At 50.6% G+C, this 67991-nt stretch overlaps 7 protein-coding genes across 18 annotated transcripts in view; 2 read left to right on the top strand and 5 right to left on the bottom strand.

The window, feature by feature from the left end:
- The window catches only part of LOC308229206 (uncharacterized protein), a 10237-nt gene extending 1744 nt beyond the window's left edge, over window positions 1–8493 (bottom strand). Inside the window, exons 1-15 of one of the 8 annotated variants that reach the window (XM_080633094.1) lie at window positions 8358–8493; window positions 7940–8119; window positions 7123–7383; window positions 6753–6933; window positions 6069–6260; window positions 5279–5470; window positions 4328–4424; window positions 4069–4154; window positions 3406–3600; window positions 3049–3120; window positions 2465–2491; window positions 1698–1761; window positions 1416–1526; window positions 942–1133; window positions 519–614 (exon numbers count right to left, since the gene is read on the bottom strand). In XM_080633094.1, the coding sequence (XP_080489220.1) occupies window positions 519–614; window positions 942–1133; window positions 1416–1526; window positions 1698–1761; window positions 2465–2491; window positions 3049–3120; window positions 3406–3600; window positions 4069–4154; window positions 4328–4424; window positions 5279–5470; window positions 6069–6260; window positions 6753–6933; window positions 7123–7338 (1721 nt within the window). In that variant the 5' untranslated portion in view covers window positions 7339–7383; window positions 7940–8119; window positions 8358–8493. Of the gene's footprint in view, window positions 1–518; window positions 615–941; window positions 1134–1415; window positions 1527–1697; window positions 1762–2464; window positions 2492–3048; window positions 3121–3405; window positions 3601–4068; window positions 4155–4327; window positions 4425–5278; window positions 5471–6068; window positions 6261–6752; window positions 7055–7122; window positions 7574–7939; window positions 8120–8357 lie in introns of those variants that run through there. The other 7 variants (XM_080633095.1, XM_080633097.1, XM_080633093.1 and 4 more) reach the window with 7 other exon arrangements.
- A 1621-nt stretch (window positions 8494–10114) lies between these two features.
- Window positions 10115–15961, bottom strand: LOC308229097 (complement decay-accelerating factor-like; the record flags this gene model as incomplete). The annotated part of the gene is made up of 10 exons (XM_080632909.1): window positions 15504–15961; window positions 15048–15236; window positions 14369–14560; window positions 13912–14011; window positions 11945–12027; window positions 11269–11463; window positions 11000–11059; window positions 10764–10895; window positions 10473–10661; window positions 10115–10206 (listed from the first exon to the last, which is right to left on the bottom strand). Exons 1-10 carry the CDS (start codon window positions 15637–15639, stop codon window positions 10115–10117), a joined length of 1368 nt encoding a protein of 455 aa, XP_080489035.1. The 5' UTR covers window positions 15640–15961.
- Window positions 15962–18438: 2477 nt separating this feature from the next.
- LOC308229096 (membrane cofactor protein-like) lies at window positions 18439–22826 on the bottom strand (the record flags this gene model as incomplete). The annotated part of the gene is made up of 6 exons (XM_080632908.1): window positions 18439–18449; window positions 18513–18692; window positions 19033–19221; window positions 19717–19899; window positions 21021–21200; window positions 22754–22826. 6 exons carry the CDS (start codon window positions 22824–22826, stop codon window positions 18439–18441), a joined length of 816 nt encoding a protein of 271 aa, XP_080489034.1.
- A 755-nt stretch (window positions 22827–23581) lies between these two features.
- Window positions 23582–30963, bottom strand: LOC308229095 (complement component receptor 1-like protein; the record flags this gene model as incomplete). The annotated part of the gene is made up of 13 exons (XM_080632907.1): window positions 23582–24256; window positions 24525–24694; window positions 24835–25014; window positions 25330–25518; window positions 25800–25982; window positions 26607–26804; window positions 27227–27415; window positions 27916–28098; window positions 28553–28765; window positions 29150–29235; window positions 29589–29688; window positions 30206–30397; window positions 30876–30963. 13 exons carry the CDS (start codon window positions 30961–30963, stop codon window positions 24101–24103), a joined length of 2127 nt encoding a protein of 708 aa, XP_080489033.1. The 3' UTR covers window positions 23582–24100.
- A 2735-nt stretch (window positions 30964–33698) lies between these two features.
- Window positions 33699–50376, bottom strand: PFKFB2 (6-phosphofructo-2-kinase/fructose-2,6-biphosphatase 2). Of its 4 annotated transcripts, XM_080633189.1 has the most exons (15): window positions 50298–50376; window positions 49021–49146; window positions 48810–48906; window positions 48428–48494; window positions 48200–48274; window positions 48007–48063; window positions 47421–47545; window positions 46862–47069; window positions 46528–46674; window positions 45806–45910; window positions 45037–45166; window positions 44276–44338; window positions 43628–43701; window positions 41815–42000; window positions 33699–37061 (listed from the first exon to the last, which is right to left on the bottom strand). In XM_080633189.1, exons 1-15 carry the CDS (start codon window positions 50368–50370, stop codon window positions 37038–37040), a joined length of 1557 nt encoding a protein of 518 aa, XP_080489315.1. In that variant the 5' UTR covers window positions 50371–50376; the 3' UTR covers window positions 33699–37037. The 4 variants fall into 4 exon arrangements, with proteins under 4 accessions (XP_080489315.1, XP_080489318.1, XP_080489316.1 ...); XM_080633192.1 differs by lacking the exon at window positions 41815–42000; XM_080633190.1 differs by lacking the exon at window positions 45806–45910.
- Window positions 50377–50470: 94 nt separating this feature from the next.
- YOD1 (YOD1 deubiquitinase) lies at window positions 50471–54495 on the top strand. 2 transcript variants are annotated; one of them, XR_013958349.1, is made up of 3 exons: window positions 50471–50805; window positions 51431–52208; window positions 53093–54495. XR_013958349.1 is itself a non-coding variant. In XM_080632881.1 (2 exons), the coding sequence occupies exons 1-2, from the start codon at window positions 50598–50600 to the stop codon at window positions 52135–52137; spliced, it is 915 nt and encodes a 304-aa protein (XP_080489007.1). In that variant the 5' UTR covers window positions 50471–50597; the 3' UTR covers window positions 52138–54495. The 2 variants fall into 2 exon arrangements, 1 of the variants encoding a protein (XP_080489007.1); XM_080632881.1 differs by having other exon boundaries at window positions 51431–54495.
- Window positions 54496–62074: 7579 nt separating this feature from the next.
- On the top strand, window positions 62075–65043 carry LOC308229063 (specifically androgen-regulated gene protein; the record flags this gene model as incomplete). The annotated part of the gene is made up of 3 exons (XM_080632870.1): window positions 62075–62161; window positions 63536–63713; window positions 63866–65043. 3 exons carry the CDS (start codon window positions 62075–62077, stop codon window positions 65041–65043), a joined length of 1443 nt encoding a protein of 480 aa, XP_080488996.1.
- Between the last annotated feature and the right edge of the window lie 2948 nt (window positions 65044–67991).

Below are 67991 nucleotides of genomic sequence, written 5' to 3'. Positions count from 1 at the left end.
GGGCATCTCCAGCTCCCCTGGTACTGAGGAACCACCTAGGATTCCAGATCCAGGATGAATACCTGGGATCAGCTCTACCACAAACCTCCTGGCTTTGATAAAACCTGTGTTTCTTTGTCTCTTCTGACATACCCTGCTTCATCAGAGAGCTGGAGCAGCTCTGCTCTGGAGCCAGGCTGAGAGAGCTGGGCTGGGGCAGCCTGGAGAAGAGAAGGCTCCTGAAGGGGAGACCTGAGAGCAGCTCCAGTGCCTAAAGGGGCTGCAGGAAACCTGGAGAGGGGCTTGGGACAAGGGCCTGTAGGGACAGGCCAAGGGGAATGGCTTGAACCTGCCCGAGGGGAGACTGAGCTGAGCTCTTAGGCAGAAGCTCTTCCCCGTGAGGGTGCTGAGGCGCTGGCCCAGGGTGCCCAGAGAAGCTGTGGCTGCCCCATCCCTGGCAGTGTTCAAGGCCAGGTTGGACACAGGGGCTTGGAGCAAGCTGCTCCAGTGGAAGGTGTATTTTTAAGTGGAAGACAAACCTTTCATGGTCCATGAGCTGCTCTGCCTTGCTCTGCTCTGGAACAGCTCCTCCTGTGCCATCACCCCTCCACTCATCCACAGCTTTGGCAGGAGAGCTGGACACAGAGAAAAGAAGAAAACCTGAATCCACCTGAGTGTGTGGCTCTCCAAGAATGAGAACTGCCCTGCAGAACTGGGCTGAAAAGAGCCAAAAGAATTCAAACTGCAAAAGCTGCCCTGTCATAGAATGGTTTTTGTCGGAAGGGACCTTAAAGTTCATCCAGTTCCAACCCCCTGCCACAGGCAGGGACACCTTCCACTACACCACGCATTGACTGTTACAAGCTCTCCCCTGAGCCATGTATCTCTAGCCATGTATCCATGCTTCCTCCCCCCAAGAAGTGCCCTTTCACTCTGGTTTGCTTCACACGGACCCGCGGTACCTCGTGCCTGCTGGGCTCTGGCTCTCCCCATCGCCGATGCTGGTGACCGTGTACGTTCGCGGTGCTGCGGGCTGGGAGCTCAGCCAGCGCTGGCAGGTGGCACAGCCGCGGCGTTCAGGCTCGCTGTGCTGGGACAGGGCAGCGTGGAGCCGCTCCTCGCATGTGGGACACGCGTGGCAACTCGTCGTGTGGCTGCAGGTGGGGAAGACAAGGGGGGAATCCCTCCTGAGGAGCCTTGGGGCAGCACCAAACCCTCCCGTGACACCCTCTTTGGCAGCAGCGCGTTCATTGGATCACAGAATCCCAGCCTGGTTTGGGTTGGAAGGGACCTTAAAGCTCATCCAGTTCCAACCCCCTGCTCTTGAACACTGCCAGGGGCTGTACCACTGCAGACCAGAAATAACACTGGTGGGAGCAGTGGGAATAGTCAGAAGAGCAGCACAAGCTTTTGGACAGATGAACAAGCAAGCCTACCAAAAATAGGAATGCGACGGCACAGGCTGCTTCCCATCAGCCTTTATCTCTGGGTGCATCCCTGGATCTCTTCTGTTCGTCTCCTGCTTTTGTAAATGCATATTGAAAGAGCTGAAGAGACAAAAAGGAGAAATACACACCATAAAAAGCAACTTAGCAACATGGAAAGATCGTTCTAACCATGCACACATCTACTGAAGGCAATGGCCACCACTCAGAGCTTCAAAGGAAATATCCTTAGGGAAAGTTATGATTTATATGGGGCAGCTTAGGCTCACTTACTGGGTTTTATTGTCTTTCTGTCTCTTGATGACCCCAATGAGAATTCCAAGGACTACTGCAGGGCCTAATAAATAAAGAAGGAAACCAGAACAAAACAATACAGAACAAATGCACTGAGAAACTGGTGTGAAATTTCAGTGAGATCCCACAGTTTGGTAAAAGACTGGCAGCAAAATTCCCTGGGATTCCATGCCCAGAGGCCACCCCTCAGCCAGGATAACACCAAACCCCTCCTGTGTCTGAACAGAAACCACAGCTCCATGCGGTGCCATGCTGGGCTTGTGGAGGGTGTGATCCTTTTATAAACCACCTCCTAATTCCTTCCTATTTTAAACATGCTTACCACTTTTAGCGCTTGATCTCTTTTGCAACAAGGATGCTCCAAGCTCCTCTAATCTCTTATCTTTCAACGTCTGCCAAGGCTTTCTAAAGCAGCTTTATCCATTCAAGAGTGGCAGGATGTACAGGTTTTGGTTTGCGTCTCACACTGGCTTCTTTGGCTCCTTTCATGTCATCCTCAATTGATGCAATGTTTTATACTAAGACACAATCGAGCCGATGCTGCTGCATTAGATGATCTGAAGGTCCTTTCCAACCTGAACTATTCTATGATTCTATTACCTAATGGCAAACCCCCCCCCCCAAATCCTGACCAGAGTCTCTCAGTGCTAAGGAAATGAATAAACCAAAACCACTGACTCCAAGGATTGAACAACAAATAACAGCGTTGGGTTAGAGAAGTGTATTTTCAGTTTTAAACTACTTACCAATGCAACTGGGGATGAGGACACTTGCTAGAGAAAAAACCAATGACACTGATGTCAATAAAATGAAGCCAACAACACAGCTAACTAAACAGGGGGGGCCTGAATTCTTGCTCACAGAATGATGTTCTTCAAACCCAGAAAACCACAGCACTGCTGAGATGACAAAGTGCTCTAAACCCATCTGTCATTAACTGCACTTATCATTATGCTCCTCTTGAGTCCCTCACCCCACTGCTGGAGCTGAGGTCCATAGCTCCAGGCTACCTCCACCCTCATCAACAGCCAGGTACAGCCAAGATAACATCAGTGGGCTCTACTGAAATATTTGGCTGCATGGAAGGAGATCCAAGCATCCAAATCCAACCCCGCATCACGTCAGCCAAGGGGTCATGCCATTGAGATCAGAGAGAGAAGGGGATCAGACCAGGGAATAAGCCTGTGCAGCCCCCTTAGAAACTGGAAGATGGACCCACCAAAGCAACAAAGGCAGCAACAACAGTGTGTGGAGTTACAGGAACCTGATGTGGGTGCAGGTAGTGCAATTAAAAGGTCTCTGAGGCAGAAAGCCTCTCCTGGACTCTTACCTAGCCAGTGGGGATTCTCTGCTGTCTTCTCTTCCGAGGCTTTGGTTTGGTTCGCTGCTGCCATCGTGCTAACTGAAGAGAGAAACAAAGAAAGGAAAACCAGTCAAAATTGTATTTTATATAAATCCTCCATTTATATATGATATAGAGAATACTTCAGATGTGTCACATATAGAATTTATTATGGGCAGGTGACTTGTGTATCTGTGGCTATGACAGCAAGGGCTGTAGAAGAGTCACCTGGGACCTCTTGGTGACAATACAGCTGTAGGACAGAGGGGCATCTGCTGCCCTGTTGGGCTTTACAGCCTGGTTAACTGCACAGCAAGAACAGGATGGTTATCTAGCCATGCTTACCCCTGCATTCCGGAGGAGGCATGCTCCAGACACCATTGACCCCATCCTCTGTTGTACAATGAAGAGTCTCATCCCCCACAAGCTGGAGCCCAGGGTCGCACGTGTACGTCACGACTGAGCTGTATGTGAACTCCTCTGTCCCACTGCTGTTGTGCATCCCATTGGAAATAGCTGGAGGCGGAGGACAAGAAATAGCTGGGGGGAAAGAAAACAGTGACCATGGGATGCTTTTCTCCACAATGTGAGGAGAGGAAAACCCAAGGGCTGCTTGCACATGGGCTGCAATGGAGGGGAGCAGGAGCAGGAGCGCTGTTCCCACTCTCAGCACGGTTACTTTGCAGCCCCTCCTGACCTGCTGTCCTGTGTACATCAGGCAGCGCAGCTTGCAGGGACACCAGCCCTGCTGGGTTCCTCCTTTCTGTCAGTCTTTCACACGCAAAAGGGAAGAGTGATGATGGAATCATACAGTCCCAGACTGGTTTGGGTTGGAAGTGACCTTAAAGCTCATCCAGTTCGGAGCCCCTGCCATGGGAAGGGACACTTTCCACTAGAGCAGCATCAAGGCTGGTCCCTGCTGTCACCACACCAGAGACACTGACCTGACCTCACACGGTACAACCAACACATGGTTCAGTATTTCAAGTGCTGGAAAGCTTCACTTACCCTGGCAAGCTGGAATTTGGCTCCAGGCAACATCCCCTTCCCTTATGGAACACCGGACAACAGGTGACTCTCCCTTTAATGTATACCTGCAAAAGGCACATCCCCAAATCAGCTTGTTGGCAGCACCCAAGAATGTGTCGTGTCTCCCCTAGAGGTGCTTAGGACTCAATAGGCAGAGCCCCCTTAGGAGCTCAATAGGCAGAGCCCCATGTCCCGGCACGCACACAGGGTGATGGGAATGGAGGGTCTTCACACTCACCCATGGTTACAAACTACATCTGCTCTTGCACCCAGCAGCTGACCATTGGTAATGACTTTGCCATGTTCTGGATTTGCTGGAATACCACAGGATTTCCCTAAAAAAGAGTGCGATTATCCCAATGTCATCTCGAAACAGAGTCCATCCCCCAGTGGGCAATAGCCAGTTCACACACAGAGCTGAGGGGGTTGGTTATTCCAAGTCTGTGCACAACAAGGGTGCTGGGTGCTATCCCACAGAGCTAGCACCCCACCCCATACACAAGTCACCTATTCATACACTTCAGCCCTCCATGACTGGTCAGTTAATTGACATAGAGTTACACCAGTGATTCCTTACTACACATGCTCAGGGAAGGGCCTTTTAACCTGGACAGGGACCTTTTGACCTATAGGCATGATTTTCAGTATTATACTGAGGCTATAATGGGGATAGTTCCCCTAAAGGACACTCTAATCCCATTATACTGACACATCAGAGTCATATCTTGACAATGTCCATGTGTCTTCAAGATGTACCAGGCTTCAAGGATAGTTTTTCCTGACTGGAGATTCCTTAGGCTTGTTTCTTAATCTGCCTACACAAAGCCTCCTCCCTGGTTATCAGTTCTCTTTGTTAGGCAGTGTTGTTTCCAGGTTACCCTGACCTTTTGGGAAGCTCTTGTATCTCTTCAGGCTTTTCCACAGTAAAGTGTCAACTTTATGTGTCCACATAAGTCCCAGTTTTTTAACTATATACCTATAATGCTTAAGAAACTGCAAGGAAGGGGGAAAACCCACAGACATCACAGTATGGCAACGTCAAACCAGGCATCCGGTGGTGTTTCATGCCAATCATCATCAAAAGGAAGCAATCCTAAAACACAAATCAGACGTCGCACTTGGAACGCAGCACTGCGGACGCAGCCGGGGAAGGATGCTGAAGCAAAGGGAATGACACAGGGACACTCACTCTGACACAGCTGAGGAACCTCTGACCATGTTAAGTCGTCAAGACACGTGCTGGTGGGGAGCTGGTCTGTGGTGTTCCTGTAGCCTGGGCGGCAGCCGTACTTCACTGTGGTACCAACACCATAGAAATTCCGGGTTTCATCTTGTTGTGATACTTTAGCAAAAAGCACCCGGGGTGGGCTGGGGCAGCTGCCTGGGAATGACAATGACACCCTGAGCGTGCAGTTAGCAAGCAAAGGTAGCAGTGTTCTGCGCTCGTAGAATCGTGTGGTGGTTTGGGTTGGAAGGGACCCTAAAGCTCATCCAATTCCAACCCCTGCCACGGGCAGGGACCCCTTCCACTGGAGCAGCTTGCTCCAAGCCCCTGTGTCCAACCTGGCCTTGAGCACTGCCAGGGATGGGGCAACCGGTTACTGGCAACCTCCTTTGCCAGCTTCACCACTGAAGCATTTAAGGTGGGAAGAGCAGCCAGTTCTTCCCACCAGTGCCAAGCCTTCCCCTGAGCTAACCCTTGTGACAGCGGTGCCAGCCTCTCCCCTCATCCCTCTGCTTCCACAAGCCAACAACCTGCTTTTATTGCCTCATGAGCACCAGCACATGGCTCCAACAACCTAAGCAGGGTTGGGAAAAAGGGTCAGCTCTGCTGAGCAACTTCATCGTGCATCACTTTGGGTGAGGAAACCCTTGAGGCTGCAGTTGCTAAAGCAGTAAATGCTTTCACAAGCAGTGGATGCTTTCACAAGCAGGGTTCCCCTCTAAGCAACTCTTTCCATAGAAAGTGAAATACTTACGCCCACAGAACTCCGGGAGGTTGGACCACTGGGAGGTGGCAAGGCACTGTATGGTATCCGAGAGCAAGGGGCGCTTTGTGTAACCCGCACGGCATCTGTACGTTACCATGGAGCCAACGCTGAAGCTTTGCTGGTGTTGAGAGTCCTCCGGGGGCTCTGCATTGCTTATGGTTGGCAGTGGCCCACAGTCACCTGGAGTAAAATAAACCCGGATTTAGTGCGGTGTCTGCTGCTGGTGTGAGTACCAGGGGCAGGGCACAGCACGGGTGTGGGACATGCAGAGTCTGCAGGACAGCGCAGCACATGCACCCCTGACATGCACCCGCAGTAGAGCAGAGCATGGAGCGCATGGAGCACACAGACACATGGACAACACACGTGTACAGGACACACACACCCAAACGAAACACATGCAGCCACGATGCACATCCACAACATGCGCCTACAGTAGCGCAGCACACATGGAGCACATAGAGCACGTATGTGCATAGGGCAGAGCACGCACTGCACGGAGCACACACATGCATGGGGGTGCACGCACCCACATGGAGCACACAAACCCCGCAACACACACCCACAGTGGAACACAGCACGTGTGGAGCACATGGAGCACATACACTCACGGGGCACACACACGGAATACCAACTCTCACCCTCCACCACCTCCCGTCCCCGTGTACTCACCCCACGCCGCGGGCAGCAGCAGCAGCAGCGGCAGCAGCAGTTCGGGCCGCAGCGGGTGGGAGCGGCCGGAGCCCATCACCGCCGCGGCGCGCCGGGACCAGGACCCAAGCGGAGAGGAGCAGCGGGTGCGCAGCCGGGAGCGGCCCCCGCAGGGCGGGGAGCGGGGCCCCTCCCGGAACAGCTGAGAGAGGGAGGGAGGGAGGGAAGGGACGGGAAGGGAAGGGAGATGCTGCAGCCGCCAAAGGTCGGGCAGCGCAGCTCGCTGTGGTACCACCGTGCAGCCCCTCTCCTGCACACGCTTTCATAGCGAAAGACAAGCAGGGGATGGCCTGTGGGACGCAAGGTAAGGAGCAAAGGGATCTGTGCGTACCTGGGATGCAGCTGGGCACCCGTGGGTACCATCTGCCGCTGGCCAGGCACCGCACGGTGCTGGTGGCACCCAGGGGCATGTAGCCGGGGTCGCACTTGAGCTTGGCTGTGCTGCCCGAGGTGAAGTTCTGTGCAGGTTCCAGCTGTCCATGGGTGATGTCCGGGACGGGGCACTGAGCCTCTGTGGGTCACCAGCTCCCAAACCATTTCCAAGCATCACCTGCCTGTCCCTAGGAAGAGGCTTCCTGGAAGTGAGGTTTTTCTGCAAGAAGAGAGAGGAGAAGGGAGCTTTCCTCTGGTTCAAGGGATGCGCAGGGGACCAGAGGGCTGTAAACCAGCTCCACTTTGAAGCTGCTGATTGAGCTGCTTCTCTAACACCCATGCATAGAACAAGGCAGCCTTTCCACTGTCACTCTCCCAGTTAGACATGCGCTCCTCACATGGGAGGAAAGGCTCAGGGATGTCCTCAGGCCCAGCCAGGCACAGGAGCACTTTGCTCAGCTCCATGCCTGCATTGGGAAGCTGCTCTGGGCTCCCTGCCCTCCACAGGGATTGCGGGAAGAGCCAAAGGAAAGGTTGTGGCTGTGTTTGCTGCCCTGTCCCGCTCTGATGAGCAGCGCTGCTGCTAAGGGGGATGTGTCACCCCACCCCGAAGAAAGGGCAGCCGGCAGCAGCCCATCTGCCTCCCTCTGCCTTTGTTATCCAGGAAACGCTGGTGTTTCCACTGGAAAGCTCCATCATTTTATTTTAGTTTACTTCCCCCACTTGATTTCCCTTTCCAATACAATTTAAGCTCCAAGCATACATAACAAAAGCACCTGCAACGAGGCCAAGAGATGTTTTCATGAGGGAGGAGTCAAGCAGCTGAATAACATATTCCTTCCAAACACTTCCTTGTGACCACACTGACAGATCACATGGAGATGTCTTGGCCACATAATTTACAGGTCACTGGTCACTGAGCTGGGATGGTGGCTGCATAATACAACAGGAGGTTGCTAAGAGGAAAAAGAAGGTGTTAAATGCAGGGGAATTCTCTTGTAAGAGCTGTCAGCAATGACCTCAGCAAGGGAGGGCAAGATATGCACAAGTATTTGGCAAAGAGCTCCTGTAACGCTTGAGTTCCAGGGAGTGGCTGTGTTCTGCCGTGCTCAGAACCAACCGCTCGAGGTTCAACCCAGTGGAGTCCCCTCAGCAGAGCTCAGATGAACCCCTTGAACCAGGCTGTTTTCCTACCTGAGGCCATGCAGGAGCATCTCCACCTGCCCAAACCATCAGGCTCAGCCCAGCCCATCCTCCTGCCCCCATTTACTGCCCCATTTTCACCAGTAATGGCCCAAGCACTGGAAGCTCCTGCTCTGGAGCTGCCCCAGCAGCTGAGCCCTGCGATAGCGGCTCTGCCCTGCTCAGTTGGAGCCAGCAAGGGCCTCTTGCTTTATCTTGCCCTGCCATCCCTTCCCTGTGCTGCAGAAATCAGGCCGAGCAGATGGTGACGGCAGAAGCGACAGCACAGAGAGGAGCCTGACCCGTACTGCTCTGTGTGCGCTCACACTGCGAGGCTTGGACCTGGAGCAACACGAGCTTTCCAGCAAAACCAGGGCTGAGCTGCTGGAGTTGCTCTTGGCTTTCCACAGACCTCGGCTCCTTTCCATCCTTGGGCAGGGCAGCAGCCCACAGCTCCCAGAGCCTTCCTGGGGATGTCCCTGGGTCTACCCGGGCTGAGTAGGGTTAAGGCAGGTATGCCTTACTGGTAACATCACTTACCAGAAACACGTTCCCAAACGTTCCTGCACGGATTTTCTTTCTTTTTATAAAGGAACCAAGTTAAATTTGCGTAGGAGGCCTTTTAGGAAAGAAACAGGAGTGCTGATAAAGAACCCCAAATCTGAACATTGCCAACACGTATCTAAAAGCTGATACCTTCTGAAAACAGCATTAACTATGGAAAGGGAAGAGCAGGCAGCTGAATTCACAGGCTACCCTTTATAAGCAATTACCATTTATTACTAAATGCAAGTAAAATCCCATTAAGACTTTGGGAGCTTTAATGTTCAGTGTAGAGCACAGGCAGTAACCGGCCAGCAGCATAAACCTGCCATTTCCAGGTTCTCTCTTGCAGTGTGACAACACAGGAGGGTGTATTTAGCAGTTCCTTCTCAGTGTCTGTGAGGAGTCCCTGTGCTCACAGCCTGCAGTGTTGCAGAGGGGCCTTCCTCCCTCGGGAAAGCAGAATTGGCTTCTTTTGGGCTGATAGATACCCAGTGGCTGTTATCTTTCATGTCTGAATAGAAACTGCAGAGCACTTGGGTCTGATACAGAAAACACTTTAGCTAAAGAAAGTGCTTGAAGTATGGAAAGTACGAAGATCACCATTCGATTTAGCATGTAAAATACTGTGGTTTCCTAACAGAAATGAGCTCCTAACTTTGCAGGAGGGGGTAGTCAGTACTTGGCCTTCAGCACAACCTTGCATGGGTGTATCTGCAACTGGAGCGTGCTACAGCCAGAAATTCCTGGGCAGCGAAGGGAGCAGCTCATCCTGGCTGACTGCTGTGGGTCTGTTACAGCCTGTCCTGTGCACTGGTATTTGTGGTGTTGCCTGCGAGCAAGGAGATCTGCAGGGGTGGAAACACTGGGTTGGACTGGTTGAGATGTAACCGAGCTCCACCAGAACCTCTGCAGAAGGCTGAGGGGTTCCTGAGAGTCTGCAGCTTCCCAGCCTGAAGGAAAGGCTGGTAAGATCCATAGGGAATCCTGCCTGGATTCAGGATGTTGCTGGAAGTTGCTGGAAGAGAGAAAAGGTCAGCTGGGAGAAGCAGTGATGGGAATTGGCAAGCTCTTGTGTAAGTGATTTTCAACCAATTTCTTGGGACATTAAAACCTAACCATCATTTAAAAGGTACCTTCCAATGGGTGTTTTGTCTTGATCGTTATCACTTCCATCTACACGCCTGTAGTCCTCTCCCAGACACCATTCCCAACACTCACCCTTTTTATGGGTACAAGGATCCTTTGCACCGGATCGGAAATCTGTTGTAGCAACACTTCTGCCACTTCCAGCTTCTCCGGGCTGCCCATGACCTCACTGGTGTGGAACAAGGTCTGTGTTAGTACATTGCCTCTTGCTGCTGAACAAGGAGAGAAGTCCCAACACTCTTAAGGCCACGTGGGCCAAAGTTACCTCTTGCTTTTCAATATGGCAGAAACTGAGTTAAACCAGATCTGTGATAAGATGAGGGCAAGGAAAAAACTGATAAAATGCATTTTATACAAAGCAAAGCTTTGTAAAAGGAGGTCGTTGCAGTTAAATCTCATAGAAGGCAAGAACACAACAAAAAAGCAATCACTTACTTCCACAAAACGATGCAACTTTAGACCACTTTAGGTTCTCAAAGCAGCCAGCTTGGGGGAGGATGCCAGAGATCCCCATGTACTTCGGAGGACACATGGATCCTTGGCTGGTCCAAGGAGAATGGTAGGTTTTGGTTTTGTACAAAGGAACAACGAATCTGAATGGGGAGGTAGCACAGCTCCTGGACACTGAAGAGGAACATGGGGGAAATGGCAATTCCAGGTATAGGAGTAACCAGGGAGTTTCACTGATGAGTTCCCCTGAACCCCAGTGATCCTACAGGGACTGACCTGGTGTCTTGGAGAAAGAAGAAGAATGCGAGTAAGGGATGGTATTTTGGAGTGACTTTTTATAAAGGCTGAGCTTCATTTCCCATTTCGAAGCCTTCTTCTTAGCTGGGTGGATGCCTTTTTGTTGGGAACCTGAAAGAATGAAAACCATGGCGTGAAATGGCTTAAATGTGATCAAGGAGCAAATTCAGCTGGGAAACGTGGGTCTTGATTCAATGTAGATCATTCCAACTCACTCTGGGGAGGAGGACTCCTTTCCGTTTCTTTTACTGCAAGTTTGGCAGGTAGCTTTTTCTCTAGGGTATAAAGAGTAAGCATCGCTTAAAAGCACCGCACCTTTCTTACACAGACCATTCCCTACTCACCTCAGCGCTGCTTTTTTTCCTCTTTCAGACTGCAGTATGACTTACACCTGGCATACCCTGTACTAAGCAATCACAGTATTTTAAGCTGGTGCATCCTAAATACTGAATTCACAATAAATACTAAACTCAGATGAAACCACCTTTGCACGCTGGCACAGCTCTGCTCCAGACTCCCTTTGTTTTGTCCATACTGGTACAACGGATGCTCCCATTCCCAACGAGCTGGAAGCCAGAGTCACAGCTGTAAGTCACGGTGGAGTTATAAGCAAAGGTTTTTAGACCTTCACCATCATGTTTTCCATTGCTAATGTGAGGAGGTGAAGAGCAGGTAATTACTGCAGGGAAAAAGGGCAACATGAGCATTGCTAAAAGGTTCAGTAATAATGAAAATGCAAAAGGTTTCTTGAGTCCATCTAAACCTCAAAGACAATAAACTTCCAGGCAACTGAAGAGAGGGAAAAACTAGCATTGGGATCTGTCTTGATTCGCTCTCTTTTTGTTCTTTCTGTTGTCACATCTTTCTCCTTCTCCATTCCCAGGGTCCCAGAACATCAACAAACCACTTGCAATGCCCTGGCTGTGATTCCTGCAAGCCTCATCCCTTCAACTTCACTGCAGCCTTAAGTCATGAGAAAATAGGTTGAACTTGTGGGAACAAAGCTGCTGAAACCCAGTGTCAGCAGCACAATGGGGATTTCTCAGCTGTGGTGGTGGAGCTGCCACATAACATAACAAAAACAACGTATGAAGACAGGCTTAGCCTGGACATTAGGATCTACTGGAGCAAAGTCAGAAATAAGGGTGGATTAATCTTACATTCACAAGTTGGAAGCGTACTCCATGCAACATCGTTTCCTTTAAGCTGACACTGGATGAAATGACTCCCGTTTAATCTGTACCTAAGTGAAAATACACAAGAAAGGAAACATTGGTGTAACTATTCAGAAACAGAGAACACAGTTTTTTCCCGTTACCCTTCTGATCAGAAATGGAGAAAAGGCAAATTCAAAGCAAGCAGATGTGCACACTGATACACACACTGATAACAGGAGAGCTCCTTCACCTTGCTCTCTGCCGGAATCCTTGTTCATCTGGTTTTTAGGTGATTCTCTGCTTTGAGAGTGAGCACTTTCCATTGCAAGGATGGGAGCATGTGCTGAATCCTAGAATGGTTTGGGTTGGAAGGGACCTTAAAGCTCCTCCAGCTCCAACCCCTGCCACAGGCAGGGACCCCTTCCACTGGAGCAGCTTGCTCCAAGCCCCTGTGTCCAACCTGGCCTTGAGCACTGCAGGGATGGGGGATGTGAATGCCAGGCAGCACTGAGGTTAGCCATGGATCCCCACACGGGCTCGGGTTTGCTGAATCAGGAACTATTTCTCCCTGTCTGCTTCCTGGCGGAGAACAGCGCTGGGGTTGAGGCTGCTGGCATCCAGCGCCGTTCCCACGCCACTGCCACCCACTGGGATGAGGGGCTGAGGTGAGGAGCTCCCCCATGAGCTCCTGCAGCATCTCTAAAGGCTGGGACTCACCCCCAGCTACCGCTCCACACCCCAGCAGTGCTGCAGTACCCGGTGTGCTGGATCTGCTGAAAGCCCTGCCGTGGTGGAGGAGGGCAGGCTCCCCGCAGCCTCCAGTGCTGCCTCCTCCCTGGCACCTTGCTTTTGGGTTGTAAAGGTGTAGCTGTTCTGCTAAGGGTCTGCCAGGAAAGCCAACAACAGCATCAACTATTCAACAGCAGGGACCAGTGAGGGGCAGCGAGGATCTCTGTGTCATTTGGGATGATTGGCTTCCTGGAAGCTCAATACATCTTGTTCTGACAGCACCAGCACCTTTCCCAGCCTCTGATTTACATCCTTCTGCTCAAAAAGAATCACCATTTGGGCATGATTGATAGTATCTGGTCTTGCTTATACGGATAGCGTTATTCCTCCACCTTGATGTGATATTTCCAAAGATCAGCTGAGTTGCAGAAGGGTGGGAATACTGTCATTTCCCCAGCATCCATCCTAAGGGAATATGTGGAGGAAAAACCCCTGTGTTACATTTGAGGCAGCTGTAAAAACTGGCAGAACGAGCCAGATGCTACCAGCTAATTCCTGCTAGGGAGAGAGGAATACAAGTTGGGGATGCAGGAGCTTACTTTTGCATGTCAGTGTTCTGCAAGTGGCGCTGATTGAAAGCAGGCAGAAAGTGTGAGTCAGCTCAGGGAGTGATGGAAAGAGCGCTTCACTGCAGTCTTCTGGACATCACTGACCTTTAAACGTTCCAACATAACCCCTTTTTGTTCCATATATCTCAAATAGGTTAAGCTGAAATGTTCAAGGCCAAGTTGGATGGGGCTTGAAGCAACCTGCTCCAGTGGAAGGTGTCCCTGCCCATGGCAGGGGGTTGGAGCTGGATGAGCTTTAAGGTCCCTTCAACCCAAACCAGCCTGTGATTCTGTGAAATATTCAAAGTAACTTGTTTTGTGTGCAGTTATAACTGAATGTACAACCAGCCCTGTTGGGGTTGATGTACTGGGGCAGTTCAATCTCCTCTGCATGCCACCTGATAGAAAAGGCAGCCACAGATTCAAACCCAGTCCCTTCCCTTCAGCTGTGTTCTATTCCTTCCCAGCCCAAAGATGCAACTCAAGCGGGGAAAGCAGCCCCATGCTCTGCACTCTGAGCAACACCACAGGAGTGATACACAGTGAAACAGCATCCTAGCATCACTGCACTGGACTAGAGCTTGTATTCCAGCAGCAGCGTGTGGGAACTTAGGACATTGCCCTGGGACTCACCCATCTTCACAGAACACGTTCACTCTGGCACCGAACCGCAGGTCTGTCAGTGTGACCATCCTGCCCCCAGGCAGTGCTCCTGGGTCCCCACAGGATTTCCCTGCCGGAGAATGAGGCTGGCGTTAGCAGAACACACAATGATGCATAATTCCTGAGTAAGGAACAGACTCAGAGGGTTATACCCAATGGTACCAGTGTTTTACTTCACAAGCATCTTGCAGGAGGGCAGAGGAGGCTGTTTGCGGAGGTATTCCCACCTCCATGGATTAGCAGTAAGTTACTGAGCTGTGAAAGAGGTGGTGCTGCCACACCATCAGTCTTAATATTACATGGATTTCACCAAGAGACACGTTTTGTCTTCATTTTGAAGTGCAACACAACAACTGCAATTCGGCACCTGTCCTGTGCATAAACCACAGCCAGATAGAACCGTATGGAGCAGAGCAGAGATACTCACTCCTGCACAGCTCAGCAGCTTCTGACCACTCCAGGTTTTCAAGGCAAGTGCTGGTGGGGAAGCTTTCCGAGGTGTTCTCATAGCCGGGGCGGCAGACGTAGCTCACGTTGCTCCCAACAGGAAAGAAGTTGATCCTCTCATCCACCTTGGAGAGGGCAGCAAACCTCAGCCTTGTCGGGGCAGCGCAGCTCCCTGGCAGTCAAGGAGACCTGACCTGAAAGAGCTGCCCTTGGGGAAGCATGCAGAATAAACCTCGGCATTGCAGAACTGCTCTTGCTATGGTGCTTTTGGAAAGCTCCTCATGTTCAGCGCAGGTTATGCACAGTTTCTTACCAGGCTGCTATTCTGCTGAATGCACCTCTGGCAAAACAAGGATGGAGATGTGATAACGGCACAGGCAAAGCTGTTAGTAGGAAATAAGGCATCACAGCCTTTGCAGCCTCTGACACCCATGGTTTGGGAGGTGCAGGAGCATCCTGGGCTCCAGCCACCATCCAACTGACCCCATCACCGACCAGCATGGATCCTGCACCCATCAGCAAACAGCAGCCATGGGAAGTGGGTCTGTACCTTGCCAGGGGTGGTGATGCCTTTGCAGAGCAGCCACTGTAAGGGGCAGAAGCGTGAAGCCAAGCAAGAGGCTCTTTGGAGCTGGGTCTCAGAGAAAGGAGGTATTTACGGCCGCAGGGCTCGGGCAGTGTGGACCAGCGTGCGCCGGGCAGGCACTTCACCATGTCTGATCTCCCAGGGATTTTGATGGTGCCTTCAATGCACGTGTACGTCACGCTGGATCCAATAGGGAAGCTGATGGTGTGCTTATCGCTGGATGGCCTGGAATAGGTCATGGGAGGTGGGGGCCCACAGGCACCTGCGGGAGGAGAAGACCACTTTGGGTGAGGCCTCCACTCCCTGGCCCCTTCCCCAGCCCCACTGAGCATCCCAGCTCCTGGGCTGGCCCAGGCTTCTTCTGCAGGCAAAGGCACCAGGCAGGACTGCATCCATGAGAGCATCAAGCAGTGGGTCCCCCCAGGCTTGGGGATGATGGCAGCATCACCCACCCCAGCCCCGAGCAGCAAGGTGGGATCCGGACAGGTCTCACTGGTCCTCCCCATGCACCCCACGCTCCTGTACTCACCATGAGCCACAGGCATGCCCAGGAGCCCCAGCAAGGGCAGGAGCAGCATGGAGTGGGCAGATGCCCATGCACCAGCGGATGCCCTGCAGGTCAGGGTGCCTGGGTGCTTCCACCATCCTGGTTCTCCAGACTTCATTGCAGTGATTTCTGTGCTCCTCTGTCAAGCACTGTTAGCTCCAAGGGGCTGTTTCTGAAGCTGGGAGGAGATGCAGCCCAGCAGACCCAGCCAAGCCGCTGCTACAGTGGAAACCTTTCCAGAGCACTCAGGGAGCTAGCTCTGAGTCAGGGACAGGGAGAGCAGCCAAGGGTGGCGGACAACTGTCATCCACAGCTCGGGTGATGCCTCTGGTCCTCCTGCCTCACCATAAGGGATGGGAGGATAACTCAACCCTTTCATTTGACTTGAGCCTGGCTGTAAGCACTAGTTTTTACCAAACCCAAATGCGACCAGAGCAGAAAAGACCCTCACCCAGCCCCAGGCTGCACCCACGGTAGGTAAATGCCCCCTGGTTATTTGCTGGCAGGTGATGCAACCAGGATCTTCCCTAAGCAGAGTTCAGGAAACAAAAAATAGAAGCATTTTCCTTTTTGCTTGCTAATTTGTTTCTTGATTGCCTGACTCATTTGTAAGCAGGAATGGGTGGGAGTGAATACATCTGCATACTGACTAACATGCTGAAGTATCCCTGACGTCAGCCAGGACTACTGAAACAACACGTGGGATGTAACACCCAGTTCTTACTCATGCTGATGGGTTCTGAGCCTTGCACAGGGAGATAAGACTCTTGCTGTTTGCAGTCTCAGGTGAGCTCAGTGCAGAGGGGAGCGAGGTGACCCAGCACAGGGTACAGCCCAGCTCCCCCTGGGGCACAGCGAGTACTGGGGTGGGTCTCAGAGCGCCTCTCGTTGCAGAGGATGCTGTGGGGATAATGCACAGGTTGCATTATCAAAGCATCTTTCTGCTTTAAGGTGGGAGACGCCATCTCTTCCCTGGGTGTTGTGGTTTGGCTCTAATAACATTTAAAGCAGCTCTAATAAAGCATGCATCTGGCAGTGATATCCCACTGTACACCACTTGGGCAGGAGATGAATTGCAGTCTTGGTCAGAAGAACCCTTGGACCATGCTGGAAATCAGCCAGACAGATCACAAGACACCGTGGTGACACCTCCAGCTTTATTGCAACCCGCAAGGAAGGAGTCGTTGCTCCATCACAGGGCCACACAAGCTGTAAATCATCATTTATTGAGTAATGAGAACAAGCTTTGGGTTCTGATTCTCTACACATAAAGTTACAATATCTATTCTCAGCAATTGCTTGCCGGAAATAAGGATGTTGAACATGACGCCAACACAGGTATCCGAACACAGTGCTGGATCAGAAGCCTGTTGCTCTTCAATCCAGGGATAAGCAAATAGAAGCCTTTACAAAAACACTTCTGTGTAGTCACTCTTAACTAGATGAATAGAAATCATGAGCTAGATTAACAGGAAATGGCGTAGTTCAACGCTCACTTCACTGCTATTTCTAGATAGCAGGAGTATGCTGCTGCTATGAGAGGCTGAGCTCAGCATAGGCAGAGGGTGAGCCGTATGTGCGCAAACACCTTCAATAAGAACCACTCATCTCAGCTGGAAGTTTACTTCTGCGGACTTCAGTCCCCCTCCTCTTGGCTTAGCAGTGACTCAGGGCTCCATTTACTTCCTTACTACACTGCCTAATCTAAAACGTGACACAAGGCGCTTGTTACATGGCAAAACAGACTTGTCAGATTTAAGGAAAAGAGCAAAAACCCCTCTGGGCTCTAGCATCTAGCATGGCAAAAGCAACCTCCCATGCACTACTTATTACTTGTCTGGCTATAGGCATGCAAGGACAAACCATAAAGTCGCTGATAATCTTCTTACTGATACTGTGGCTAAGCAAACCGCGTGTTCACCATATGAAAGGGGATGCTTACAGTGCGTTTTTGGACTCACTTGTTCGGGTTTTCTAGTTCCACATTTAGTTTTTTAATCTCCAGCAACAGCTTTTGTATTTCCAGCAGAGTTTTCACTTCTGCTGTAGGCACACCGCATTCGAAGGCTGCTTTAATGTAATGAACCTCTTCGCATACATCCGCATCACCATCCTTCTTCTGTTAGAAAGTAAAGCAGAACAAACAAAACCCAGGAAAAAAGGATGTAAAACTGCACTGCAGCAGATGGGAGCCACCCGCTCCCCAGCTCGAGGCTGAGCTGTCCCACTTGCCTCAACACAGACCCCATTCCTCATTGGTACCATCAAGCAAAAGCTTTTAGGAAGCTCAAGCAGTTATTTTTCCTATTAGATATCAAGCAATAACCATCCAGACCACGGTACTTACACACTTGGGCAATGGTGTCCAGTTGCCATCAGGCAAGCATGTGGCTGTCGAAGACATGTCTGAAAGGTGGTATCCCTGGAAGCATTCAAATGTAACCATCTCATTTGTTTGGTACCACATTTTGCCATCCAAAGTGCTATTCAGCCTTCCATTGGCCACATGTGGTTGTGGACACAGAACTGAAAGGAAAACCCATAGCAGAAGGCAGCTCAGCAAGAGGCTCGTTGTTATGTAGACGGAAAAAGACCCCACAAAGTTTGGGATGCCTGAGACAGACCAAATGGACTTGAATCTGTGGAGCCATGGAAACCAAATGTTAAAGCTGAGTTACTTCCCCAGGCTCTTCAAGAGAGGAGGGAGATGGTCAGAACACATTGGTAGTTTTCTGTCTCAGTTTCGGCATCCCCATGCAAGAGTCTGCAGACATCTCTCAGTGCGAATGCGCACTGAAGTCAATGACGGTGGCTCCTGACCTGCCTTAGAGCCTCCTTTGTACCTGATTATCCAGAAGAAATCAGCCTGGTAAGCACCAGCTTTGGGAAGTTGGTTTCTTCTGCAGAGGGGAAGGCACTAGGGAAACCCTGAGGACAGACACAGGCACATGATGCTGCACCCCAAGCTCTCTGCACCCTGCTGGTACCCACCGGGCTGGCAGGAGGGCAGGGGAGGGTGCCAGGTGCTGTCAGCCAGGCACCGGCTCTCGGCATCGCCACGCAGCGCAAAGCCTTCGTCGCAGGAGAAGCGCACGACTGCTCCATAGGGAAACGTGAATCTCTGCGGGCTCATCCTGCCCCTCTCGACCACGGGCCTGGGGCACCGGACCACTGCGGGAAGAGAGCAGAGTGGTGGGTTCGGCTCTGCCCTTCCCCAGGGACAGCGGGGACCCAGGTCCGGTGGGGCAGAGCCACAATTCCTGGTGCTCTCTGCATCAGTTCTGTACTCAGAGCCACAATTCCTGACCATCTGATGGCCATCAAAGTAGGACAACCACTGTCCCCTATTTCCACATGGATCATCGCTAGTCCAGAGCTGTCAAGCCTGTGAAGAAACCTACAAAGGAAGCAGGATTTCCAAGCAGCCCTGCTCTCTTTTAATCCCATTGAGTGCTAATATTGCCCCCAGGTCCTGGCTTCAGTTTGGTCCCATACAAGAAAAACGACTCACCCCTGCACTCCGGGGCAGGTCTGCTCCATGCCAAGCTCACCCCATCATCAGAGGTGCAGTAGATGGAGTCGTCCCCAATGAGGGACATACCCTCCACACATCTGTACTTCACTTCTGAGCCGTAGAGGAACAGCTCCGTTTTCAAGCTGATCTGCTGCCCATTGGTGAGTTTTGGAGGGGGACCACAGACTGCGGGAGAATAGAGAAAGGAAAGATGAAGATTTCCTTCATTCAGAAGGGAAATAACAGGGGAAGCCAGTTCTTGATGTTTCTACTTAGGGCTGCTCTCCTCAAAGTCCATCTTGCCTCTTGTCAGCACTGGCTCCATCAGCATTCCCAGACTGGCGCAGCTAACCACCCACCCCACCCCAGCACAGCACAGCACGTGTCCCCGCATTCAGCCAGCCTTCCCTTACCCCTCCTCTTTTCCATGAGGAACAACTCTGCTCCTAAACAGGGTCAGGGAACTGTGGGTATTATAAACCTCTTGAGCCCCCTCTGAGAAGCGGCTGCAAGTCCCATTCTCAACATATTTAATCAATTCCAGTTTTGACAGAAGATGAAAACATTAAAGCTATTTAACGATGTGACTTGGCCCCCTTCTCCAAGAAGCAATGCTCAGGTGATTTCTTCACCGCTGCCCCTACCCTCGCAGAGATGCCGTTGCCGGCTGTTGGTGCTCACCTTTGTCGCAATATGGCACAGGGGGTCTCCACATCCCATCAGACCAGCACTGGATCCTCTGGTTGCCCCTCAACACATAGCCAGGCTCGCACTGAAATTCCACCTGCTGCCCAAAGGTGTATTCATCTTTCCTGGGACTGGTTTCCCTCCCGTGTTGGATATCCGGCCTGGGACACTGCACCTCTGAGGAACACCAGCACCAGAGTTCCCATGGATTGGGTCAGGAGGGAAGAGCAGGAGACATTCACAGGGAGGTGTTTTCCCATAGCAGTGGCTTGCAGACCTAAAGAACTTGCCAGGCAGCCTGTTAACGCTGGCAGACATCTCTAACCAGACCTGACATGCTCAGGGATGGCCATTATGTGATAACAACCATTCCTCTTGGAAGGCAGAATGATCGAAGCCCTGTAATTAGCTATAAACCGTGCTGAAGGGATGATGCATTACAAGCTGCACCACTGCAGCATTGTTTGAACAGCTAAATAATCAGTGGGAGTTGCAGCTATTTCTTCTCAGCCATGCTACCCGTTGAACAGCAAACTGATCAGCAGTGAGAGCCAAAGATGTGCTCAATGAAGCCCTTATGGCACGGCAGCACTCGTGGGTGTTTTGGAAATGATGTTATGACCACATCATTACATTGATGCAAAGGCAATGGTGTACTTACCCTGGCAAAGCTTTGGGACTGTGGTCCACGTGAGATTTTGAAGACAAGTGGCTACTGGAGATACCCCAGGGAGCAAAGTATACCCAGGTCTGCAGGAGTAGGTCACGGCTGTCCCGACTGGAAACTCGCGCTGAGGGTTTTGGTCCGTGTGGTCAATGACAGGAGGGTAGGAACAGTGACCTGGTGCCAGAGTAAGGGACAACACTGATCCTCAAAGGTGGGGATGAGGCTGAGCCCTGCCTGGGGGAACCCAGTCTGTCCCTTGGGCGCTGGTGGAACCACAGAAAGAAGCCAAGGGACAGCAGCAGCCATGAGCATCACTGTGGGATACAGCCACTGAGCCGAAAAGGAAAATATAATGATGACAACTTCACCGAAGGATGTGACTCTGATGAAGGTCTTTGTTCTCATACACTTTGGTATCTCATCGGGTGACCCTGCAGCAGGCAGAACAGCCCTGCCGTGTCACCCAGGGGCAATGGAAGAGCAGAGAGGAACCCTGCCGCCAAAGGTCGGGCAGCGCAGCTCGCTGTGGTACCACCGTGCAGCCCCTCTCCTGCACACGCTTTCATAGCGAAAGACAAGCAGGGGATGGCCTGTGGGACACAAGGTAAGGAGCAAAGGGATCTGTGCGTACCTGGGATGCAGCTGGGCACCCGTGGGTACCATCTGCCGCTGGCCAGGCACCGCACGGTGCTGGTGGCACCCAGGGGCATGTAGCCGGGGTCGCACTTGAGCTTGGCTGTGCTGCCCGAGGTGAAGTTCTGTGCAGGTTCCAGCTGTCCATGGGTGATGTCCGGGACGGGGCACTGAGCCTCTGCGGGTCACAGAATCACAGCACAGCCTGGGTTGAAGGAAGCGTAAAGCTCCTCCAGCTCCAACCCCTGCCACGGGCAGGGACCCCTTCCACTGGAGCAGCTTGCTCCAAGCCCCTGTGTCCAACCTGGCCTTGAACACTGCCAGGGATGGGGCAGCCACAGCTTCTCTGGGCACCCTGGGCCAGCGCCTCAGCACCCTCACAGGGCAAATTTCTGCCTAAGAAATATATACTGAACACAGCTGCAGCGACCAACTGTCAGTGCACCTTCATCTGGTAAGTAAAAGAAGACAAATCAGTTTAACAAATGCAACTGAGGCAGATATTAGGGGCTCCTAAGTGTGCTTAAGCAGCCATCACCCATAGGACTTTAAACCTGTGTTTCTATCATTGTACACCATCAGACGCTATTCCTGACCTTCCCTGACAGCACCTGCTCTAAGAGCTATGACTCACCTGCATGCTGGGGTGGGTGACTTCAGAGCCCTGGCAGCCCGCTTCCAGCACCACATCTGCACTGGTCCACGGCAGGACTGCTGATGCTGCCTTTGGTACCAATACCCACAGAAAGAGCATGTCTCTACTCATAAGTGCCTTCCCCAGGCCCCAACTTAGGTATCAGCACGTCATTGGCAATGTTTGGATTTGGAAAATGGACTGAGAAGCATCATGAAGTAGAAAGAGATAATAATCTCTAACAATAAATAGGGTGTAAAGGTGGTGCTGGCAGAGAGGGGCAGCAGATGCTCTGCAGGGAGGCACTGGGATGGGCTGTGCACCCTGGCAAGTGTCTCAAAGGGCCTATTTTTAAGGGAACTGTCAACTTCGAGACAGAAACACGGTTATTCCTCTTCCTAGAGACATTAGTCAGCAAACACCCACTTCTCCTGTGGGTAGCATGACAATTCACCAGCTACCTTCTGTGCGTCTGTCGGTTGCCTCAGGGCATAAGCATCAACCTGGGTATGAACCCGCTACCACCCAGACTGCCAAATACAACCTTTGTCATTAAAAACTAAGAAGTATTACCTGTCTAACTGACTCTCCCCATCTTACCACCACCTTTGCCTTGAGCTCCAGGCTGGAAGGGCCTCTCCGACCCTGGGAACTACTTCTCATCTACTGCATGGGTGCTCAAGGCAAAGGGTGATACACTCCCTGCGACACAAGGTCTGAACTCCAGACCAGAAGAGGCTCTGCAGTGGAGAGACCTGACCCTGGACTGCCCCAGGGACAAGCTCGTGGCCTCCAAGCCAGCCAAACCCTAACACCAGTCCCGGGAAGATTCGTACCCCAGTTTAAGGCTGTTCAAGAGCACTGGGAATTTGAGGTGGTGGGCCTAGAGGAGCAGCTAAAGAGGAGGAAAGGGCAATTAGCAGCAGCCACTGACCTCAGATCGTCCTTACAAGAACATCAGGCGCAGGCAGAGCGTAGCAGCGACTTCAGCCAGAGGAAGGTCTCCTGCTGAGTTTTACCAGCCCACTTACTACATAGCTGATCTGTAAGCAAAGCTGAGCCCCAGAAGCAAAGCAGACAAGAGGAGGAACACTCACTGAGACTCCCAGCCGGCTGCAGCACAAGCCCCACCACTGCCAGGAGATGCCCCAGCCAGCAGAAGAGCGGCATGGTGAGACCCTTCCCAGCCGATAGCTGCTGCAGTGCACTGGGGAAGGGGAAGTGGCTGTGGGAAGTTGGGGACAGGCCAGAGGAGCTGACGCTGGCACCCCCCAGCCCTTCTGACCTGACCTTCTGAGCTCACCAGCAAGGATGTGCCACCAGAGGGGATGCTGCTGCTTCTGCTCTTCCCCATCCCTGGCAGTGCTCAAGGCCAGGTTGGACACAGGGGCTTGGAGCAAGCTGCTCCAGTGGAAGGTGTCCGTGCCCGTGGCAGGGGTTGGAGCTGGAGGAGCTTTGAGGTCCCTTCTAACACAAACTGTTCCATGATTCTTCCAAGGTGGGCACAGTTGGAATAAAGCTGTTTGACAGCTAGAAGCAGCTTTGCAGCATTCTGGCTTCCTTTTGGTGCTCTAAGGGCAATGCTGCACATTCACTTTGCCTCTTTACCCTGGTGGTAGGCAGGGGTGGGGAAGGCAGCCCTCTCTATGCCTAGTCAAGCAATGATTATTGAAGCACCTCTTCCTTTTCCTACAAATAAGACGATTATTAAAAGCCAGACGCAGCTGTCATTGCAATGGCAGATTTATTATGATCTCGTGGTGAAAGAGCACTGCTCGGATCACAAGATGCCTGCTTACAGAGTGCTTCCCCTTTACTGGCGGTCGCAGAAGAGATTCAGCCATTTCTTTCTTTATGCTTTGCTTTCCCACAACTGCTCTTGGAGCACACACAAAGACGCAGGAAGCGGCACCGCTGTGGCCTCAGGTCCATCTGTCCTGCTTGGGAAGGAAGCTGGCATTTTTGTTTGGATTTGAGGTGCCCTCCCTTGGGCCTGCCCTGAAGGTCGTGGCTAATCAGGCAGGTGAGTGCTTGTTCACAAGAGTGAATGCAGCATACATGGATGGAGGAGCAATGGGCCCAACTGGGTTGCAGGGGGTTGTGAAGCGAGTGTGACTTGGTGGCTCTGACCATGTCTATGTCCCTACAGCATCTGCTTGGCTCCCACAGGGATTTACTTTTCCTTCAGCTCCTTTCTAATGAGCCCTTGTCAGTATAAGCAAACATAACTAAATGTATAAAGTGATGGAGAACCTAACAGAGTGATCTCTAACAGAATGAGCCAGAAGTGGGCACTTTCTGACTCCCCAGATGGCCAAAGAGTCAAAGTTCCTTGACTGATTACTTAAGTATTAGCACAAATCACAAAGTCATAAAGAAACCCTCAGTGAGAATGATTGTTCCTCATGCAAAGAGAACGGCTCTTATGATACCAGTGATGACAGTCAGCCATACGCTGTGGTTCTTAGCTCCTTTTCCAGCTTCTGGATCTCCAGGTACAGTTTCTGGACTTCCAGCAGAGTTTTCAGTTCTGCCAGAGGAACGCCACACTGGAAAGCTTCCCTGTTTCGAAGGATCTTGTCGCATGTATCACGCTTTTTCTTTAACAGAACCAAAAGAAAGAGAAGATGTGAGACGGCTGCAGGGACCCAGGGCTGAGCATCCCCCTCCTACCGCAGCCCCAAACCTGTCACATTTGTGAACCTGAACCAGTGTTAAATGGGGCAAGATACAGACAAAGCCTGGGCAGATAAGCAGGAGCTTGAGCAAGCTGCTCTAGTGGAAGGTGCCCCTGCACATGGCAGGGGGTTGGAACTGGATGAGCTTTAAGGTCCCTTCCAACACAAACCAGTCGGGGGTGATACTTACACAGGTAGGTGGTGGTACCCAAGTGCCATTAGCTGAGCAGGTAGTTTCTGAACTGGAGGTTTGACGGCCATCACGCTTGCAGAAGTAGACCAGAGTTTCATTCACGTTATACCACAACTTCAGCGTGTAAATCACAAGGTCCTCCTGTCTCGAGGGCTGAAAACACTGAACTGGAAGGAAAAATGCATGCCAAAAAAAGAGATGTAGTGGGAGGAGATGGAGGAGAAGAAAACACCCGGCAAGTTCCATCTGCTGCTGGTGATTCGAAGGAGCAGCACCCCTGCTCTGTGCAAATGGGGCTGGTACCCACCGGGCTGGCAGGAGGGCAGGGGAGGGTGCCAGGTGCTGTCAGCCAGGCACCGGCTCTCGACATCGCCACGCAGCGCAAAGCCTTCGTCGCAGGAGAAGCGCACGACTGCTCCATAGGGAAACGTGAATCTCTGCGGACTCATCCTGCCCCTCTCGACCACGGGCCTGGGGCACCGGACCACTGCGGGAAGAGAGCAGAGCGGTGGGTTCGGCTCTGCCCTTCCCCAGGGACAGCGGGGACCCAGGTCCGGTGGGGCAGAGCCACAATTCCTGGTGCTCTCTGCGTCAGTTCTGCACTCAAACACCAGAACTGACCCTCAGCAGCCTGCAGCAGCCCCCAAGGGGACCCCACCAGTCCCGGGTGTTACTGTTGTGCCAAGACCTTTGCACAGGAGCCAGAGGAGCTGCACAGTCATTGAGCTGCACTTGGTTTGGAGCTCCTGGACCAGGGCAGGTCCTGGCTTTAGTGTGATCCCATATAGGAGAAGCATCTCACCCCTGCACTCCGGGGCAGGTCCGCTCCACACCAGGTTCACCCCATCATCAGAGGTGCAGTAGATGGTGGCATCCCCGATGAGGGACAGACCCTCTGCACAGCTGTACGTCACCTCAGTGCCATAGGAAAACTGCTCCTTTCCCAAGCCGGAGTGCTGCCCGTTGGGGATTTGTGGAGGGGGGGCACAGACTGTGGGATAAAGGGAATGGATAAGAAAAGAAACACACAAACAACCGTTACACTCAGGTGAGAATCAAAATCCCTTCTGGGAAATCAGTGCAAGAGTTAACTTTGTGTTTGGAGTGTGGCAAATCCACCTGGATCACATCATCCACAGCAAGAGGACACCTCAATGCTTTCAGCCCATGATCATTGCTCCCCAGAAGCAGATGCTGCAGGCAGGTCACCTACTGATGCTGTTTCTCAGTATTGATGCACAAGATTGCTTGTCTGCACTGCATTACACATACCTTTATCACAAAAGGGTAACGGGGGAGCCCAGGTTGCATCAGCCTGGCACTCGGTCATGTCCTGGCCCCTGAGGACATAGCCGGTATCACACTCCAGCCTCAGCCGGGTCCCAACTGTGTAGGCTTTTTTGTGTTGATAAACCTCTTTCCCATGGGCAGTATCTGGGCTTGGGCAACGAGGTTCTAGAAACAACAGAAAATAAAGGATGTCATCAATCTCTTTCCTCCTGGCAAGTTTTCCTGAGCTTTTAGGCTGCTTCCAGCAGCTCGCCAATATTGCTGTGGTGCTCCATCACCAGGTTAAGAGTCTCAGCAGTGGCAGCTATTTATGCTGCTCTTTTTCTTCTGAGAGGGAAAACACATAGAGAACATCCTTTGCTTTCAAGCCTCGTGTCAGCTAAGCAGCCCAGCTGCTGTCCAGAGCACAAACCACATCCCCTTCCAGCTGGATAAATGTCTCCTGGGCTTCTTGGGAACCTCCTAAGCATGTAAACATGACCAAAACCCAGCCCTTTGCATCCCAAATCCCCAGACTTTGCAAACCCCCATACTTTCTCCATGGCAATCCCCAGGCAATATAATGATCCATGTGGATCTTTTGCTGCCTACTTCTTCCGAGTTAACGCAGGAGAACTGGACCCTAGGGATCCCTGGCAGCGGAGCAAAATCCACTACCATCACCTAAGGCTGGACATAGATTTCTCTGTGAACATCAGCAGACAACTGCAGCTGTACAGAGTGACCCAAACCTGTGCACTCAGAAATAAGCAGTCGCCAAGTTAATGTGTTCCACCAGCTTTTACCTACCTGGAAAGCACTCTGGCACTGCTGGATTCCATCTTCCATCACTTGTACACCGAAGCATAATGTTACGACTATGACCTTTGAAAGCATAGCCATCATTGCACGTAACTTCCAGTATGTCTCCATACACATACTCTTCTTGACCTTCCTGTACACCCAAGGGCTTTCCATTCCTGATGACCAGATCTGGGCAACGAATTCCTGAGGAATGCCAAACATCAAGTGTGAAACCGTGGCAAAGCCATCTGGCTGACAGCAGCTTCAGAAGGGGATGAGCCTTTGGTAAGACAAAGACACATCACAGCACTACATCTGCCCCAAGAGCATCCCCGGGCAATCCTGGGGTGTCAGCAAGGGAGTCTAGTGAATGGAGCACCCCTCAATGACTTTTCCCACAGGTTCCAGGGACTAGAAAGCAGAGCTGGTAAATAAAGCAAAGAAACCTGTAGCTGGGGAGTAAATCAAAGGAGTTCAAGAGTCACAGCACAGATCACGCTGGACACCCAGAGCATCTCCCTCTTCCCCTCACCCTGTGCTTTGCACAACAGCAGAGCACAGACAGCTTATAGGTTCAGTATCACACACATCACAAGGGTAAGTAAACCAAAGGAACATGCACTTACTTTCACAAGGATAGGGGATTTTAGTCCATGTAAAATCTGGCTGACACGTAATGTGCCATGTGTTTTCCCCAGGGCTGAACTGGTGGCCCTCCCAGCACTCGTAGGTAATGACAGTGCCCACAGGAAACAGATTGCCAGCAAGTTTTGCTTTCGCAGCATTGTGCACATCTGGAGGGTCACCACAGCTACCTAGGAATGAAATAGCAATTTAGGGACATTGCCAGGGTGAATCAGTGAGGTCCATGATGGTATGCAACATATGAGGAATCTGGGTAAAGGTATGGGCTCACATTGTTCCTTCCGAGATGCACTTAATCCCTTTGGAAAGGGGCTTCGGACAAGGGCCTGTAGGGATGGGACAAGGGGAATGGCTTGAACCTGCCAGAGGGGAGACTGAGATGAGCTCTTAGGCAGAAGCTCTTCCCTGTGAGGGTGCTGAGGCGCTGGCACAGGGTGCCCAGAGAAGCCGTGGCTGCCCCATCCCTGGCAGTGTTGGACGGTGCTTGGAGCAAGCTGCTCCAGTGGAAGGTGTCCCTGCTCAGGGCAGGGGCTGGAGCTGGATGAGCTTTAAGGTCCTGTTTACATTTTAAACCATTACCCCTTCTATTGCTACAGTCCCTGATGAAGAGGACGTCACTGAAGGGAAGGTGCTGGATGAGGAGGAGCAGGGCTTGGTCCACCACACTTACTGAGCAGACAGCGTGGCAGCGGTGGGTCCCAGAGCCCGTTCTCTCTGCAGGTGGATGCGTCGCTGCCTTTCAGGCTGTAGCGGAAGTTGCAGTCGAACACAACGGTGTCCCCGTACGTGTACTCAGCCCGGTACCCGCTCAGCAGCCGCCCGTTCTCCACACTTGGCTGCTCACAGTTCACCACTGCATCGGGGAAAAGCCACCACACAGCGGTTATGCTCCAGAGGGGAGATGAAGGGGTTAAAAACATTCTCATAGCACAAGGCGGGTTCACCAAAAAGGCTGAAAATGGCCATGAGAAGGCAGGTGGATGTAGCACAGCAGGTTTCTGCATTCTGTTTTACACAGGCCAGTGCGTAAGATGCATTGTCTGGTCTTCAAAGGCTAAAAAAAATCCCATTCCCACATCCCTGCTGACTCGCTGACCGTGGGCACGCGTGGTCCCTGCAATGGGACACCCTCATTGCTGCTGCTGCTACTGAACTCACAGGGTCTTATCTGTAAGAGATGATTCCATAAAGGAGAGGGACAGCTCCAGGGAAAAAAACAGCTCTAGCAGACAGGGCAGGAGGCAGTGGGAAGTGGCTATGGCCGGCTGCAGTGCCCCAGTGTGTTTGCAAGCACACACTCCCCTCACCTTGGCACTTCGGGGCTGGCTTGCTCCACACACCATTGACATTGTCTGTGGTTGTACAGAAAATAGAGGCATCTCCCACCAGCGAGAAAGGTTTCTCTCCCCTTTTGACAGTGTTGCACGTGTAAGTGACGGATGCTCCGTATTCAAAGAGCTCTTTGCCTGCTCCGCTGTGCTCTCCGTTAGCTATTTCCGGAGGGGGTGAACATGGGATTGCTGGGGGATGGAAAGGGGAATGGTAGAGGGAGGGAAGAAGAAAAGAGAACAACGTTTGTTTAGAATCAAAGGTCTGGTAAGAAAGAAGTTGAAACAAGAAGCACCAAAAAGGCCAGAAATTCAAGACAAGTCTCAAGGAGCAGCCCGCCAGCCCATGGAGGGTCCTGGGTGGTTTTGGGATATACCAGTCCTATGTGCAGCTCCCTCACAGGCAATGAATAAATAAGTCTACAGGATGATACAGGAAGAAAAACACAAAGAGAAACCATTTCCAGACTCCACCATGCTTGGAACTGCTGAAACCCTCAGCAGAGCAACGTAACCACGTCTTTATCCATCACCAATGACGTTTAAGCAGTTGATCCATTCAGGAGCTCTACTTACCCTCGCAGATGGGAATATCTCTGTCCCACGTAACAGCCCCATTTTTAACCACACACCAAATTTGAGGACTTCCAACCATTCTGTACCTGTGTGAAACAGGGCAGAGGGAATTACTCGACAGACTCAAGTTTTGATGCATTACCTATAACAGCCCCATCTTATTGGTTTGGCTTCCTATCATAATTGCAACTGATCAGGAACCGTTTAGCAAGGGCCAGGAAGCTGAATCTGAGTTAAGGGAGAACTGCCTCAAAGCAGGAAATTTAGAAAACTCAGTCTTAAAGCTTTCAAAGGAAAGCTTAGAAGATACTTCACACAGTCTGCAAATCCCTATATTCATAAGGCTTCTGATAGCACAGGCTTTAATCCAGGGGGGAAAGACTTGAGCAACAATCACTGTGGAAGAACAGGACCTGTGGCCGGAGTGCTCCTGGCTTACCCAGTGTTGCAGGTGAAGTTCACTGCTGAACCAAAGGTGAACTTCTCTGAGAGGACGAGTCTGCCGTTGGCTGGCTCTCCGGGGTAGACGCATCGCTTTGCTGGGGGACAACAGGATGGGGTTTGTTCTTCGGTTTTTGGAAGAATCAGGAAAACGCAGCAGGAAAGCAGAAGCCTTCTTCAATACAGAGCAAAGGGATGGACCGGAAACCTTCAGATTTCCCCTCCAACCTTAAATCACTCCATGAATCATGACACCATTGAGTTGCATCATGAGCTGCAGCCAGCCTCTGCGGCTGAAGAGGGGTTTCCAGTGACCTTGGCAAGTGTGACAGTGTCTGCACAGCTAAAGGATTCTCCTGCTGCAGCCTTGAAATATCTATTACAAAGTGCCTGAGCAGAACACCCTTTGGGTCAGCAATCAAACAGCGCCAGCATCAAAGCAGAGTTCAGCCCTTGCCCTCACTGCCATTACGCAGTGGAACAACCAGTGATTCACTCCAGGTCACTCGCTTCCCACCATCCCATGAGGTCAGCTTGGGCACTACCCCAACAAAACGGGCTGATGGCACCAATGAACAAAAAACTAAATCAAAAGTCAACCCAACATATACTCACGTATACAGATCTCCTCTGGTCCGTACCACTTATCGCCCATTCCACAAGTAAGGAAGTCTCTGACATTAACATCTCTCATGTAACCCGGACGACAGACGTATTGCACCACTGAATTATAGGCAAATACGGTAACGCCTTTGTATCGCTCTTTGAGTTCTGCAGATGGGAATCGTGGCGGAGCATCACAGGCACCTACCAAGAGAAACTCCATCAGAAAGATGCTGGGAGGAAAAGCAGCAAGAGTTCAGGGCTGATTCACTCTGAAAGCCCAAGTGAGGACTCTTAGGTGGCCTTAAAACTCCTTAAAGCTAGAAACAAAGAGGAGCAGCACAGTGTGTGACTGAGGATGGCTGAGGCTGGCATGGACGGGGAGGAGCATCACCCCACAGCATCCTGTTTGCTCCTCGCACCTCATCCAGCACTTTCAAAGGCTGGTCACGAAGTCCAGATAAACCCTTTCTTCTGCCCAGTTTGTATAAATCATTGCACCTCTTTCAGCTGGAATAATTTCGTGTCTGTTTTACACAGAAAGGCAAAAAAGGCAAAGGAAGATGGATTCTGATTTACAGTGTTCTCAAGGTGCAAAGGCAACAAGGAAAGGAGAAGGAACCCCAGGAGAAGGCTGTCCTTTGGGGGATGTTGGTTTATCCTGTTGGAGTCATTCACTTACTATCAACAGCCACAACAAGAGCGGTGGTGAGGAATAAGCCCAGGACAGCGGTGCGATCCCTCTGCCTCCCCAGCTCCAAAGCTGGCATCTTTATTCCTGTCTGGAGATGCCACAGAAATTACCACATTCTTTATTCTAGGCCTGTAAAAAAGCAGGGGGGTATGTACACTCAGGATAACCATAGCTTACACAGACAGCTCTCATTTCTCCATCCATTTCCCAGCAGCTGTAGCTGGGAGCCAGGGGCTATCGGAATCCTCTGCTGGCAAATGGGACCGAGACCCAGCCCAGAGGAGCTGGGTCCAGCAGATCTGACTCAGAGACATGATAACAGAACGCAGTCAGGACAAGTGACTGTAACTGTGAAGCAGTTCCCCTGGGCTTTACTCCCTTGTCTCCTTTAATTGCATTTTTGAGAAAGCAGCTTGTGATTACACTTAAAACAACGAAAAAGAAAGATAAAGACTCAAAGGGGAACATAAACACTTTGTAGCTTGTCAGGTTCAATTCAAAACCACTACATTGCCAACACAGCCTTCTTCCCAGCCAAGCAGCCAAATGAAGATCTGCCAGGCCATGAGTTTATCTATGCCTTCTGGGAAAAGGCCCCTGAAACTTAGGGGTAGAACATTTATTTTCAGTAATACATCTCTTGGAAGCAAATTCAGAGTGGGATGAAATCCTGCTGGAGTCCTCAGTACAGTCCCCTAACAGTAAATTACACACAGAGAGAGAAGTATCTAACCAAGAAGATAAATCAGTTTTGGGCAAACATTAACTGGAGCAAAGCTACGCAGCAAAGTCCTTCAGGAGACCAAAATGCTTTACAGAATGGAGTTTAAGTGCTATTTGGAGTAATCTGGTACCCCTGGAGATCAGCAAGAATCCTCTCCGTTATCCAGGATGAGCCTCAACCCTCCCAACACCATGTATGCCCCAAGCGCCTACCTTTCCTCCTGGAAACGAGTCTTTCCTGGTGCTTTCTGCCCTAAACTTAACACCACTCTTGGCTGTTTCATTCCTTTGGCTTCCCTTCAATCCTTGTTACAGCTCCTGGTTTCATTTGATTTAATGTACCAATCCTTCTGCCCCCTACTTTGACGAGAAGGCTCCAATCCAGTTCAACAGCAACATCACTTCAAGCTGCATGGCTTGAAGTTGTCTTACCTGGAGGTTTGGCAACAGGAGATGGAGAGACCCAGTGCATTCAGCTCTTGCAAGGCAAAGTGATGACTGCTCTTGTCCAGTCCCCCCCCTCACTGCAGGGCTAGAGGAGGAGTTACGATAAGGCTACAGGCTCCACACAGAAAAGTGTGAGTTCTGCAGAGACCAGACTTGTGCCATTGACCCATAAATCATTAACTCCTCCTCTGAGCAAGAAGGAAGTAGTTTATTCAACCCACAAAGCAAAACAGTAGAAAACTGAATGCAACCCAGGCAGATGTTGAAATTGTTTGCTTTCTGTGTGGGGCTGCCAACTCCTTGTTGGAACGATCCCTGCTGAGCAGGATGCTGCCCATTCCATTGTGCAGCAGCAGCGCCCGGTCAGTGCTGGTCCCCAAGTGATGCCCAGGGACCTCCTCAAGAGACTGCTTCACCCTGGGGCAATGTCAACCCCGAGCTGATCCCTCCTGACCTCAAAAGCCTATGGCCAGTGCTCAAAATAGAGTTTCCTCAACCAACTCCACCTACCTCCATTAAAGCAGCTGAAGCTCAGCAGCACACCAGGTCTCAGGCAGCATCAACTCGGCGCTCAACATCCATGTCCACGATGGGAACACAGTTGCCCTTTGTCTCGCTGAAAGCCCTTCCCAAATCCAGCTGTCCCCAATGGGTCATTTTCCACTTACAAGAGCTTTGGAAGGACTTGAACCCTTTGCTCCTTTTGCACTTCAGCTTCATCCATGCTTGAATCACCACCAAGAACCCGGCAATGGACTTTTCACCCCAGGCTGGGCTTCTTCACAGGTATTGGTTTGTCCTGCCAAAACTGAGGCCTTTTTTGCCAGAACAATGTACCCCATCATCCCTGCATTGAGAGGGATACACCCCCTTCCTGGAGCTCACCTCAGCTCAGGCCAGAAATGCAATGAAACCCATGAGTTTTTACTCCATAAAGCACGGCAAAAGGCTCCCTGCCCTCACCCCACAAGCAGGGGCTTGCTCACCACAGGTCCCCTGGTACTTCCGAGCAGGCACTTGACCTCCAACTAAATATTGACAAGAATCCAGTTAATCACAAACACAAACAGGCTTTCAGGATTTGGTTTCTCCGTATGGGTCAGAACAAGCCAATTCGTGTGCCGGAAAAGCAGCAGCTTCCCAGCAGGCACCCAGGAGGTTTGTTAGGACCTGCACAGGGAACAGCAGCCAAGGTACAGCCATCTCCTGCTCTGACAGCCACTAAACACTCCTAAGACCTCCTCAATCCACAGCTTGAAATGGGATAAGCAGGATGAAAGAGGTTTTTCCTTGACCATCTCCAAGGTCACATCTTCTTCAGGCTGCGGCTGGTGAGTCCCTTTGGGAACAGCTGGTTTCCAGCTGCTGGAAATCAGAGTCACACCAGTCACTGCTTTGTTTTTTACCTAGAAAGAGTTCAAGGCCAGGTTGGACACAGGGGCTTGGAGCAAGCTGCTCCAGTGGAAGGTGTCCCTGCTTGTGGCAGGGGTTGGAGCTGGATGAGCTGTAAGGTCCCTTCCAACCCAAACCATTCCATGAAAGCCAGCCCACAATAGAGCCAATAATAATGGAAAATAACAGAGAGAACTAGAACTGTATTATTTTAAAATCTCTTTATTGTAAATAAATGCTGATGGGATATTTAGGCTCAAGTGCAGAGTTCACAACAAACAGCACAGGTTTACGTACACTGCATTTCTTTTAAACCTAAAAATCACATTAGGAAGCAGTAGTGCAGCCAGATTGCAAGAAGGCATGTAACATCGATCTTACCAAACACAGAGATGCATTTGCAAACAGTGTCCAGGGACAGAGCAGCAGCAGGAGAGGCAGAGGTGGCACCAGCAGCACCCTTAGAAGGAGGACAGGGTGAGGGTTTGGGATGTACCCATGGAGCTGGTGGTTCCTGGAAGCACTGACAGCAATGCTGCTGCTCCTAAGGCTTCCCCATCACCTGCTGCCAAGCTGGCAGCAAGGGGATGACTTACAGTGGTGGCAGCTCTAATGGTGCAGCCAGGGTATGCAAACTCAAGCTACCCGGGCTGGTTTGAAGCCTTTCTCCTTGCCTGATTTTCCCCATCACTGGTGGCAGAGATGGAACAGATTTTGACTGAGATCACTGCCCTCTAAAACAACCCATAATGCTGATGGAGCAGCCATTGGGCCCCTGGACCACAGCTCAGGGGAGCCACCACCACCCTCTGCTGCTAGAACCAGAGAGACAGAAAGTGAGGGAAACACAGAAAACTCCCACATCATGAAGCAATGCTCCTGAAGGAATCAAGCCCCCTTCCACACCTCCCAGTTCCTCACCTCTACCTGCCCAGCCCAACACACCAGTGCCAATACAACCGAGAGCACAAGCGGCTGCTGAGCCCCAGCTCAGCCCATTGTGCAATCGCTGTTTATCCTGGGGTGTTTGCATGCACGGTGCCAAGGAAATCAGGTGATTTCAAGGAAAAACCTGGCACAAGGACCTGTATGGGGCTGGGGAGATGTGTGGGGTCACTAGCATCATCCCAGCCCCACTGCCCCCAAAGGCTCAGCAGGACCTGGGACCATGTCAGGTATGATTCACCCATGTGGCAACAATGATGATCGTAAATCTGCCGCTGCGCTGCTCTGGACATGTGTATTTAGGCCTTTTGAAAGTTAAAATGCAGGAGGAAAAGGCTATGATTAGGCTTCGATTAAAGCAACAAGGCACAAACACTGCCATCTGCAGAGGTGGCTGAGAGGCTCCATCCCATGACCCAGCAGCCTACAACCAAAGCAAGGACCCACAACATGAATAAGGTGCCCACAGTCAGCGATAAAGACCCAGAGACCTGATTTTTAGCAGTGATTAATAATATTAATCACAACCAACATCATAGCAGCTGCCTTCATGAATCCTGGCAGGTAAAAATACGTATTTTGTCTCCTTACAGCCATTAACTACTCAATGATACAAAGAGAATTAACTCCGTCACAAGTTATTACTGCATATTGTGCATAAACATCCTACAGTACATTGCTGCTCCTTTTTACTCACAGAGCAGGAGATGCCTGGACAGGAGCAGCCAGCCCAATGTGGTTTGTGCGTTTAGAGCATCACTGGAGTGTGACAGCGAGTACCACCACGTAAGAGGCTGGAAATCTCTTCCCACAAGGAGTTTTGGCTCGTTTCTAAGCACTGTGACATTTAAAACCAAAGAACAGACTCTGCTCTTGCACAGCTAACCTGTGCCCCCGTGAGAACAGCTGAAGGAACAAAACTATTACAACTCAGTTTCTCACCCACTCGATTTCTTCCCTCTGTGGCACAATTGCTTTAGATCAACACATGCTGCTGCTCCTCAGAAATCCTAAGGGGTGAGGATTAACGCCTGGGCCTTTGCCATGCCCCTTCCTATCTCAGCTTTATCAACTCACAAGGCTGGAGTGTTTAAAACAACCCAGATTTGAGCTCAAAATCCCCAAGTAGATCTCAGGCTCCGGGGCTGCTGAGCTCCTCTGCAGTGCTCCTCAGGCACAGATCCCTGCTCTGGGTATGGCCAACATCTATTTCCTCATTTAAAATAAGCAACCTGGGTCCCAGAAGTTCCTCATATGGAGGCAACTTGAAACCTGGAGTCAACTTGAAACAGCAGGTCCAGAAAAGCCTCCTGTTTCGTACCTAAATGCCCCTTTCTTCAAGAAGGGGAGGAGTGGGACATAATGGAGTTTGGCGTAACACAAGTGACAGGACAAGAAAGAATGGTTTTAAACTGTCAGAGAGGAGATTTAGGTCAGAGATAAGGAAGAAGCTCTTCCCTGTGAGGGTGCTGAGGCGCTGGCCCAGGGTGCCCAGAGAAGCTGTGGCTGCCCCATCCCTGGCAGTGCTCAAGGCCAGGTTGGACACAGGGGCTTGGAGCAAGCTGCTCCAGTGGAAGGGGTCCCTGCCCGTGGCAGGGGTTGGAGCTGGAGGAGCTTTAAGGTCCCTCCCAACCCAAACCAGGCTGGGATTCTATGATTCTAAGTCAAAACTTGTGGAAGAAAACCCAGTTTGGGGTTTTGGTGGGGATTTAAGTAACACATGAGCTGCACCACAAGGCAGCTTACCCATCTATGCACTGAACACTAAAGCAGCTTAAACTCTATTAAAAGCAGCATTATACATCAGTATCATTCACAGCTTTTTCATAGGCAAGTTTAAAAACCTCGGTGATGGGCTTAAGTTCTGGTACATTAAAAAGACAACTGGTAAAAGATCTTGTGCTTCTAGCAAGCCCTGCACATGCGGCCCTGAGAGCAAAGTGATGCTCCCGTTTTCTCTTATCACAGATAAAAGTGTCCATAGAACACAGGAAAAATGAGAGGAGGAAGCTTAGATCTGGGTGCAAAGCTAAAGCAGGACTTGAGCTCAGCTTCAACAGCACTATGCTCTTTCCAGAGAGGGACAGGAGGTTTTATTCCCTTCTGCCCCTCACAGGATTTGCTGACTTAGCAAGCACTGTGTGTTTTATATGATGAGCAAAAGCCTTCCCAGAGCAAAGGAACCAGCTCGGATCCGGGGATTTAAATCAGGAGTCCTGAAAACTAAGCTGAGCAATGCCTGGAGCTCTGGGGATGGTTAAACACCACAATTACTGCATTTGACATTAGAAATGGTAACAGCGAAATAAGAACTTGGGGATTTGGTCTGATAACACCAAAGAACAGCTGCTTCGGTGAGTAGGAGTATGACCATTTTGTCCTGCATACGCTGCAGTTAGTTTCACTATCTAACCAGAAGAACATGGGACCCCAGGAAGCCCAGGGACAGGTTAGCTCACATTCTCCTCCAATCTCATGGACAGACATTGCAGCATTCAGAAAGAAAAGACACAGAGAGGCTCTAAAAACACATCAGAGGAGAGGGTGGGCCGAAGCGGCAGCAGCTCACTGTGCTCCAGGGATGCTCAGGTCCAGCTGCAGGGCTCTTCTCAGCCACGGAAATCCCAGATGAAAGCCAAACCTCTACACCGTTAAACTGGCCATCCTCTACAAAGGAGAGAGAAATAGGACAGGTTAGACCAAGGCTAAGCCAAGAGATGTAAAGCAGGGACAGCAGAGCTCAGCTTAGCGCTGGGGATGGACAGAGATACTTCGCAGTGGATCCACCAGCTCCATGTAATCACTCTGCATCATTCCAGCATCCATATAATCATTCTGTATGACAGAGACCATCCGAGGATTTTCTTCTTTACTTCTACCCCAGCAAATAACGAGTTGCTTCACACTCTGCATCATCTTTTAACCTCTTGCAAAGCTCTGTGAGAAGGGCTTCCCACCCTGGGACCATGCAAGCTCAGCTTTTCTGGAGGCAATAATGAAGCAGGCTGGTTACTGAGGGTCATTCACTTTTATTTCTCTTCTCCATAGGAAAATACACTTCCAGAACAAAGAAACATTACAGGAACCATTTCACGTATTAACCACAATAAGTACTTCTAGTTTTGATAAAACTCCTACTGCTTCAGTGAGGGTCCAACAGACACCAGGAACACACTCAGGTCAGTACAAGTGAACTCTATTCTACACAAATCACATAAGTTAAAACCCATTAACCAGGATTTCCTACAGCTGCTGTTCATGCAATGTCTCAGAGCACAGAAAAGGCTCCTTTTGTGCCATGCCCAGCGCCTGGCCTGCTCAGCTGCAGCACTCACACTGCAAACCAACATGTGAATCAATAGGTGCAAGTTGTCTTTGTTACCGCACCAGCACTGGTTTGCCATTAAAAGAACCAGTGGCACAGCTCTGGAGCCAGTTTGCTGACAACCAACACTTGAAATCCAACAGTCAGGAAATCCAGACCCTGCATATGTTCTATGTGCAATTAAAAACCAAAGCAAAGTAAAATTAAAACAGTTTTCCCAACAAGAACACTTAAAGAGTAACCATCATCAGGGCTAATGCATAAGAGCTGCTCACACGCTACCTTCTCAAGCAAAACAGCAGTACTAGGAAGGAAGGAAGTTTGTATTGGAACTGAGGAAGCTGGACCAAGTTACTGTCATTTATCTGCATCCCCTCCTAGGAAATCTGTGTTATTTGTTTAAATATAGGGGGAAAGAAGCACTCACAGTACATACATTCATTTTCTAACCACACAGCCCAGAGCAAATGCAAATCCAAAGGGGCAAGGCTTTGATTTTTAGCCTAGGGATAATATTCCTCTGATTGAATTTTAAATTAATATTAGTATAGGAATAATTTATCAGATTTAGAACCTGAGCTGGGGAGCTTGTGCTTTCTCCTTTTCCCCCCTCATCATCATTAAGGCCTCTGAAAAACAGGGAGATAGGCAGCTTTAAGAGAAACAGGCCCTTTTGGCATCACTACTGGCTGGACCATTCCCAAGTCACCATCGCAGCTTGGGAGATGCTCTGCAGCAGGATCTGAGCCTGATGCTTTGTGCGCTTCCACAGCTTTGGCAGGTCAGTAAGAACACTCTGCAGCATTATTCAAAATGCTATCCCAAACTAGCAAATAGGAGACAGAGGCATGTCACTTTGGGATCAATTCCATACCTTCGTGTCCCATGACATCGCGGTGATAGAGAAAGAGCAGCTGTACTGACAGAATGGTTGGAAGAGCTTCACTCAAGGACAAAGTGCAACTGAAGTCGAAAACTGCACATTCAAATGGCCAAATACATTCAAGGGGGAGTTTCTCAGGCCTGGAGGAACATTACCTGAGCAGAGGCAGGAGCTACACCTCCCTTCCCTGAAAGGGATGAGCTGCATCCTACGGCAGCAAGGGGACCACCCTGCCACAGAGGAAACGGGAGCTCACCACCCAAACCTGAACCCTCCTTCAACACTTCGCATCTGGAAACTGAACCAGCTCCTGCTTTACTTCCTTTGCACATAACCCAGCTCTCTGACACCAGAGCACCAGGAGCAAGAGGATTTGCTCAAAGGCAGAGGCAAGGAGGGAGCAGAGCCTTGCTGAGAGCAAGAGCAGGTCAGCAACAATCCCAGCAGCCCACGTGCATGAACCCCCCAGGGACACAGCTTGTGCCATCTGAGCCCACCCTTAGGCACCACCACCCTTGGGTGCTCTCCAGCACAGCCTGCTGCTCCCAGAGAGGGACATCACTGTTACCCCAAAGATGGGGGATGCAGCCGGCTACTGTGGGTCACCCCAGTGCATGGGGACGAGCATGGTTCAGCACAGAGGATGCACCATGAGTGCTGCCAAGAGCCATCCCACAGCCCCATGCAGGGACCTGCTGTGCAATAATGCAGCCAGGTCCCCAGACAGAGCACCTAAACGGCAAAACCACCCTTCACAAGACAAAGCCCATCAGCATCGTGTGTACTGCAGGAGGAGAAACACCCGAGAAGCCAAGCGCAGGGTTGCAGCAGGGTCTGCCCCAGGCACCAGCAGAGCAGGGCTGGTGGGAGCACAGCGAAGCGAGGGCATCTCCAGCCTTTCTGCACAGGGCAGTAGCCGTGGTCTCATCCGAGCCCCTTACTCAGAGGTTGAGGGGGAAGCCAAGGGTTCGTGGGTGATGCTGGCTGCAGGCTCCCTAAAGACAGGGGGACAGACAAGGACATGTTCTCCCCTTAGGGTGGGAGAGAGTCCCACTCCCTTTGACCCCAAGTCAAGGGGCCTCAAAAGGGACGGGGTGGTGAGGACTCAGTGACAACAGGCACCCACACAGGAAGGTTTATCCACCCAGCTACTTGCCAAGCGCATGCTTAACCCCTCCAGCTCCCTCAAGCCATGGGGAACTGGGGCTGAGCAGCACCAATCCCATTCAGGTCACAATCCAACGACTCCTGCAAAATCCCTGCCATCCATCCATCACCAGATGGAAAAGAGACATATGTGGGAGCCAGCACTGCTCAAGGACAGGCTACATGGCTCCACCCGGCAGTGCCAGTGCAGCCATTCCACATCCTGGTCCAGGGATGAAGCAAGCTCAGGGTGAAACACACTTGTATGGGCAGCCAACAGAAGCACATTCACCAGTAAAACCAGTTGGAGCCCCTGGATTAGTGGGCTCAACCTGGTAACTTACTTCTCCCCCACTGAGGTTCCCCTTAATGACAGGTCCTTAAATGACACAGGAAAAGACTTCCTTCTGCTCCATGCATCTGTCTTTCCCCAAAGTAGATTCCATGCAATAGTAATCGAGAGAAGTCCTACTTACTAAACCAAAAGAGAGTACATACAAGCTGCTTTCAGTGGTACTCACAGGCAAGCAATTCCCCCTTGAGGCTGCAAAGGAAAAAAGAAACAGCACAGGATAGCTCATAGTGCATTTTAAAGGAGATGTTGAAATAAATAGGAAAAGCAGCAAAGCAAATGAGGAAAGAAGTGAAGCAACCCCAAAGATGCCATGTTAGGGAGCTGGGGGGGCTTGTATCACAGAGGAGCTGATACAAGGCACGGACAGTGCTGCGGTGCCTGGCCACCTCCTCCCTCCACTGCTGCTCATCCCAAGGGCTCCATTCAGGCAAAAGGTCCTGGGACAGGACAATTCCCTACCACACACCCAGCCCAGAACCCAGGGCTTACTAAATGCTCCTTCATCACTACAATGAGGAAGGGTACAACTGCAAACAGGGGTGGGGATCCCTGTCCTGGGGCACCCACCTCAGGCCATCGAGGTCCTCTCCAGCTGAGACATCACCCAGAGCTGCTGTGGCTCAAACCCACCCCAATGCAAAGCCCTGGCTGGTTCAGGCCACCAGAGCCCTGGGATTTTGGGGATGCCTGAGCCTCATGCTCTAAACCAAGTATGGAAACACCAACAATGTCCACCCATGCTGCATCACCCCTTCCTTTACTCTCTGGCCACTTACTCTGAGGGAAGGGGGGGAAGCTGAGCTCACTAATAGCTGGGGAACATTAACCTCTAAAGCATCCAAGATTAAACAGTTTTGGTAATGGCTGTCTCTGCACATTACAACACACATGTAACGTGCACATTACAACATAGGTTCTTTCCAACTCTAACTTCTATGACTCTGTAGGACCCAGCCAAGATCTCCTCAAAGCCCCCTCCAAACCTCTTTGCCTGCACTCTCCCAGGCACACACCTCAATTTAACACCTCATTTAACAGCAAAACAAGTTTACATGAGCAAAGAAACAAATGGGGCTTTGCGTCCAACGCTGATGAGGACCTTGATGCCTTTTTAGGCCAGATAAACACCAAGCACCCAAAGCTGCTTTATCCTGGGCACCCAAAGAGCCCAAACTTTGTCCAACAAGCTGCTGACGTCAGGATCTGCAGGAAAACAGGCACTGACAAAGTCATGATGCAAGTATTTCCTACCAGGGACTGGAGCAACACTTCGCTGCAGCATCTCATTTAGACAAAGAGGACATTTGTAACTCCTTCCAATTGGGTTTTTGCCAGAAAGCATCACCCAGAATCAACCACCCTGCCAAAACCCTACTGCACTGATGTAAACTCACCTGCACAGAGCCTGGTGATCATAGAATGGCTTGGGTTGGAAGTGACCACAAAGCTCATCCAGTTCCAACCCCCTGCCACAGGCAAGGGCACCTTCCACTAAATCAGGCTGCTCCAAGGCGCAACCAACCTGGTCCTGAAAGCCTTTGGCACCACAATTCTAGTTTAATGGGGTGGCTTTGGGGTTTACGAGTGTCTAATCCAGGAGGATTCTTACACCGAAACAAAGACCCTGGGAAAGGGCTGTGTTCCAGCCAGCACCACTGATAGCTGCGGGTGATGGTGGGGAAGGGAAACACAGAGAAGGTACCACCTGGACCTCAACTTGCAGCTGCTGCTGGTCGGCCCCATCTCGAGCTTCCAAGGATGGGAAAGGCCCCACGAGGTCGAGAGGTTTGCTCCCAACGCTGTAATGCCGCGGGCGCTTTACCGTGTCCGCGCTGGCCCGCGGCGTAAAGCTGTTCCTTCTCATCCTTACGGGGCTTTGGCCGGCGGGAAGCTTGTTCTGATCCCAGTGGAGGGAATCACAAGGAATGAAAAGGGGAACCACAGTTTACAAACGCGTCCACACCGGCACACACCTCCCCATGGCTTCCCCTGCTGAGCACCAGCAGTGGGAAATACCCCACTCTCTTGGCTGAACTGCCTCGGAGGCCACTGAAAGGTCTATTTCTGAGCAGTTTTACTTCCCTTTGGGATTTTTTTTGCTTAGTTCAGGCTTTGTTCAGGGAGGGGTTTTTTGGTTCATTTTGGGGTTTATTTTCCTTTTCTCCCCACAATCAATTTAGGGGGGAAAAAGCATAATTAGAAATCGAAAAACTTTCCATTCTTTGTGTTTCTTCTCCCCCAAAGCAGCCACATTGCCCGAGTAAAGCCAAGAACAACAGAAACAGCCTCCCACTTCTCCGAGCAAGCAATGATTTCAACACAGGCATCACACAGAGGTTGCAAAGTGATAAATGACTGACTGGAAACCACCAGTGTGGGACCGGGCACAAAAACCTTGCTGAATGTCCTCAGTTTAGCATTTTGTAATCAGCTGGATTTAGCTCCACAAACCCTCCAGCCACAGATGCAGGTTCCTAGCCTCTTCTCTCCTCGTTTATGGTCCCTTGGCATAGGGGATTTTATGTTGGGACACAAAAACCAACCAGATCCCAGGCAATCAAGCAATAGCTCGCTATAAAGCACAACAAGAGGCAGCTAAAAAGCCTAAATACACCAAAAGAACTTAAGATGTGATGCACTTGGACTTCCTGTGAGCTAGCACAGCAGAGAGCTGGTTTATGCTCTTTAACTGGGGGAGCTAATTACAGGCAATCACTACACACCATACCCTGATGGATCAATCCCTCTGCAAAAGCAAGCACCTACAGTAACAGCAGCTTCCACAGACTCAGCACACAGTTACGTGGTGCATCCACAAGGTGGATGCCTGAGCAGTTATTGAAGCAAAGGGAGACAGGAGTTCATAAATAAAGCCAAAGCCTGACGTGTTTCCACTGCTGCTCTAAGAGGATTCACAGTGCAAAGGAAATAAATTGGACCCATCTCCTTCTGCCTCCAATACATACAAAGTTTAGGAGCACCACAGTCTTGCTTTGCCCCAAACACTTGTCTCTGCTGATTTCTTGTGTTTTACAAGGGGAAAACCTCTGTTCCTGCCCCACAGCAGCCAGCCTGGCCCCGCAAGGGCTGTGAGAGCCATCAAGAACCACCCCTAGAACTCAGCCTTACCCCAGTGGCAGCTTTACAAAGAGAAAAGCTCATCAAGACAGTGAAGGAAAAATAAATCACTTCAAGACAGTTGGCAACTCTTTCTGAAGTTATCACCATTAACAGAAACAAGCAACAACAACTTCATTAACCGAGAAGACCAGGAACTTCAAAATCTCTCTTCTAAACTTGCCCATTCTGCTTCCTGCGATAGCTCTGAAAGCAGCTCTCCCTGGCCTGGGAAACAAACTAATTCCACCCCCTATTAATTCTGCTTTTGGGGGGATTCTTTCTGAAGCAAGCCTTTGTGCTCACTGAGAGCAACCAGCCACTTCCAGCAGGTACTGAGGAGCGTTTCAGTGTCCTTACTTGGTTTTGGAATGGGATGAAGGCTGAGCTGTGCAGCAAGAACTTACTGAGTTCAGACAGGGTTTGTCACGGTGGGTGTTCACTGCTTCCACGTTCAGGGTGATCGTCTCCACTTTACAACCTTTACCACAAGAGAACTTAATATGAGGAAGGGTAACTTAGGAAATAAACATCTCTTATTTTCATATTGGAAACAGCACGGAAAGTGAGCAGCAATAAATAGGTTCCAGTTTCTAAGACAGCTCAAACAAACAGGATTTTACACTTGAACTACATTCTGGCTTTGACCTTCACTGTTCAGCCTTGTTATGGGGTCTATAGGTCCATCCAAAAAAAAGCCATTTTTGACTGACTGCACCCCAAACTGGAGGCACAAACAGCCTCACCAATGGGTGAAGCCCAGAGGTAATTATCACTTGTTTAGGAGATGGAAACACCCTGGCACCCACATATCTCCTCTCCCACTGCTCCCTCCAAACTCTCCCACAATCGAAAACCTTTGCATATATTAAATACACTACCAGAAGCTTTTACAGCTCAGCTGGTTGCTGCCAGACAAGAACACAAACCTGCTCATCAGATTCCCTGCCCATGGCAGGGGGTTGGAAGTAGATGATCTTAAGGTCCTTCCCAACCCAAACCACCCTATGATTCACACACACATACACACTAGGGGAAGAAAAGACATTATTTACCGTATGCCACAGGTGTGAGCTTCAGGATGGTATGGAGAGGGCATCGCAGGTAGGGCAGCTCATCTAGGACAGAGGCAGGCATTATGGGGTATTATGGGGTGCTTCCCACATCAGCCACCCCGCTCTGCCCAGGCTTTGGATGGGAACACTTCACATAGCAAATACTGGATGCAGCAGCAGGATGGGACCAAACCCACCATTCCCAACACATGGGGCTAACCAGAGGAAGCCTCTCCAGCTGCACACAGGTAGGAAAACACCTCAGCAACAGCTGCCATGGACCCATGAGAGTTCTACTTAGAGTTAGTAAACTTGACTAAAGGCTTTACTAATCTCCAGTGCCACTCGTTGGAGCATCATAAAGGAGCTTGCACTGGAACTAGCTTCCAGGTGAGTATGATACACAAAGGATCAGCATCAATCAGCAATGCAGCACAACTGCCAACCCTTTGGGTTCCCCATGCACCACAAAACTTCCCCTTTACATTAAAATAAAGTCCCCTATAGAACACATAAGTGAAACAGCAGCTGAGCAGAGAGCCAGCAGTGCGCTCTTCTGCACTTCACATAGGGAGAGCTTCTTACTCCCTGCCCCACTGAACTGCAATGGTTAAAGTCTGTGAGCAATGTTTGCTTTGCTTTTTTAGGCACCTCTTGCCTTGTGAGAAATCAAAACAGCAATTACAAGCCACCCTCCCCGACGCCCTGCAAAGGAAGCAGCAGAGAAGCCAGCCCCTTCCACCGCTCGCTTATTTTTGTACCTGCACTCTTGTCAAGAAAATAAGCCAACAGGCACCTCATAACCGCCTGGTGGGAGATGACGAGGACGTTGCCTTGTCTTTCCAGCTCCATAATTACCGGCTCCAGGCGCTGGACCAAGTCCTGGTAGGACTGGAAAACAAAATGGGAATTTTTCAAGGCGTTTGGTAAACAGAGGTTTAAAGCAGCAGCAGCAATTTTAGCAGCTTCACCTTCAGGAAATCATCAATTTAAGAATCAAAATGCAGACGTTTAGGGATGACCTGGTGAATACAGGGAGAGAAAACGGCAAACAGCAAAAGGTGAAACTTAAGGTCAGCGTACCGCAGATTACAGGAGGGTTTGGATTACCGGTAACTCTTCAGGAGTGCAATAAGAAAAACATAAAATAGTCAATTATACGGTGAAGGTTGTGAAGTAAACCCAGAAATGGCTTCACACCACGCCCACATTCATCTCCTTTCCATTTTCCACGGTGAAAATTCAGGCTTTGGCCACATGAGTGGGATGCAGAAGCCCCTCAGTGTCCAAGGGGAGCATCAAGGGACTCGGGAAGTGGCCCAATTCATTGACTGAAAGGCATCATCTGCACACCATGATAAAGGAAATCAATGAACCTTCTCTCTAAAAGAGAATTAGGGATCCTGATGTTTTCAGTTTCTCACACAAATATTGGCAGAAAAAGGGAAAATTAGGTCAAGTCCTTCAATTCTACACATATCTCTTTGGTTTACATATACTGGGTCATTGTTATTCTCTAAGGGTCTTCACCTCGCCTCCAGGATAGCGATAAAGGTATTTCTCCTGATCTCTCAATGCAAACTCATCTGGATACTTGACTTCAATTTCTCCATAGGTCATTTCTTCACAGACCCCCTGGGGAAAGAGCAGCTTGTTACAACCCACCCCATTTCAACAGAGGAGATGCAACAAAGAGAAAAGAAAAGGCAACTGGCTGAGATGAGCAACTCCTTTATGTGATGAAAATGACAGACAGTAGATCTACCATGGCCACACCAATGGCCTTCCAATATCTAAAGGAGCCAAAAAAAGCTGGAGAGGGGCTTCGGATAAGGGCCTGTAGGGACAGGCCAAGGGGAATGGCTTTAACCTGCCCGAGGGGAGACTGAGATGAGCTCTTAGGCAGAAGCTCTTCCCTGTGAGGGTGCTGAGGCGCTGGCACAGGGTGCCCAGAGAAGCTGTGGCTGCCCCATCCCTGGCAGTGCTCAAGGCCAGGTTGGACACAGGGGCTTGGAGCAAGCTGCTCTAGTGGAAGGGATCCGTGCCCGTGGCAGGGGGGTGAAACTGTATGAGCTTTAAGCTCCCTTCCAACACACACTCTGTGCTTCTACGATTTATGATGGCTGCAGTACATTACACATGGACATAGTTAGAAATGAACCAGAAATGGTCATTTTATCATTAATAAATTTGGTTTTAAGCATTATTTTCCATCTAGAAACTCTAAAGGCTTCAATCAGCATTTCACTCACAGCATCAATCTCGTTGAGAATCTTCCACTGCTCGTACATGACCCCCAGGGACTCGGCTGTCTGGATCGTCCTTTTCAGCTGGCTCGTCCACACCTTCAGGTCAACGATTTCCTGCTCTTCAATGAACTTCTTCAGTGCCTGAGCAAACTGGAGAAAACACCAGAGGAGGTTAGGAGGGAGCAGGAGCTGCTGCCACTCTTCAGAGCATCATTGCAAGGGCTGTGGCTGTTGCAGCAAGATCCATCTGCGGGGCTGCCCCTCGCAGGAGTCGGATGCAGAGCCCGGCTCTGGTCACACAACACATACAGCAACCCGGGTGCTGCCAAACACTTACCTGCTTCCCACGTGGTGACAGACCAGAATCCCCACCAATCTTGCCAACAAGATTATATTCACTCTCACCATGTCGGCAAAGGTAGATGGTACGCGGCTGGACATGAATGTTCATTAGGTAATAGACGATTTTACTCTGGATGTAATCTTGGACTCTGTTTACTAGGAACCGCTGTCCCACATTGATCACTTTAATGAAGGAAAGATCTCTGGAGTCAACATAAGATAAGAACACCCACACGACTGGTTTTAAATACGAAGCACGTGCATCTGCGGGTGTAATCTAGCTATTAATCCTCTAGTAAAGGCACCAGCACTACCACTGGGTCACTCCAGCAGACAGAAGAGACACTGAACTGCTTACACAAGGAGCTGCATTACACTGCAGTACACTAGAGAAAAACCCTTTCAAATCACTTGGGAACCACCTTCATACAGGCACTTTGGGAGAGCAGAGGCTCCAGCAGACACATTATAGCATCCGGAGCCAGCGAACAGCAGCGACAAAGCAAAGCAGCTCATGTGTGCATGAATAAAACGCACCCCAGGGCTTTGCTTACTTGTCATAGGCATCAGGATCCAGAGGCTGGTAAGTGACCTTGTAGCACTCTATCCTCTTCAGGAAATCATCCATCACGTTCTCCCTGTTTCTCTCTGGGTAGTCAGGGCTGGAAACCTTCACCTCCTGGTAAGAGACAGCACCGCCTTGTGAGAGTTAAGCAAACTCACCCGGGGAATAAAGGCAAGGCTGAATAACATTATTCTTCCCCTTGGAAACAAATGGGCATTGTTTAACCCTGCCCTGTGGAAAAAACCTGCTCCTGGAGAGGAAACAAAGGGCAACTCTGAAGGCGCTGTGGTGCTTGGCCCTGTGACAGACACAGCTGCCTTGCTGCTCGCCTCCCCTCGACAAGAAAGCACACTTCAAGGTCAAACGTTTCTCAGCTTCATTTGATCTCCACCTTCTCACATAGCCTAACTGCATCTTTAGCTTTTCTAAAGCTGCAAACCTTCTGGCTGCTTATTTAGGTGAAATGTAAGAGCAAGGCATCTGCAGATGCTGCTGTAAGCTATTGTGGCTGGTGACCTTGTGCTGAGCACCCTCAGAAGGCACAGGCAGCCAAGCTTGGTAAATGCAGCACGCACCAGGATATTGGCAGCAATGACTTCTGGATCGTCACAGACGGACTCCACAAAAAACACCTACAAAGAAGGCAAAGAAGCGTATTTCAGAGAGTCAAGAACTCTACCCTGGATCAAAACTCAAGCACCCCTGCCCCAGGGAGCAGTAATGCCCCTCGGTGCAGCAACTACAAACTAAACACGGGAGCACCGCTACCTTGAAAGCATTTTCTTTAGCAAAACTTAGTATCAGGTCCCGTCTTTCTCGAGTTGTGTTGGTCGCATCAAACACCTACCAGAAAATGAGTAAGCAGCAATGAGCAACTTCATCCAAGGCGTTTAAACCAGCCCCAAAACACTGGGGGTAACAACAGGGTCCCCAAACAACCTGGGCAGCTTTAAACCACCCAAACGTAAACCCATACTCCATGCAGAAAAGTCTTACAGCTATTTGCCCACACTCCTCCAAGAGATATGCCTTCACGTCTTGTAGAGCCACCAAGGCACATCGTCTGCAGGAGAGAAAGAAGCACTCTCAGAGCTGATGGAAAGCATTCAAACAGCAAAGCTTCTGAACCACTGGGAGAGGTTTAAATACCTTCTCCCTCTCCCATGGAGCACCCACCCCTGCATCTTCCTAAGAACCCCAGTGAGCATAAGGCACCTCTGCCTAAAACCTGCTTGCAGCAGGATCCCTGCATGGGCTGTTCTCCATCCTCCCCTGGTTTCCATCAGTGTTAATTAGTGCTCCTGAAACACAGAGCCTGCCAAGACCTGAGACTAACCAGACCACCATGGAACAGTTCTGCCCCTTGATGCCAACTTACTTGCGGATTTCCATGGCTTCTTTGTTATCGTGCCTGAAGAAGTCATAGGACTTGTAAGACTTCACCGCTTCCCGGCGATACACTCCTAAGTTAAACACTTCACACACAAAAAGACAAGCACGTGAGACTGACAGCACTGCACAGGCAGATCTCACAGTGCTTTCTGCACAGGGCAGAACCAGGCCCGCACCAGGGCAGTTCCAGCACACACCTTTGGTGGGCACCCCGATCCAGTTGAGGTAGCGGGTGAGCTTCTTGGACACATAGGTCTTGCCGCGTGCAGGCAGGCCGATCATCACGATCAGCGTCGGGGAGTTGGTCATGTAGGAAGCCCATGCTGCAAACCCAAAACCAACCCAGGAGCATCAGCAGCATCGCAGAGTATCCGAGAGCAAGAACCAAGCCCCAACCCAAAGCCATACAGAGCTGCCCGTCTTGTGCCAGTATTTAAAGGGAGGCTACAAAGACCACAAGCATCCCCAGCATAAGAAGGACATGGAGCTGTTGTCAGGCTTTAACCTGCCAGGGGGAAACTGAGATGAGCTCTCAGGCAGAAGCTCTTCCCTGTGAGGGTGCTGAGAAGCTGTGGCTGCCCCATCCCTGGCAGTGTTCAAGGCCAGGTTGGACACAGGGGCTTGGAGCAAGCTGCTCCAGTGGAAGGGGTCCCTGCCCGTGGCAGGGGTTGGAGCTGGATGAGCTTTAAGGTCCCTTCCCTTCCTACACAAATCATTCCATGACTCCAGGGAGATGGAGACTCCCTTTTGCAAAGAATCATATGAGAAAAACAAGGGGCAATGGGTACAAGTTACCCATGGGAGAAGAGAAAAATTTTGCCCAACGAGAACAACATAACCGCTTCAGGAAAGTGTTGGACTCCCCATTGCTGGACATCGTTAAGATTTGGCTGGACAGGGTGCTGGCACCTTCGGTCTAGGTCATGCTTTGCCTAGGAAGATTGGACCAGATGATCATAAAGCCCTTCCCACCCCGGGGATTCTAAGATTCCCTATCTCCCGGATGATCAGACCCCCGCCGTGCATCTCCTAAAGGGCTCCCTGGTGTCCTCACCGCTCATTAACCACTCTGCGGTCTCCCGGGTGTCAGCTAATGAGCTGCATAAGCGCCGGCGCACCCGCTGCGCTAATGGGACTAATACCAACCTTTAGTCTTAAAGCTGTTTACCGACCGGGCAGCAGCCGCCAAGGGCAAACGCGGCTTTAAGTAAAACACTCACGTTCTGGCAGAAAAGAGCCCGAGTCCAGGAGCTGGGAGCGGAGGAGCACCGGGAGGCAGGGAAAGAAGGACGGGGATAAGCAGCGCCGAGCACCCTCGGGAGGGCACCGGCAGGACACCGGGCACCGGCTGCGCGCCCGCGGACAGAGGGAAAACGCGCGCGGTTTTAAGCGCTATCCTTAAATGATATAGACAAGGTTTGAACCCTTAAAGAACGGCAGCGCGCAGGCCCCACTCCCGCCCGGGGTCACTCACAGCATTGCTTCTCTCCGCCGCGCAGAGCCCCGGGCCTGCCCCGCGGGCCGCCGCCGTGCCGCGCCGCGGCCATGGCTCCGCGCCGGCGCGCCAGAAATGCAAATCATATGCAAATCTCTACGTCACAAGCTCGGGCGTGCCCTGCTACGCCAACACCGCCCTCTCCCTCCTAACCCGCCACCGCCGCTCCGGTTGGATGCGGCCGAGCGGTCTCGCGAGAGCAGGCAGGACGGAAGCCGGTCTGTGAGGAGGAGGAGGAGGAAAGGGAGGAAGAGGAGGCGCGGGGAGGCCCCGCCGAGGATGCTCCGGCTGCGGTGCAAGGCCCGGAGCGGCTCCCACCCGCTGCCCGGGCTCACGGCGCACTCCCGGCTCCGCGACATGCAGGCCGCGCTGGCCGCCCTCACCGGCGTACCCGTCTCGGCGCAGCGGCTGCTGCTCGGGTTCCCGCCGAGGAGCCTGGACCTCAGTGACGGCGAGCGGCGGCTCGGCGAGATCGGGATCCACTCGGGTGAGGGCCGGGCCTGCGCGGTGCTGGAGGGGGGGGTGCGTGTGCGGAAACCGGCGCTTTATGGGGTGTAATTAGCTTAATTAAAAGAGACTGCGGCCCAGCACGCCTCTCATCAACCGGCTGTCGGGCCGGTTCCTCCCCCGGCGGGAGCTGTCAACACCCGGCTCGAGGTGCTTTGTGCTCAACGGCAGCGCCCGTCGTGGCTTCACCCGCGTCCCGAGGGTCCGGAGGCAAAGCGCGGGGCTGGCAGGGCTGGGGCCCGGTGGGTGAGTACTGCGGAGCCTCCTCTGTGTGCTTGATCCCTAAGCTGTGGTGCTACCGGCTGTTCTGGCAGAGGCGGCTTTCCATCAGGATATGGTGCTGTGGGGGAGAATGAGCACAAGCCGCAATTATAACAAGGCAGCCGCGTTGCTTTGCTTTACAAGCAGTCGTGCCTTTAAATCCGGTCTGCATGTAGAAGTGTTCAAGGCCAGGTTGAACAGGGCTTGGAGCAAGCTGCTCTAGTGGAAGGTGGCCCTCTCGTAGCAGGGAGTTGGAACTGGATGAGCTTTAAGGCCCCTTCCAACACAAACTGTTCTGTGGCACTGTGATTTCCCTCAATTCTTCCTCCTCCTGTGTTTGACAGGTGATACACTGATCGTTGAAGAGGACACGTCCAAAGCCAAGACTGATTCACCTGTGGTTGCAAAGAGAACGATGTCTAACTCGGTCAGGGAAGCTGTGCCTGTGCTCGCCAGGAGGGTTGTGCCAGCAGATAACTCCTGTCTCTTCACCAGTGTGTACTATGTGGTAGAAGGAGGCGTCTACGACCCAGGCTGTGCTCCAGAGATGCGCAGCCTCATAGCCCAGATAGTAGCAAGCGATCCGGAATCATACTGTGAGGCAGTTCTAGGGAAAACCAACAGGGAGTATTGTGACTGGATCAGGAGGGAAGAGACGTGGGGAGGAGCCATCGAAGTGTCCATTTTATCCAAGTTTTACCAGTGTGAAATCTGTGTGGTGGACACACAGACAGTCAGGATCGACCGCTTTGGGGAAGATGCTGGTTACACTAAGCGGGTCCTTTTAATTTATGATGGGATTCATTATGATCCGCTTGAGCATAAAATCCCAGACTCGGACATTCCGCCCCAGACCATTTTCTCCACAAGTGATGATATTGTCCTTGCACAAGCTTTGGAGTTGGCAGATGAAGCCCGGCGGAAGAGGCAGTTCACGGATGTGAATCACTTCACGCTGAGGTGCATGGTGTGCCAGAAGGGACTCACGGGACAAGTGGAAGCCAGAGAACACGCCAAGGAGACCGGACACACCAACTTTGGGGAAGTGTGACATCTGCATGAGGATGGTGACATCGACTACCTCATCGATCCAGAATAAAATTCTGGATTCCCAGATAAGCTGTATGTAATCCTACAATTCCGTTCACAGAGCTTGAAAAGCAAATTAACTTAATGATGGCCAGGATGCACAGGTTTGTTATGGCTAGGCATTTATCCCAAGGGATTTGAAGTAGGTATCTTCTCGCATGCTAATTTATAGTACTTTGGCAGGTTTTATACACTGGCAGCTAGAACTTGATTCCTGAAATAGTCTTTGTGTGTGTGCACTGAGCAGACGTATTAAATCAGGCTCATTCAACACTAGCATAAAATCTAGCCTTTAGATTGCTGACTTAATCTCTCTGTATCATGTTTTCAGGGTAATTAAATTAAAGGTTTGGGAAACACGCAGATCAGTGTTATTTATGCTAAGGATTAGACTCTGCACATGCAAGCAGTTCTTGCAGGGGAAACTGCTCATTTGGTGCACACTTAGGAATGGAAAAGAGTATTTCCAAAGCTGCCCTATACTGTTACCATCAGAAGTAGACTGTATTGTGTGTGTGAAGTCATGGCTTTAGAGAAAGAAATGGCCTCTAAGCTTTAAGGTAGCCTTCTTGAAATTAATAAGTAGATGGTTAAGTGTTGAATAAACTTACTAATCCTCTGTAGGTAGTTTTTAGTTGCTTGAAAAATAACTATCAACCCCCTGGTGTTTACACTGCATCAGAGCATAGGCATGTTTCTTGAAATAGTTTAGACTCTTATTCACCGTAGTATCTGAAATCCTAGCAAGAGGGAAATAGAGTAGTTAGGGAAGTGACTCTGTTACATACATTGAAGCAGACTTGGGTATAGCTCATGGCCACAGTGTTACTAAGCTGTACCAGATTCCAAACACTGTAAACGAGCACTTTAAGGTATAGTTCTCACTCCTTCCTGCTAAAAAGTTTTGCCTTTTTTAGAAGGACAGAGAACCCAGAAGGGAGGCTTGAAGTTTCCTCATCTGCATTCTGCCTTAATGTGTTTGATTTGTCACCGATGACTGTTCAGTGGCAAGACTTTAATCCTGATAATGAAGGGTGCAGTTTAAGTTCCAGAACAAAATAAGCTATGGAAACTGCCCTGCTTCTCGGACTGTTCACAATCAGGGAAGTTGAAATTGGTTTTATCTCTCTTGCCTCACAGCAGTTGTAAGTGCTGTTGAGGTCTTTTAAAAGGTGCTGTAAAGGTGCATATTACTGAAGGGGATTTTGGGTTTTCCTTGAAATGCCTACAACACATACTTGTTTTAATGAATTTTAAAATATCCTTAACCTGCTCTTCTTCTGTTGCTGGTTTGAGTTACCTTCCTTGCACTTTTATGAATGGGGAGCAAGAACCTGCATCTTCAGACTGAGGCAGAAATAAATCCACTTCCCAAAGTGGAACTTAACATCTAGTTTTACCTAAACTGGTGCAGGAAAACCTTGTTTATCAAAGGCATATTTCATTGAAGTTCTCAGCAGAGGCTCCCAGTTATACCTTGAAAGACAGGAGGGTCCTATCAAAGAAGAAACGTAATTACAGGAGTGCTTTGCTGAATTGAGGCGTGAATAATTAAGTATAAAGGACAGAATCACTATGGACCAGGTTGCTTTTTAATTCAGTATTAAAATACATGTCAGCACTGTTGGGAGTTTCCTATAGAAAGCCACTTAGCTTCCAGTGTTAAACTTCACTTGGCCTTTAGTCTATCATAGGAAAAAACCAAACCAAACCCCCAACATTAAAACCAGTTCTCTAGAAGCTGATGCTTACAAACCGAAGGAAATACCTGACAGTTCAAAGGAACTTGAAGATTACACTGTGTTATAACTACTTGAGATGAAATACTGTCTAGGAATGAGACCAAGAGACTGTCAGTCCTCAGTTGTATTCTCAGCTTTCACACGGAAGCAGAGAAACGCCTTGGACAAGGAGCTGACCCTCACCATTGCCATCTGTAAAATGGACATAAAACCTACCTCAGAGAGGTGTTCCCGGTGGCTGGCTTGGGTGGCTTTGAACCAGAAGTGGAAGATACATATTTATTGCCTGCCATGTTTGCAAATGCATATTGGCTTTGGGGAGCAACACTTAGATTTTAGCTTTGTGTCCTGGATGGATTTCTGCAAGCGTGGAAAAGGATTTTTCTTTGGGGTATTTCTCAGTTGCAGTATTTTGAAGATGAGGGTTATTTAATCCGGAGCATTGAGCTTTGCTATGTCATGTTTGCATTGGAAATCTGCTCCCAGAGACTCAGTTCCACTCGAGGGAGATGGGTCAATATCATTGCTTGGATGTTTTCTTTTGTTGCCTAGAAAATAAAATCTCTTTGGTTTAAAAACTGTCCACTGACACTGCTGGAATTCATCTTTGTTAAGAGCTGATGCTGTTAGGCACTAACAGATGGATTTCAAACAACAAGGATCGATGGTGCTGCCTGTGAGTCAGAAAACTTCACGTGATTCTCAAACTCTCCCAAAGTATCTGCAGTATCTAAGGTATAGATACATTTGAAGTGCAACTCCCTCTGTTTCAAGTGTTGAGAATGTTAGTTTTGGGGTGGTTTTGGTATCATTTTTACCAGCATTTGCCTGCCTTTAACAATACAGTTACAGAAGCATCACAAAAGTGGCCCGCTGGTAGGATGAACTTCAGCACACCACTAACACATTTGCACTGATCTGTTACTAATTGTACAGCAGAACGCTAGTTACACCTATTTTACCCTAGAGGTGGGACGTGAGCTTGGGTCCTGGGAGGGAATAGCATCACCCATACCCAAAGCCTGCAAAATGTGGGCTTATGTCCTTACCGCCATTCCCAATCCCGTACAAGTTTAAAATGAGCATTAAATTCCTTGCTGAATACTTCAACACAGGGCTCAGTAACTAAATGAGCCCTGGAAATGGGAAGGTTTGTTTTGGGGGTGTGCTTACTAAAAGGTGGATTATGGGTATTGTTTTACCAACTTCCAGACCATCACTGAAATAAAGAATCCTGGTTTCCTGGTGCCAGTCTGGCTGTTTTACCAGCACTAAATTCCTTCCTTAATTAAAGAAGAGCCCGACACACTCTAATCATGTGGCCTTTCACAAACATGTATTGTACCAAGAGATACGCATCAACTCGTGGTTGTAACAGCACTTGAAAAGCTTGTCTGAGTTTACGTGCTGAGCAGATGCTGAGCAAGGGCTTTCAGTGGTGGAGGCAGCATGTTCCCACTGCAGTAAAGCAAGCGGGAGCAAACACTTCTAACAGCTTTCATTCCCATTGTAACTCCGTGGTACAGCCTTCCGGTACGTGTATCATCTGTGCAACCAGTTGGTGTAACAGCTTGCCTTAAACACGTGCTCTGGATTGCAAAAGTTGTGTTGCACCAATAAACGTGACTGATGCATGTGTACATCCTCAGTGCAGTCTGTGCCTCACTTCTGGAATTTCAGGTTCGGGCTCAGTTCACCAGGGTGGTTTTGAGGTCTTCACCCCTTTGCGGTGCAGCCTGGGTTGGGTAGAAGGGAGCTTAAAGCTCCTCCAGCTCCAACCCCTGCCACGGGCAGGGACCCCTTCCACTGGAGCAGCTTGCTCCAAGCCCCTGTGTCCAACCTGGCCTTGAACACTGCCAGGGATGGGGCAGCCACAGCTTCTCTGGGCACCCTGTGCCAGCGCCTCAGCACCCTCACAGGGAAGAACTCCCTAATGTCCAATCTCAATCTCCCGTCTGTCAGTTTAAAGCCAAATGGTTTAGTAGCCAGACTTCAGGAACATTTGGGTTCGGTAGCATACTTACCCACTTCATGGATGCGATTGCCTAGGGAGTAAATCTGCAGTTTTCTGAAGGACAAACTGAATTCCTTGGGTCTGGATAAATTCATGTAAAAAGAGCAATTGCCAGGGAAAGGGCTGAGGAAAGGAACATCTAACACAGAGCAGAATATCTTAAACCTGCAGCTTTTCATGGGTACAGTCACAGCAGAGGCCACTGGGCCAGTTTGGGAACCGTATCTGCTGTACTCAGCCCTTTTCTAGAGAGATGCTCAGGAGTATAATAGCGCTACAACCCTGATCCACCCTGGGGCCGCGAAGTCACCATGAAACCACACCAGCAATGCAGAACATAATTTATATATATGAATATATATATTCCTTTTTATATATATTTCAGTAAAGCAGCCTTATCTATTTGCTTTTCTTGAAGCAGGAGAATGAAGCTGCCTGCCTTAACCATCAAAACCCATATGTTAGAGAAACCAGATCAAGACACATCCACCTCTGGCAGATCTCACTGCTCGCAGCACTGGAGGGCAGCTCTGGCTCCAACCCCAAACAAACCCTGCCGTGGGAGAGCCCCGGCAGGGAGCCTCTTTAATAAGAGGAACAAAACAGTTGCAGCTTGCTGGTTTCCAAATGGCAACTCTTTATCCTACTAATTACATGTCTGCCTGTATCTGAAATCATCCCATGCATCCGGCTGTAAAACTGCCATCAGGTTTTGTTAAGAATAAAATGACATCAAGTCGCCTCACATCAAGCATTCTGAGCACCAGAACGCTTTCTGGAACACAAGAATGCAATGGGGAAGTGAACAAAATTCGGTTGGCCGAGAGTGCAGTGTCTGTCCTCTTTTAATTAAAGCCTTGGGGAAAATTTCAGGGAGCTTTATTATACCTTGAGAGCTGACTCCTCATTTCTGCTGCTAAGTTAATGTTAACCAAACTATGGAAACAGATCACCTCAGTTCTCTACCTCTATTCTGTAAAATAGGGATAATAAATAGGGTTCCTTGCTCACTTCACAGCTATATTAAGACCTAATTATTTCTTTAAGCTGCTGTGTGAAACCAGGTATTAACTACCTAGTCTTTTCCGTAACTGATTGTTAGCATCCATCCTATCCATACAATTTGGTAGAAGGAAAGTGTCCAACAGTCCTACAGAGTCAGGTAAACCTCTTTATGTTAACAGGCGTGTTATCAGTGATGAGTTTCCACCGGGGCAGGACTGAACCACTTGTGCTCTCGTGTTTATGAACAGGGTGAGGCACAACGGGTCTGTTGACATGCCAAAGTCCCTTCACTGTATTGCGAAGTTTTCTCTGCGTTGTTTGACTACTCGCATAGACTTCATGCCGTATATATGAAATCACACTTTATTTGGGGTTGTAGCTATTTATATTCATTGGAGGAAGGGGAATGTGGAAAAAGAACAGGTTCTTTCTGGGCAGCTGATTCAGAGAAGCTCAAGACTTCCTTTAATGGATCATGACACCTTCCTGACCTACACAAAGCCCTGCAGGCAGAAAGCTCTGCCTGGTTTACTGCACAGATTTAAGACCTTGTGCTATCAGCACAGTGCTCTCGGGACACACTTGCCTTTGCTCATTCATGCTGTGTTTGCATGCACAGTAAGAAAACACCTCGGGGTCTGATTTACTCCCTCCCTTAAAGCAGGCTCAGAACTAAGCACAACTTAGCAAAACCAGTGTGAATCTACCTCTGTTTAACCTGCTTCACCACCCAGCACCAGACCAGGCAATGCTTCTAGAAGCTCTTGCACTAAACTTAGCTCGACACTGCAATCACTGTCTGCCACAATGCTCAGGCAGTGCTGGGGCTGCTATTGCTGCTCCAAATCCATCACATTCACATCATTCCTTCCCTCTGCTGCAGACTGGCATGGGAATCAAGGCTGACTGGAGCTCCTGAGGCCTCTGGCTCCTTGGTTTGCTCCTCAGCATGCATGTTCCCTTTCGTAACAGCACACAGCTGGGGCTCAGCAGTGCCGGTGGGAACTTCTGTACTTCCTGGCTCTTCTGCTTTCTACCATGGCTTTAATTAGCTCTGTTTCCACTTCCCTGTTCTGTGCAGCAGGGAACACATTGCAACACAGCCTTTTTCCAAGAATAAAACCGCCAAAACGCCAATATAAACGTTAAAACCAAATTATTGAGGCATGAAAACTGCAATGAATTTGGTGGCTGTCGCAGTTTGGATATTCATAGTTGTTCACCTTGCAAAGCACATGGAAGTCTACTCTGTGTGTGTTTGTGGGAGCAATGGCCTAAACACTTTGTCAGAGAGAAAAGCTGTGATTTCAATAGGAGAGCCCAAAATCAAGGCAATAACAAGCTCCTGCAGTTCTTCAGGTGCTTCTGCAGCACCACCCGGGTCCTGGGGTTCAGCATCACTCAGCACTGCACATGGAATAACTGGGCACAAGAGGAACATTTTTTCCCAATGAGATCAATCAGTCACTGGAATAACCTCCCCAGGGAAATGGTGGGTTCCAAAAGACTGGACACTGTTAGGATCCAGCTGGACAGGGTGCTGGGACATCTAGTCTAGATCATGCTTTGCCTAGAGAGGATGGAGCAGGTGATCCTCAAGGTCCCTTCCAAGCCGATATTCCAGGATTCCTCTGGAGAGAGGCAGAGGAGGTGGGAATGAACACACAGAGGGGGCTCAGTGCCTGCAGGGAAGGGTACCAGGAGGGGAGAAGGGGAGCTGCAAGCTCAGTACCTGAAGAATAAGCCTCAGCACCGTGAGGGCCTGGGCACCTCCTCCTCAGGCACACAGATAAAGCTTAGTGGTGATGCTTTCTGCCTTCAGAGCCTCCTCACAGCATCCAGCAGCAGGCGGTGAACTTTTGGTCTCTGGGAAAGCTCTGGTGATAGACAAGTGCATACCTGTTCTAGCAAGAGGCTGTGGCTTCAGAGCCGAGAAGGAGCCAGGTCCTACCCCGAGCTGAGGGATCTCCTGCACAAAACCACCCCGGAGAACAAACCAGTTGTGGGGTAACGCGGCGAGCAGCGCACAGAGCAAACGCCCAGCACAGGGTTTAATTACTACGTACAAAGGTGCTTGGATCGGGGCTGCTCCGGGTGTCAGCGAGCAGCTATGCGGCAGAACAGGATGTCGGATTAAGGAGACTCCAGCGAAGCCCGTGCTGAGGACATCAGAGGGCAGCAGCCGGAGCTGGGAAGTGAGTGAGAGCCGGGTGGTACCGAGCAGAGCTGCCCGCAGTCTCCCGGGTGCTGCCTGCGCTGCTGCCTCGGAGCACGGCACACAGCGACCTGGCTGCTTTGGGGCAGGACGTGAAGGGGGTTTAGGGGCTCAGCTGCGTGGAGCAATAGGAAGAGGTGCTCTGCATGGGTGCGAGATGGACTTCTCTTGCCCCAGTGCAGCAGGCTGCAAGTGAAGGGCTGCGGGCTCTCACCCGTGAGCACGTACCTGCTGGGCACCCGCGCAGCCTTATCTCCACGGAGGAGGGTTAATGTGTAACCCGGCTCTGTTTGGTTAACCCAGGAAAGCAAAGAAGTGCTGGGACAGGCACGGTCAGGACAAGGATTTGGGCAGCGCGGAGCGACGGACGTGCTGGTAAAACACGAACAACGTTAACGATCTCTGTTCCTTCCTGTCCTTCCCTTTCTGTCCTTTTCCTGCCGAATGGGCTGCGGGAGAGTGCCTCTGCCCCAGGGGAGCGCAGGGCTGTGGGTGCTGGTGGGGTTATGTACGTGCTTTGCTTCGGGAAGGTGAAAGCGTGGTGGGGCTGTCACCAGTGAAGATGGGCAAGGTGGTTTGAAGGTGGTGGCAGGGGGAAAGCTGGGGGAGACCCAGAGCGGACAGCAGAGAGGCTGGGGAAGTGCGTGCTCAGGACAGCAAAGAGCTCCGGCAACTGCTACCTGCGCTTGATTTACTTGTTTAAACAGATCTGCCATCATCTCCTTCCTCCCTGAGGTGGGATCCATCCGGCTGCCAAGCAGGAGCAGCCAGGATGGGACCTGCACAGGACAAAGCCCTTTGCTGTAGGGGGTTAGGGTTTGCTTTAGACAGCAAAAATACTCCGCTTCTTTAACACGGCTGGAGAGCTATGGTAGAGGGCTTGTAGTAGCACTGAGTGTAAAAGAAAGTAGCCTTTTCATATAAAGCAATTAGCATTAATTGCTACCCAGCACCTCTTTGATGTCTGAGGGCTCAGGGAGCTTTGTAAAGGACAGTTATGGCAGCTCTCCCTGTTAAAGTATAGCTTCTCCTAACAGCATTTTTAGTGGCAGGAGATATAGACATGATAGGAAAACAGCTTCTCAAGTGCCGTGTATTCTAATGTAAATGCTCATGGGTTTAGTTGCTGTTATTCAGCAAAAGGAACTGTAAAATCCCTCTGGATCATAAACCCTGGGATTTTACAAGACTGTTCCCAAGCTGGATGAACGCGTTAGAGCCATAATCGCATCAGAGAACTGGTGGGCAGGAAAACGAGCTGCTTTCTGCATAGATCCTCCTCAACACGCGATGAGCTCCGGGCTGAACTTTGCCTCCCCATGGAGGGGAGGGTGCCAAAACCTTGGCAGCTGCTTTAGGTTTCTGCAAACGCTGTTGGAACAGGAGCAAATTACTTCTGCCAATGGACACACAGTGATGGGCATCCTTGGGACACCAGGACATCCTCATGGCCTGGTGGGACCCCCAATCAGAGCAGGGCCAGGCTTTTTCTGTGCTCTTGAATGCATGCAGCAGGGAAGCAGGAGGCAATGAGAAGCATTGCAATGAGGCAGCAAGAGCCTCTTGCTGCTTAGAAGCAGATTCACATTTCACATTGGAAATGTTCTGGGTCACAGTAAATCCACATGGCTTGCGGAAGCCTAAAAACCCCCAAACTCACCTTGTGTCCCTGCTTCCTGACAGCTAAAAGCTCTGGCTATAAAGTTATCTGAATTCAATGGAATCCAGAGTACTGCTGTTCGAAAGCCATCACTTACTGCGATGTCATTTAAGCAGTAAATAATGCTAAAGCTGAGGCTGAAATAGTGGAAGGATTAGATCTGTCAGGGGGTGCCTGTTGAAATCTGATTTTCGCGGCGTATCCCAATTACAAAGGAATTCTTTCAGGCTCTAACCCTCTGAACAAGCAGCCACTTCGGCTCACTTATCACTCCATCTAATTCCCTGCTCCAAGACAAAAAGCAGCAGTATGTTCCTGTGCCACGGCCAGGTCACAGCACAAAGAGCTCCTCTGTCTCTCAACAAGCAAATCCTCTCCCATGGGTCCCTGTGTGCTCTTGGGGGGCTTTGTTTTGCTGTTCTCAGCCTCTGCAGCCCAATCGTCTCCCAAACACCTAATAGGTGGTGTTGGTCCGTTTCAGAAGCTCGCTGCTTTACATCCATAAGTAATGATGTCTTTTGTCAAGCATTCAGCATCTCCCCGCAGGCCATGCACCCTGCAAGCACAAAACTGTTCCTTTCTGCCCCCAGGACCATGCCCCAGGCAGATCTCGCTGTTGGCAACCCCAACGGCAGGTTGTTTGTCAGACAATTACTGCCCTATTAGGATCCCAGTAGTTTAGGGGTGCAGGCTGAATCCAGAAGAGTGGCAGCGGTGCATTGCCATGAGCAAAGGGGGATGCTGGAGACCCAGCGCTGCTGCCCTGCTCCCCACAAGCTATGCAAGGCACGTGCCCAAACACACCCAGGCGTGCCCCAAAGGAATGGGGGCAGCTCCCCATGGCCACCACACCCCTGCAGCCCCAGAGCAAGGGTGGCAGGAGGAAGCTCTTTGCCAAGAGGAAGCTCCCAGCGGAACACGGCTGCAGCTGAACAGCAGCATTTCGGGTCAGCGTGGTCAGAAGTCTGGGGGGAAGAGATCCTATGAGTTGGAGCTGGGCTGGGGCTTGCATTGGGATGGGATCACCGATTCCATCACCGAGGCTGAGCTGGGCTTACAGCGTTTTCCTTCACTCAGGAACTACCTTATCCACATCTCCGAGATAACCACCAGCATGGGATGGCTGTGGATATACAGTCCAGGGCTTACAGCTTCGGCAGCACCACAGCCTGCCTGCTTGCTTTGTCCTGGGGTGCGGGACCTTGCAGGTTAATGCCTCTCTTCTGCTTCAGCCAGGACATTGCCCCCCGGGCAGCCTAGGATATGCCTAGGAAGGAGCTGGGAATGGCTGGCTGCAACTCCGGCAGCTGCGACAGCATGGTCAGCACGGCCTCCAACCACTCACAGCATGTAAGTAACCCTGCTGTGCCCAGCCTGGGCATGGCTCTGACCCTGCCATGGGCAGGGACACCTTCCACTTGCTCCAAGCCCTTGTGTCCAACCTGGCCTTGAACACTGCCAGGGATGGGGCAGCCACAGCTTCTCTGGGCACCCGTTCCTGTTCTCTGCTCAGAGCTGCTCTCCAGGAGTGCTCTGGAAGCACGCGGGTACCCTGAGGCAGCGCCTCGCTAAGGGCAGCACAAAGACCAAATGGATTCCTGCTCCAAAGCGCTCCCAGATTTCCAGTCCTGCCCCGTGTGTGGCAGCAATTGGGAGCCTTCAGTGCTGCAAGGTCTCCTCCGGGGAATGATACCCAGAGCCCAGGTGCTCCCATGTTGCCTGAAGATGCCGATGGAGATAGTGCCGGCACCAGGTGAGCTCCCCAGGGAGGGATCAGACCACTTGGGTAACTGCATCAGACTGGCTCCAACAAAGGTGACTTCACCTGGACAAGATAGCGAGCAGTGCTCCTGGCTGACAAGAGACTAATTCCTTAGTTAAGGGAGATGAGTTTGGGCCATGGGTGTAGATGTGTCGTTTTTCACTACCTGTCCATTAGGGCTTGTTTATCTCCCAACACCGATTCCAAGATTGATGGACTAATTACATCCTGTCTGACTTGGAGCATAATTGATACGTGCAAGTGCAATGCTCAGTCCTGAACAGGTTTTCTATTTGATGGGTTGCAAACCAGAACCAAACCCTCTGGGATGTATTAGGGATGGAAAAACTGGTTGCAATATTGCCTGGTCAAAGATTTGGATAAGTGTCTGTCTCTGCAAAACAACTCCACCTGGGACAATTTCTCCTCCATGTTTGTTAGTTTGATGCACACCCCATCCCTTCCTGCTCCTCTTTTTCCATGGTATATTGCTTCTATCACCTTGTAACTTGGTGCTTCCTCGGCAATCACATCTCATGATACTTGAAATACAATGAAAAGTAAAGAGGATCTTGCTGGGAGAACAAGGAGAGGGACCACTGCCTGCAGATAAGTCTTGGGTATTTATGATGTTTAGGCAAGCTTCTGAGATAAATCACTGAGCATCAGTACAGGCACCTGTAGACCACGCACGGTACCCATTTGCTTATATTCCAAGGTAAACTAAAGGACTAAAAGGTAAAGACCAAGTTTCCAAGTTAAGAATAATCATCTCCTGATGCTCATTTCAGGGCAATATAAAAATGGCCTTAAGTATATACTTTAGGGGGTTTTTTACAGCAATTTGTCTAGTTTTCTGTAGCCATAAATACCAATTTCTGAATAGCCCCTGGCCAAGAATTGTCACACATCTCCTAACTTCTTTCTCCTCCCTCTGCTGCCTTTTTCTCCCTCTTTTTCAGAGTGATAACAGTTATGACTATTTATCTGTAGAAGAGAAAGAATGTCTGATGTTCTTAGAAGAAACTATTGGCTCCCTGGATGCAGAAGCAGACAGTGGGGTCTCTACCGATGAGATCGACTACATGGAGCCCTCCAAGCTGCCCGAGACCCGGCCTAAGAGAGACTCCATCACCCGGGGTAAGCTGGAAACCCATGGTCTAGCCCTGGTTTGCAAAGGCGAGTGCTTTGCCATGGCTGCTCTGGCTCAGCAGGCAGGAAGGAGTGTGTTTTCAAACGGGAAGGTGTCCTGTGTCTATGTGGTGCATGACTTCATCTCTCTCTTTGCCTAGATTTGGAAAATGGGGCTCCCCCCCTGCAGCATGCAGCTGAACAGAAGAGGGGTAAAAGCCCCTCTGCCTTCCCAAGGTCAGCTCCAGCAGTGGTTCCAAGCTCAGGCTATTCCAGTCTTCCAAGGATCAGTGCTGTAGCAAATGGAGCCTCTGACAGCAAAGCGACTGTCCCCACAGTGGAGGACCCAGTGCCAGGAGATAAATCCTCACAGGAGATAGCCAAGGAGGACAGGCTTGACCAGCCCAGCATAAGAAGCCAGATGAAATCCCTGGAATCTTTGCTTATCCAACCTCCAGACCCCTTCCAGGACGAGCTGGTGAGCCATGAGTGGTCACGCAGCAATCGCTCAGACGACAAGAGGGAAACAGCCAAGGAGACCAAGACTTGGATGTCATGGGGCCAGCCAGAGAAATCCACATTGGAAGAGGCCCCTCAGGACCCTGATACCAAGCGCGGGCCGCCCACAGCCCCCAAACCACGAAAACTGCCACCAAATATTATCCTAAAAACCAGCAAAACCAGCCCAGTGGCGCTCGCCACAGAGCCCAGCCAGAAGGTGAAAGCATCACCTCCATCCTTGGCCGGCGACGCCACTGCTGAAAAGGTGAATTCAGGGCACCTCGACCCCAAAGAGAGGGAGAAAGCCCGGCGGGAGGCATTGGAGAAGCTCGGACTGTCACAGGCCAGCAAGGAGCCCAGCGTCCACCTTCAACCTCCAGCACATCCCCAACCGAAGGAGCTGCCATTCCCCATCCCTGCGGAGCCCCAAGCTGGGGCAGTGGAGAGGTCGGTGCCGGGTGCACGGCAGATGACCTTCAAATCCAACACCTTGGAGCGCTCCGGGGTCGGGCTGAGCAGCTACATGGCCAGCGCCAAGGAGCAGAGCGTCAAGACCAGCAGCTCCTTGGGCAAGATGTCCTTCATCGAGCGGCTCGCCCCCAGCTTCCTCAGGAGCAGCCGCCCCAGGCCGGTGTCCCTTGGGATGGGGAAGGACTTTGCTGGTCTGAAAGAGCCGGGGCAGGCGGAGCAGGAGAAGAGCAGCAAGCGGCGATCGCACCCTCTGCAGAGCTTCCCCAGGCCACCCCGCTCCTCTGTCAGCGTCAAGATTTCCCCCAAGGGTGCAACGGATGAGAACCGGCGAGAGGCACTGAAGAAGCTTGGTCTGCTGAAGGAGTAGCTCCGTGGGCAGTGGGGCTGCAGGGTGAGGGGCTTTTATCCGTGTATCCCCATATCCAACTGCTTTCTCTGCCTGTCCTCAGGCAGCACAACCATAACCATCTTCTGCAGTGATCTCTCGCCTCAGTGTCTTGGGAGAGGTACCCTGAGAGGTATGTGGAGCATCACCAAATGAAGTACCACCACGTGTACATAGCATTTTGTATATAGCAAATGTATAGGAGCTATTTATGTAAAGCCTCGCTCAGCATGTGGATGGGGCATATTCTCCTACAGAGTCTTTAATGCACTTGGGGATTCATTGAAACGGGGAAGCCATGGAATTGGGGGTTTGGCTTATTTTAAAAGGCATTACCTGTGGATAAAGCCTCTCTGGGAAAAAGTGCAGGATTCTGCTGCTCCTTTAGGATTTTATGGTCTTTTATTAACTTTATCAAAGCCTTTGAGGCCTGAGCGCTCACATGCCCCATACGAGCGCTTCCCAAAAGCCACCACTGCCATGTACCAAACCATCAGACCCATGGGCAATGGAGGGGACGCAGTGATGCTCCCCATGCACAAGTGCTCCTCAGGGGCTGGCTGCCTTCACATCGACTGCAAGGCTATGCTCACATCCATCCCTGACAACCTGGATATAGCACTTAGACACAAACATCCATCTTCATTGTGAAATGGCAATTAAGAAGCAATGGGTTGTGTTGGTGGCAGACCCAGGAGTGCTGCCCCAAAGGAGAGATGTGAGGCTGAAACACCACCATTTCAGCCCCTTTCAAACTCTTCTCACATCTTTTGGACCCAGCTGATGCAGTCAGTGTTTATGCTGCACACCTTTTATGACAAAGGTGGTTTATTTCTGTAATAAACTTGTATATGATCCAAAAATGGCTTTGTAATACGGAGTGATGTTGCAGTCAAAGCTGTGGTAAAGTGAAGCAATGAGTTTAAACCTTCAGTATGTCTTGACTTGAGGAGTGGGGGTAGCTCAGGCAGCTGGGCATTGACAATGATGAGTCTGAACCAGATACTTGGCCTCTTGCAACCCAGGACCCACACGAGATGAGATTTTGTGCAAGTGCTTCCAGTGCAATAAGTAAATACGAAGTCTTCTACAGCACTAAATCATTTCCATCACTGACCCTGCAGCACAAGCAGCTTTCCAAGAGAGTGTTGTGAATACCAAACAGGCTCCTACTGACAAAACCCAGAGCCAGGCTTCCGATTCCCCTCCAAACAGGCAGCAGGAGCTTTGGTTTGCGTGGAAAGGAGGGGAGGGCATCCTTCTGCAAAGGCTGTATCATTTCACACAATAAAGGTGTGCACAAGCGGAGGGCATAGCACTGACCCATGCAAAGAACCCAAGGGATGTGAGAGAAAGATGTCTGATCAGCTACACTTCATGGATGTAGGGAAACGCTTGTTTGTAGGTCAGCAATTGACTCAACTAGCTCTGGGCTGGCCAGCACCAACACAAACCTGTGCATCAGGGAGGAAACCGCAGGCTGCATGGGTTAGGGTCTGACCAAAACCTCAGCAGGTTGCTCAGCAAGCACCATATTTTATGTACATTGGCTCCAAAAGGGGGAAGGAGCCTTTATTATGGAAGGTTATTAACTCATCCAGCCCGAGCCCAGCACCTTATTTCAAGCCTGGAGCTGGGTCAGTAGTGGCCAGGCAGGACCAGCAAGCTGCTGCACAGATGCACACCACGGGAGATAACTGCAGCCCAGACTTGGCTGGTTGTGGGGATGGCTCTAACCCCAGCATGGCTGAAGATGCAGCTCTGCCACATGCCTGGAGCATCACCAGTGGTTTAATGGGTTTGGAGGGGTCAGGCAGGATTAAGGTAGCCTTACACAGGGTGTAACCTGTGACCTCTAGGCTAAAGCATGGACAAAGCCATGGGGGCTGCTCTGTGCCTGCAGACTGGATGCTCACAGCACCACCACCCTGTCCCCTTCCTCCCTAGCTGCCTGCTTGTGCCTGAAGCAGGAGGCAGGATGAGCAGCTTGGATTTAGGAAGCTGATCCCTGACACTCCAAAAAGCTCCATGGAGCTGAGAGGTGGCCACGAGAGCAGGATCCATCCAGCAGCAGCAGGGCTCCTCTCTGGGTGGCACGGAGCAGAGTCATGTGTAAGCTCTTGCATAAAGTCCCAGGCCAGGAGTCACACAGCCCGAGGGGATAACAGCTCCCTTTCCAATGGCTGCCAACAGATCTAGCCTGTAAAATGCCCTATTTTGCTTGCAGGATTGAACAGGGCTTGCCCATGGTGAGTGATTCAACTCAGAGGGCCCAGCAGCAGCAGAAGCACTTCCCATGGAAAGGCACCGATCTGGAGCTCGTTCCCAGAGGAATGACCCCGATCTCCTGTGGCTGTTGTTTTAGTTTATTCTGCTCCCATTTTACACTACCTGAGCCATGTGCACTGCTCCTGTTCATGAGCATCGCTCCACCCCATCACTGCTGAATAAGCAATCTTGGGAAGTGAGGTTTCTGCAAGGAAGTCTAACCAAAACTCAGCTTTTATGCTTGACACGTACATTACACTGTAGTACCCCCTGGTTCTAAATGAGGGATTGGGAAAGAACCCTTTGTTTCCAAACCCAGGTGTTTTTAAGGGAAGTTCAGGTTCTGTTTCAGGCCAAAATTGCTCTCCAAGATACCTTAATGCTCTCCTCTTTTCTCATCAGGTAAACAAGGTGAGCTAAAGCTTAAAGCTAAACCTTTAAGACTGCAGTAGTCGTGCATCTACATTATGCAAGGGATGTGCACTAAGACAGAGCATTCAGCAGCATAACGCTGGAATCAGCAGTGGATAAAAAGGGATGGTCAGAGGAGAGGAGCGTGTGGATGAAAATGCACTATCAAACCATGGAAGCACAGGATTCAGAGAGCTGACCCATCACTCACAGCTTAATCTTGCACCTCCCTCTCTGCTCTCATTTATGCT

This window comes from Psittacula echo (genome assembly GCF_963264785.1).
Source record: "Psittacula echo genome assembly, chromosome: 22".
NCBI classification, from domain to species: Eukaryota; Metazoa; Chordata; class Aves; order Psittaciformes; family Psittacidae; genus Psittacula; species Psittacula echo.
The sequence above is the reverse complement of the archived record's forward strand: the minus strand, read 5'-3'. Positions and strand labels throughout refer to the sequence as shown.

Coding starts and splice junctions, on each gene's coding strand:
- YOD1 (XM_080632881.1), top strand. CDS start 50,598: ATGCTCCGGCTGCGGTGCAAGGCCCGGAGCGGCTCCCACCCGCTGCCC. Junction 50,806..51,430: donor CGAGATCGGGATCCACTCGG/GTGAGGGCCGGG, acceptor TGTGTTTGACAG/GTGATACACTGATCGTTGAA.
- PFKFB2 (XM_080633189.1), bottom strand. CDS start 50,370: ATGGCCGCGGCGCGGCACGGCGGCGGCCCGCGGGGCAGGCCCGGGGCT. Junction 48,275..48,427: donor AGGAGTGTGGGCAAATAGCT/GTAAGACTTTTC, acceptor ATTTTCTGGTAG/GTGTTTGATGCGACCAACAC. Junction 47,070..47,420: donor GATCCTGATGCCTATGACAA/GTAAGCAAAGCC, acceptor TGTTGACTCCAG/AGATCTTTCCTTCATTAAAG.